General features: G+C 42.6%; 4 protein-coding genes and 1 long non-coding RNA gene across 5 annotated transcripts; 3 read left to right on the plus strand and 2 right to left on the minus strand.

The window, feature by feature from the left end:
- The first annotated feature begins 8829 nt into the window (after positions 1–8829).
- Positions 8830–11591, plus strand: LOC145435431 (uncharacterized). Its single transcript, XM_080312708.1, has 7 exons — positions 8830–9002; positions 9163–9294; positions 9355–9568; positions 9633–10021; positions 10080–10353; positions 10415–10796; positions 10855–11591. The coding sequence occupies exons 1-7, from the start codon at positions 8983–8985 to the stop codon at positions 11589–11591; spliced, it is 2148 nt and encodes a 715-aa protein (XP_080168834.1). The 5' UTR covers positions 8830–8982.
- A 2004-nt stretch (positions 11592–13595) lies between these two features.
- Positions 13596–18313, plus strand: LOC145435093 (uncharacterized). The gene is made up of 6 exons (XR_013913711.1): positions 13596–13706; positions 14931–15036; positions 17247–17352; positions 17513–17644; positions 17705–17918; positions 17983–18313. It is a non-coding gene; the product is annotated as an uncharacterized LOC145435093 (long non-coding RNA).
- Positions 18043–19154, plus strand: LOC145435432 (uncharacterized). Its single transcript, XM_080312709.1, has 3 exons — positions 18043–18371; positions 18430–18703; positions 18765–19154. The coding sequence occupies exons 1-3, from the start codon at positions 18043–18045 to the stop codon at positions 19152–19154; spliced, it is 993 nt and encodes a 330-aa protein (XP_080168835.1).
- A 20262-nt stretch (positions 19155–39416) lies between these two features.
- On the minus strand, positions 39417–44864 carry LOC145435433 (serine/threonine-protein kinase/endoribonuclease IRE1-like). The gene is made up of 8 exons (XM_080312711.1): positions 44755–44864; positions 44533–44662; positions 44408–44473; positions 43529–43628; positions 41227–41417; positions 40872–41135; positions 40610–40810; positions 39417–39635 (listed from the first exon to the last, which is right to left on the minus strand). Exons 1-8 carry the CDS (start codon positions 44862–44864, stop codon positions 39417–39419), a joined length of 1281 nt encoding a protein of 426 aa, XP_080168837.1.
- Positions 44865–48835: 3971 nt separating this feature from the next.
- On the minus strand, positions 48836–49651 carry LOC145435434 (serine/threonine-protein kinase/endoribonuclease IRE1-like). Its single transcript, XM_080312712.1, has one exon. The coding sequence runs from the start codon at positions 49649–49651 to the stop codon at positions 48836–48838; it is 816 nt and encodes a 271-aa protein (XP_080168838.1).
- Positions 49652–72089: the final 22438 nt, after the last annotated feature.

The following is a 72089-nucleotide window of genomic DNA, read 5'->3' on the forward strand; positions in this document are numbered from 1 at the left end:
TCCGTCGATATCGCTCCCTGTCCGTGTCGGAGACCCGTAAAAGAGGTCTGTCCCTGTTGTAGGCCCTGCACCAGACAACCACAGCGAAATTCAGGACCTCAAACAGTGTCACGGCCCCGTAGTTGTCGCGCAAAATTCATAAAATGGTCAAAAACCGTGTTTCGGCGGGTACTGCTCCGTCGATATCGCTCCCTGTCCGTGTCGGAGACCCGTAAAAGAGGTCTGTCCCTGTTGTAGGCCCTGCACCAGACAACCACAGCGAAATTCGGGACCTCAAACAGTGTCACGGCCCCGTAATTGTCGGTCAAAATTCAAAAAATGGTCAAAAACCGTGTTTCGGCGGGTACTGCTCCGTCGATATCGCTCCCTGTCCGTGTCGGAGACCCGTAAAAGAGGTCTGTCCCTGTTGTAGGCCCTGCACCAGACAACCACAGCGAAATTCGGGACCTCAAACAGTGTCACGGCCCCGTAATTGTCGGTCAAAATTCAAAAAATGGTCAAAAACCGTGTTTCGGCGGGTACTGCTATGTCGATATTGCTCCCTGTCCGTGTCGGAGACCCGTAAAAGAGGTCTGTCCCTGTTGTAGGCCCTGCACCAGACAACCACAGCGAAATTCAGGACCTCAAACAGTGTCACGGCCCCGTAGTTGTCGCGCAAAATTCAAAAAATGGTCAAAAACCGTGTTTCGGCGGGTACTGCTCCGTCGATATCGCTCCCTGTCCGTGTCGGAGACCCGTAAAAGAGGTCTGTCCCTGTTGTAGGCCCTGCACCAGACAACCACAGCGAAATTCGGGACCTCAAACAGTGTCACGGCCCCGTAGTTGTCGCGCAAAATTCAAAAAATGGTCAAAAACCGTGTTTCGGCGGGTACTGCTCCGTCGATATCGCTCCCTGTCCGTGTCGGAGACCCGTAAAAGAGGTCTGTCCCTGTTGTAGGCCCTGCACCAGACAACCACAGCGAAATTCGGGACCTCAAACAGTGTCACGGCCCCGTAATTGTCGGTCAAAATTCAAAAAATGGTCAAAAACCGTGTTTCGGCGGGTACTGCTCCGTCGATATCGCTCCCTGTCCGTGTCGGAGACCCGTAAAAGAGGTCTGTCCCTGTTGTAGGCCCTGCACCAGACAACCACAGCGAAATTCGGGACCTCAAACAGTGTCACGGCCCCGTAGTTGTCGCGCAAAATTCAAAAAATGGTCAAAAACCGTGTTTCGGCGGGTACTGCTCCGTCGATATCGCTCCCTGTCCGTGTCGGAGACCCGTAAAAGAGGTCTGTCCCTGTTGTAGGCCCTGCACCAGACAACCACAGCGAAATTCGGGACCTCAAACAGTGTCACGGCCCCGTAGTTGTCGCGCAAAATTCAAAAAATGGTCAAAAACCGTGTTTCGGCGGGTACTGCTCCGTCGATATCGCTCCCTGTCCGTGTCGGAGACCCGTAAAAGTGGTCTGTCCCTGTTGTAGGCCCTGCACCAGACAACCACAGCGAAATTCGGGACCTCAAACAGTGTCACGCCCCGTAGTTGTCGCGCAAAATTCAAAAAATGGTCAAAAACCGTGTTTCGGCGGGTACTGCTCCGTCGATATCGCTCCCTGTCCGTGTCGGAGACCCGTAAAAGAGGTCTGTCCCTGTTGTAGGCCCTGCACCAGACAACCACAGCGAAATTCGGGACCTCAAACAGTGTCACGGCCCCGTAATTGTCGGTCAAAATTCAAAAAATGGTCAAAAACCGTGTTTCGGCGGGTACTGCTCCGTCGATATCGCTCCCTGTCCGTGTCGGAGACCCGTAAAAGAGGTCTGTCCCTGTTGTAGGCCCTGCACCAGACAACCACAGCGAAATTCGGGACCTCAAACAGTGTCACGGCCCCGTAGTTGTCGCGCAAAATTCAAAAAATGGTCAAAAACCGTGTTTCGGCGGGTACTGCTCCGTCGATATCGCTCCCTGTCCGTGTCGGAGACCCGTAAAAGAGGTCTGTCCCTGTTGTAGGCCCTGCACCAGACAACCACAGCGAAATTCGGGACCTCAAACAGTGTCACGGCCCCGTAATTGTCGGTCAAAATTCAAAAAATGGTCAAAAACCGTGTTTCGGCGGGTACTGCTCCGTCGATATCGCTCCCTGTCCGTGTCGGAGACCCGTAAAAGAGGTCTGTCCCTGTTGTAGGCCCTGCACCAGACAACCACAGCGAAATTCGGGACCTCAAACAGTGTCACGGCCACGTAGTTGTCGCGCAAAATTCAAAAAATGGTCAAAAACCGTGTTTCGGCGGGTACTGCTCCGTCGATATCGCTCCCTGTCCGTGTCGGAGACCCGTAAAAGAGTTCTGTCCCTGTCGTAGGCCCTGCACCAGACAACCACAGCGAAATTCGGGACCTCAAACAGTGTCACGGCCCCGTAGTTGTCGCGCAAAATTCAAAAAATGGTCAAAAACCGTGTTTCGGCGGGTACTGCTCCGTCGATATCGCTCCCTGTCCGTGTCGGAGACCCGTAAAAGAGGTCTGTCCCTGTTGTAGGCCCTGCACCAGACAACCACAGCGAAATTCAGGACCTCAAACAGTGTCACGGCCCCGTAGTTGTCGCGCAAAATTCATAAAATGGTCAAAAACCGTGTTTCGGCGGGTACTGCTCCGTCGATATCGCTCCCTGTCCGTGTCGGAGACCCGTAAAAGAGGTCTGTCCCTGTTGTAGGCCCTGCACCAGACAACCACAGCGAAATTCGGGACCTCAAACAGTGTCACGGCCCCGTAATTGTCGGTCAAAATTCAAAAAATGGTCAAAAACCGTGTTTCGGCGGGTACTGCTCCGTCGATATCGCTCCCTGTCCGTGTCGGAGACCCGTAAAAGAGGTCTGTCCCTGTTGTAGGCCCTGCACCAGACAACCACAGCGAAATTCGGGACCTCAAACAGTGTCACGGCCCCGTAATTGTCGGTCAAAATTCAAAAAATGGTCAAAAACCGTGTTTCGGCGGGTACTGCTATGTCGATATTGCTCCCTGTCCGTGTCGGAGACCCGTAAAAGAGGTCTGTCCCTGTTGTAGGCCCTGCACCAGACAACCACAGCGAAATTCAGGACCTCAAACAGTGTCACGGCCCCGTAGTTGTCGCGCAAAATTCAAAAAATGGTCAAAAACCGTGTTTCGGCGGGTACTGCTCCGTCGATATCGCTCCCTGTCCGTGTCGGAGACCCGTAAAAGAGGTCTGTCCCTGTTGTAGGCCCTGCACCAGACAACCACAGCGAAATTCGGGACCTCAAACAGTGTCACGGCCCCGTAGTTGTCGCGCAAAATTCAAAAAATGGTCAAAAACCGTGTTTCGGCGGGTACTGCTCCGTCGATATCGCTCCCTGTCCGTGTCGGAGACCCGTAAAAGAGGTCTGTCCCTGTTGTAGGCCCTGCACCAGACAACCACAGCGAAATTCGGGACCTCAAACAGTGTCACGGCCCCGTAGTTGTCGCGCAAAATTCAAAAAATGGTCAAAAACCGTGTTTCGGCGGGTACTGCTCCGTCGATATCGCTCCCTGTCCGTGTCGGAGACCCGTAAAAGAGGTCTGTCCCTGTTGTAGGCCCTGCACCAGACAACCACAGCGAAATTCGGGACCTCAAACAGTGTCACGGCCCCGTAATTGTCGCGCAAAATTCAAAAAATGGTCAAAAACCGTGTTTCGGCGGGTACTGCTCCGTCGATATCGCTCCCTGTCCGTGTCGGAGACCCGTAAAAGAGGTCTGTCCCTGTTGTAGGCCCTGCACCAGACAACCACAGCGAAATTCGGGACCTCAAACAGTGTCACGGCCACGTAGTTGTCGCGCAAAATTCAAAAAATGGTCAAAAACCGTGTTTCGGCGGGTACTGCTCCGTCGATATCGCTCCCTGTCCGTGTCGGAGACCCGTAAAAGAGTTCTGTCCCTGTCGTAGGCCCTGCACCAGACAACCACAGCGAAATTCGGGACCTCAAACAGTGTCACGGCCCCGTAGTTGTCGCGCAAAATTCAAAAAATGGTCAAAAACCGTGTTTCGGCGGGTACTGCTCCGTCGATATCGCTCCCTGTCCGTGTCGGAGACCCGTAAAAGAGGTCTGTCCCTGTTGTAGGCCCTGCACCAGACAACCACAGCGAAATTCAGGACCTCAAACAGTGTCACGGCCCCGTAGTTGTCGCGCAAAATTCAAAAAATGGTCAAAAACCGTGTTTCGGCGGGTACTGCTCCGTCGATATCGCTCCCTGTCCGTGTCGGAGACCCGTAAAAGAGGTCTGTCCCTGTTGTAGGCCCTGCACCAGACAACCACAGCGAAATTCGGGACCTCAAACAGTGTCACGGCCCCGTAATTGTCGGTCAAAATTCAAAAAATGGTCAAAAACCGTGTTTCGGCGGGTACTGCTCCGTCGATATCGCTCCCTGTCCGTGTCGGAGACCCGTAAAAGAGGTCTGTCCCTGTTGTAGGCCCTGCACCAGACAACCACAGCGAAATTCGGGACCTCAAACAGTGTCACGGCCCCGTAATTGTCGGTCAAAATTCAAAAAATGGTCAAAAACCGTGTTTCGGCGGGTACTGCTATGTCGATATTGCTCCCTGTCCGTGTCGGAGACCCGTAAAAGAGGTCTGTCCCTGTTGTAGGCCCTGCACCAGACAACCACAGCGAAATTCAGGACCTCAAACAGTGTCACGGCCCCGTAGTTGTCGCGCAAAATTCAAAAAATGGTCAAAAACCGTGTTTCGGCGGGTACTGCTCCGTCGATATCGCTCCCTGTCCGTGTCGGAGACCCGTAAAAGAGGTCTGTCCCTGTTGTAGGCCCTGCACCAGACAACCACAGCGAAATTCGGGACCTCAAACAGTGTCACGGCCCCGTAGTTGTCGCGCAAAATTCAAAAAATGGTCAAAAACCGTGTTTCGGCGGGTACTGCTCCGTCGATATCGCTCCCTGTCCGTGTCGGAGACCCGTAAAAGAGGTCTGTCCCTGTTGTAGGCCCTGCACCAGACAACCACAGCGAAATTCGGGACCTCAAACAGTGTCACGGCCCCGTAGTTGTCGCGCAAAATTCAAAAAATGGTCAAAAACCGTGTTTCGGCGGGTACTGCTCCGTCGATATCGCTCCCTGTCCGTGTCGGAGACCCGTAAAAGAGGTCTGTCCCTGTTGTAGGCCCTGCACCAGACAACCACAGCGAAATTCGGGACCTCAAACAGTGTCACGGCCCCGTAATTGTCGCGCAAAATTCAAAAAATGGTCAAAAACCGTGTTTCGGCGGGTACTGCTCCGTCGATATCGCTCCCTGTCCGTGTCGGAGACCCGTAAAAGAGGTCTGTCCCTGTTGTAGGCCCTGCACCAGACAACCACAGCGAAATTCGGGACCTCAAACAGTGTCACGGCCCCGTAATTGTCGGTCAAAATTCAAAAAATGGTCAAAAACCGTGTTTCGGCGGGTACTGCTCCGTCGATATCGCTCCCTGTATGTGTCGGAGACCCGTAAAAGAGGTCTGTCCCTGTTGTAGGCCCTGCACCAGACAACCACAGCGAAATTCGGGACCTCAAACAGTGTCACGGCCCCGTAGTTGTCGCGCAAAATTCAAAAAATGGTCAAAAACCGTGTTTCGGCGGGTACTGCTCCGTCGATATCGCTCCCTGTCCGTGTCGGAGACCCGTAAAAGAGGTCTGTCCCTGTTGTAGGCCCTGCACCAGACAACCACAGCGAAATTCGGGACCTCAAACAGTGTCACGGCCCCGTAGTTGTCGCGCAAAATTCAAAAAATGGTCAAAAACCGTGTTTCGGCGGGTACTGCTCCGTCGATATCGCTCCCTGTCCGTGTCGGAGACCCGTAAAAGAGGTCTGTCCCTGTTGTAGGCCCTGCACCAGACAACCACAGCGAAATTCGGGACCTCAAACAGTGTCACGGCCCCGTAATTGTCGGTCAAAATTCAAAAAATGGTCAAAAACCGTGTTTCGGCGGGTACTGCTCCGTCGATATCGCTCCCTGTCCGTGTCGGAGACCCGTAAAAGAGGTCTGTCCCTGTTGTAGGCCCTGCACCAGACAACCACAGCGAAATTCAGGACCTCAAACAGTGTCACGGCCCCGTAGTTGTCGCGCAAAATTCAAAAAATGGTCAAAAACCGTGTTTCGGCGGGTACTGCTCCGTCGATATCGCTCCCTGTCCGTGTCGGAGACCCGTAAAAGAGGTCTGTCCCTGTTGTAGGCCCTGCACCAGACAACCACAGCGAAATTCGGGACCTCAAACAGTGTCACGGCCCCGTAGTTGTCGCGCAAAATTCAAAAAATGGTCAAAAACCGTGTTTCGGCGGGTACTGCTCCGTCGATATCGCTCCCTGTCCGTGTCGGAGACCCGTAAAAGAGGTCTGTCCCTGTTGTAGGCCCTGCACCAGACAACCACAGCGAAATTCGGGACCTCAAACAGTGTCACGGCCCCGTAATTGTCGGTCAAAATTCAAAAAATGGTCAAAAACCGTGTTTCGGCGGGTACTGCTCCGTCGATATCGCTCCCTGTCCGTGTCGGAGACCCGTAAAAGAGGTCTGTCCCTGTTGTAGGCCCTGCACCAGACAACCACAGCGAAATTCGGGACCTCAAACAGTGTCACGGCCCCGTAGTTGTCGCGCAAAATTCAAAAAATGGTCAAAAACCGTGTTTCGGCGGGTACTGCTCCGTCGATATCGCTCCCTGTCCGTGTCGGAGACCCGTAAAAGAGGTCTGTCCCTGTTGTAGGCCCTGCACCAGACAACCACAGCGAAATTCGGGACCTCAAACAGTGTCACGGCCCCGTAGTTGTCGCGCAAAATTCAAAAAATGGTCAAAAACCGTGTTTCGGCGGGTACTGCTCCGTCGATATCGCTCCCTGTCCGTGTCGGAGACCCGTAAAAGAGGTCTGTCCCTGTTGTAGGCCCTGCACCAGACAACCACAGCGAAATTCGGGACCTCAAACAGTGTCACGGCCCCGTAATTGTCGGTCAAAATTCAAAAAATGGTCAAAAACCGTGTTTCGGCGGGTACTGCTCCGTCGATATCGCTCCCTGTCCGTGTCGGAGACCCGTAAAAGAGGTCTGTCCCTGTTGTAGGCCCTGCACCAGACAACCACAGCGAAATTCGGGACCTCAAACAGTGTCACGGCCCCGTAGTTGTCGCGCAAAATTCAAAAAATGGTCAAAAACCGTGTTTCGGCGGGTACTGCTCCGTCGATATCGCTCCCTGTCCGTGTCGGAGACCCGTAAAAGAGGTCTGTCCCTGTTGTAGGCCCTGCACCAGACAACCACAGCGAAATTCGGGACCTCAAACAGTGTCACGGCCCCGTAATTGTCGGTCAAAATTCAAAAAATGGTCAAAAACCGTGTTTCGGCGCGTACTGCTCCGTCGATATAGCAAGTAGTACGTGTACGAGACCCGTAAAAGAGGTTTGCGCGTCTTGTAGGCCTAGCACACGACAACTGCAGCGAGATTTAGGACCTTAAACAGTGTCAACAACCGCCCAAAATGAATAAAAATCGTCAAAAAACGTGTTTCGGCGGGCCCCAGACCGATTTTCGAGAAAAAAAATTTCGGGCATTCTATGACGTAATAATGACCCGGGAATCTCTTTTTTCAGAAAATTCTCGCCGCGCGCTCATATGCTATTGAACTGTCGCGTTAGAAGGACGTTTGGAGTGGATTACCGTGCATCAAGAACATTTATTGGAATCTCAAGTCACCGGGTGAGTGAAAATTTCTTCTAGTTGTGAAATCCACATACTTTAGCGTGGCGCGATTAGGCAAAATAGCTTTTCCCGAGTCCAAAATCGTTGGATTTTGGGCCATAACTAGTCCCCGTAACTCGTCTCTATCTCAGCGCCTGTAACTTCGATTTGGTCAATTTCTTTTTTATTGCATTCGTCTCTCGGCGCCAATTCGATCGCGGGGTCGTTTTTTCGTCTGCTGCATACACGAGCCCAGATATTGGACGAAACGTCCCGAAAAAAATCCCTATACTTAACACGGCGCGATTTTGCGGAAGTCCAACTTCCCATAAGAATGTATGGACCGGTTTTCGTGCCGTATCTACTCTCTGGGACGGCCCAGAATGACGAACGACGCACCGACGTGTTGGTATTCGCGCCCCGGTCACATCGGTGTGCGGCTCGACGATGTCCGACCTGAGGGAGGACCGCTATCGGCCTCTAAAGTAGCCTTTGATCAGCCGTGACGTCACAGTCGGCGGAAATCCCATAAGGAATGCCTGGTACGGTTTTCGGCCATTATCTCCTCTCTGGTACGGCCCAGAATGACGAACGACACATCTCTGTGTTCCTAAGCGGGCGCTGGTCACGTCGATGTGCGGCTCGATGGGTGTGGGTCACGTGTGGCGGCGCTAGAGAGTCGCGAATATCGGATTTCTGAGGGGGTTACAGGCCCGTAGCGTTCCTCCCCGAGCACTGACATGCACGAACGACCCATCGTTGCGTTCTGCTCCTCGAGGCGGTCATTCGAACACCAAATTCGACATCGTGGGCTCTCGTGGGGGGTCGCCAGAGCCCCCCCCCATTTTACTTCAACCGGGAATATGTCAGCTCCGGTACATCCGATTCTGGAAATTTCTTTTTCCGCGCATTCTTCTCTTGGCGCCAATTCGATCGCGGGGTCGTTTGTGTGTCTGCTACATACACGAGCCAAGCTTTTAGACGAAACGTCCCGAAAAAATCCCTATACTTTAACATGGGGCCGGAGGTCGAAAAAAGTTGAAGTCTTTGACCAATTTATTTTCGTTCTAAACCGCCTACGCGTGTTCCTAAGACTCTCTAGAGACGCGTGGTGAAGAAAATATCACGATCCCTCAACTTTTCCGGGCCCCAGACCGATTTTCGGGAAAAAAAATTTCGGGCCCTCTATGACGTAATAATGACCCGAGAATATCTTTTTCCAGATAATTCTCGCCGCGCGCTCATATGCTAGTGAACTGTCGCGTTAGGAGGACGTTTGGAGAGTATTACCGTGCATCAAGAACATATAATGGAATCTCAAGTCGTCGGGTGAGTGAAAATGTCTTCTAATTTCGAAATCCCTATGCTTTAGCGTGGCGCGATTCGGCGAAATAGCTTTTACCGAGTCCAAAATCGCTGGTTTTCGGTCGATAACTCTCTCTGCTCCGGTAACTTCAACATGGCGCGATTTTTAATATTTCTATTGTAGCGATCCCGTTGCAATTCGACCCACGAAAAGAATCAGACTCGACAGGTGTCAAGTTTGCCATATACAAACCAAAGGTCATAGAACGAGGCATCTTCGTAACGTTCATAAGTGGTCCGTGGACAGAATTAAAGAGTAAGATCGCCGTTGGCTTATTTATAACAAGCAGAAGCAAATAAATATTACGTGTCGCAGGTCTGCTCGCTACTTGCGCGAGCCCAGGCAAGACATAAAGCGATGTCGTCCACGGTCTTGGTGTGGTCTCTGCTCTAGATCAGTAGCCACGGCATATATAGCAACCCACTGGAGGATTATTCATTCCGATAAAATACGCGACGGCTTCGGGATAGGTTGCGAGACCTACCAGGAAAACTTTAAAAAGTTGACCTTCGAGTCCGACTTTTCAAGCGTGAGTAACTCTGATGGTAATGTGTCACTTTTTTACCGAAATAATGCAAATCCGTTTATTACAGCTACTCTCCCTGTACGAAAGGCATCGTCAAGTGCAAGCGCTCGACGAAGCCAACACCAAAATGGTCGTCAGCAAACTGAAATCAGTTTTCAAGAAGTTTGTGGTTGACGAGCCGGAGCAATTAGTCACGTACATTTGTAACGCCGACGGGAAACTGTCCGCGAGCACTATTTTCAACACCCTGACGTCGCTAAAGGGATTTCTTGAATTTGCGCGCATGCAGCATCCGGCATTGTTGGAAAAAGTGGTTTCACCGGACAACCAACTGAGAGCCCTACAAATCATCGCGACGTACTCTAGAGCGACCAATAAAAGAAGAAAGCGGCAGCACGAGAAACGTTTGTCTGTCGACATGGACATCATCAATAAAAATTGGCCGAATATCAAAAGGTTCGTGCTAAGATTAAAATATCGCCCAGTTTCAAGTTTATTATGCGTGTTTTTTTAGAATGATCAAAAGCGAAACGTTTAAAAGAGACCTCCATCAACCGTTAACAGACGAAAACGTCCGGGATTGTTTGGCGGCGACAATAATTCAAGTTGGTCTCTCGAGCGGCACGAGATTATCATATTTCCGTAGAGTGACCGGATACGAGCTTAGCCACGCCGTCCGTTCCGTGAACGATCCCGAAATGTTAGTCATACAGGTGAACCACAACAAGTGCCTGTCGAGTCAGGGTTTGTTGGTTATGACGCAAAAAGACTATGACCGATTCAAACACGTAGGTGTTACGAAGATATGAACGTGTAATGGAGCGGTCTAAAACCTCTTTTCGATTTCAGATTTGCAAGCAAACCAATCCAGACTTGGATTTGTCACGGGAAGAAGTCGCGTTGCGAAACTCGAACGGCAAGCCGTTCCAAAATTTATCGGTTTGTGTCGTGGAATACCTCAGTACCCACGAAGTCAGCCTGACGTACCAGCACCTCCGTAAAATAGTCGCCACGATGGCGAGTTCGCTAGACGACATTGGACGATATCATGTTGCGATGTCATCGTCGCACAGCACGGAGGTCGCGAGTCGACACTATGACGGGATAGGCAGGACCAAGAGGGCGGCTGCCGGGGCGATTCTATGCAGAGAAATGCTCCGCAAAGCCGTGAACAGTACACACGATGACTTATATGCGGAGTTGGCCGCGTCAAAAGCTCCCCCAAATGAAGGTATGTAAAGCCCTATAAAATTATAACGTCATATATCTGACCGCAACTGTTTATTAAGGATCATTTGAATCACCGAACCCAACCCCGACCACAGTTCAACCTGAGCTGCCAACAAAGGACGATATCACTAATGATACGCAATCAAACGGAGCTAATTCGGAAACTCTATTCGCTACGGACCGGGACACACGGATCGTCAGACCGACCCCAACCCCGACCACAGTTCAACCAGAGCTGCAAACAGAGGACGATAGCACTTTTCACTCCGAAAATGATACCCAATCAAACGGAGCTAATTCGGAAACTCTATTCGCTACGGACCGGGACACACGGATCGTCAGACCGACCCCAACCCCGAACACAGTTCAACCAGAGCTGCAAACAGAGGACGATAGCACTTTTCACTCCGAAAATGATACCCAATCAAACGGAGCTAATTCGGAAACTCTATTCGCTACGGACCGGGACACACGGATCGTCACAAATGATGGTAATCTATTTGCTATTACCGTCCAAATTCCATTTCTAATCATATTCAAACCCGCAGATATTGACGTCGAGGAAATAGCGAACACGATATGCAACCGTCAGAGAGGGACCAAGACCACGTTGACGAACGAGCTAGTGGAGAAATTGATCAAAGACTCTCGATTGCATGCGTTTCATCACGATCGTGGACCTCTACTGAGCAGGATAGTTCACGAATATAAATCCGAATGCTATTTAACCTTTCAGCAAATGCGTTCAAAAATGAGATTGATCAAGTCGGTTTTAAAGACAAATAAACCTGGATGAACGGAGTTTTGTTCTTTGACTCTTGATTTTGATCCCCAAAATCGTGAGAACGAACGTGGCGCCTACCATGATACGCCTAAGCCCCTTTCACAATGTCGAGAACGCGACGGACGTAAACTCAATACGAAATTTATGTCCGGCTCCACAACCTCACGATGACGGGCATGGATGATGAGATCCCGGACACGTTTTAACGCAAAATAAAGGCGCCAATAAAGTCCCTAACCCTAACCCTAACCCTAACCCTAACCCTAACCCTAACCCTAACCCTAACCCTAACCCCACGAGTCCGTCGGTGTGCGGGAAATCGAAATCGGAGAAAAAAAATTTTCGACCTAGTCGGATTTTTTCATAAGTTTGAAATCCCCATACTTTAACACGGGGCCGAGATCGTAAAAAAGTTGAAGTCCGAAAAAAATTTTTTTCACCTAAAAACCACACGGGCGCGTTCCCCGCACTGTTTGAAGACGCCCCGCAAAGGAATTATCCCGATCCGACAAACGGATCGGCCTCCAGAGCCGGTCAAAGTTCCGATTTCGGCGGGTACTGCTCCGTCGATATCGCTCCCTGTCCGTGTCGGAGACCCGTAAAAGAGGTCTGTCCCTGTTGTAGGCCCTGCACCAGACAACCACAGCGAAATTCAGGACCTCAAACAGTGTCACGGCCCCGTAATTGTCGGTCAAAATTCAAAAAATGGTCAAAAACCGTGTTTCGGCGGGTACTGCTCCGTCGATATCGCTCCCTGTCCGTGTCGGAGACCCGTAAAAGAGGTCTGTCCCTGTTGTAGGCCCTGCACCAGACAACCACAGCGAAATTCAGGACCTCAAACAGTGTCACGGCCCCGTAATTGTCGGTCAAAATTCAAAAAATGGTCAAAAACCGTGTTTCGGCGGGTACTGCTCCGTCGATATCGCTCCCTGTCCGTTTCGGAGACCCGTAAAAGAGGTCTGTCCCTGTTGTAGGCCCTGCACCAGACAACCACAGCGAAATTCAGGACCTCAAACAGTGTCACGGCCCCGTAATTGTCGGTCAAAATTCAAAAAATGGTCAAAAACCGTGTTTCGGCGGGTACTGCTCCGTCGATATCGCTCCCTGTCCGTGTCGGAGACCCGTAAAAGAGGTCTGTCCCTGTTGTAGGCCCTGCACCAGACAACCACAGCGAAATTCAGGACCTCAAACAGTGTCACGGCCCCGTAATTGTCGGTCAAAATTCAAAAAATGGTCAAAAACCGTGTTTCGGCGGGTACTGCTCCGTCGATATCGCTCCCTGTCCGTGTCGGAGACCCGTAAAAGAGGTCTGTCCCTGTTGTAGGCCCTGCACCAGACAACCACAGCGAAATTCAGGACCTCAAACAGTGTCACGGCCCCGTAATTGTCGGTCAAAATTCAAAAAATGGTCAAAAACGGTGTTTCGGCGGGTACTGCTCCGTCGATATCGCTCTCTGTCCGTGTCGGAGACCCGTAAAAGAGGTCTGTACCTGTTGTAGGCCCTGCACCAGACAACCACAGCGAAATTCAGGACCTCAAACAGTGTCACGGCCCCGTAATTGTCGGTCAAAATTCAAAAAATGGTCAAAAACCGTGTTTCGGCGGGTACTGCTCCGTCGATATCGCTCCCTGTCCGTGTCGGAGACCCGTAAAAGAGGTCTGTCCCTGTTGTAGGCCCTGCACCAGACAACCACAGCGAAATTCAGGACCTCAAACAGTGTCACGGCCCCGTAATTGTCGGTCAAAATTCAAAAAATGGTCAAAAACCGTGTTTCGGCGGGTACTGCTCCGTCGATATCGCTCCCTGTCCGTGTCGGAGACCCGTAAAAGAGGTCTGTCTCTGTTGTAGGCCCTGCACCAGACAACCACAGCGAGATTTAGGACCTTAAACAGTGTCACGGCTCCGCAATGTCGGTCAAAAACCCAAAAAAATTCAAAAAAATCGGCACAGACCGATTTTCGAGAAAAAAATTTTCGGGCCCTCTATGACGTGATAATGACCCGGGAATATCTTTTTTCAGAAAATTCTCGCCGCGCGCTCATATGCTATTGAACTGTCGCGTTGGGAGGACGTTGTGAGAGGATTACCGTGCATCAGGAACATTTATTGGAATCTCAAGTCACCGGGTGAGTGAAAATTTCTTCTAGTTGTGAAATCCACATACTTTAGCGTGGCGCGATTAGGCGAAATAGCTTTTACCGAGTCCAAAACCGTGTTTCGGCGCGTACTGCTCCGTCGATATAGCAAGTAGTACGTGTCCGAGACCCGTAAAAGAGGTTTGCGCGTCTTGTAGGCCTAGCACACGACATCCACAGCGAGATTCAGACCTTAAACAATGTCACGGCTCCGCAATAATCGGTCAAAAACCGCCCAAAATGCAAAAAAATCGTCCAAAACCGTGTTTCGGCGCGTACTGCTCCGTCGATATAGCAAGTAGTACGTGTCCGAGACCCGTAAAAGAGGTTTGCGCGTCTTGTACGCCTAGCACACGACATCCACAGCGAGATTCAGACCTTAAACAGTGTCACGGCCCCGTAATTGTCGGTCAAAATTCAAAAAATGGTCAAAAACCGTGTTTCGGCGGGTACTGCTCCGTCGATATCGCTCCCTGTCCGTGTCGGAGACCCGTAAAAGAGGTCTGTACCTGTTGTAGGCCCTGCACCAGACAACCACAGCGAAATTAAGGACCTCAAACAGTGTCACGGCCCCGTAATTGTCGGTCAAAATTCAAAAAATGGTCAAAAACCGTGTTTCGGCGGGTACTGCTCCGTCGATATCGCTCCCTGTCCGTGTCGGAGACCCGTAAAAGAGGTCTGTCCCTGTTGTAGGCCCTGCACCAGACAACCACAGCGAAATTCAGGACCTCAAACAGTGTCACGGCCCCGTAATTGTCGGTCAAAATTCAAAAAATGGTCAAAAACCGTGTTTCGGCGGGTACTGCTCCGTCGATATCGCTCCCTGTCCGTGTCGGAGACCCGTAAAAGAGGTCTGTCCCTGTTGTAGGCCCTGCACCAGACAACCACAGCGAAATTCAGGACCTCAAATAGTGTCACGGCCCCGTAATTGTCGGTCAAAATTCAAAAAATGGTCAAAAACCGTGTTTCGGCGGGTACTGCTCCGTCGATATCGCTCCCTGTCCGTGTCGGAGACCCGTAAAAGAGGTCTGTCTCTGTTGTAGGCCCTGCACCAGACAACCACAGCGAGATTTAGGACCTTAAACAGTGTCACGGCTCCGCAATGTCGGTCAAAAACCCAAAAAAATTCAAAAAAATCGGCACAGACCGATTTTCGAGAAAAATATTTTCGGGCCCTCTATGACGTGATAATGACCCGGGAATATCTTTTTTCAGAAAATTCTCGCCGCGCGCTCATATGCTATTGAACTGTCGCGTTGGGAGGACGTTGTGAGAGGATTACCGTGCATCAGGAACATTTATTGGAATCTCAAGTCACCGGGTGAGTGAAAATTTCTTCTAGTTGTGAAATGCACATACTTTAGCGTGGCGCGATTAGGCGAAATAGCTTTTACCGAGTCCAAAACCGTGTTTCGGCGCGTACTGCTCCGTCGATATAGGAAGTAGTACGTGTCCGAGACCCGTAAAAGAGGTTTGCGCGTCTTGTAGGCCTAGCACACGACATCCACAGCGAGATTCAGACCTTAAACAGTGTCACGGCTCCGCAATAATCGGTCAAAAACCGCCCAAAATGCAAAAAAATCGTCCAAAACCGTGTTTCGGCGCGTACTGCTCCGTCGATATAGCAAGTAGTACGTGTCCGAGACCCGTAAAAGAGGTTTGCGCGTCTTGTAGGCCTAGCACACGACATCCGCAGCGAGATTCAGACCTTAAACAGTGTCACGGCTCCGCAATAATCGGTCAAAAACCGCCCAAAATGCAAAAAAATCGTCCAAAACCGTGTTTCGGCGCGTACTGCTCCGTCGATATAGCAAGTAGTACGTGTCCGAGACCCGTAAAAGAGGTTTGCGCGACTTGTAGGCCTAGCACACGACATCCACAGCGAGATTCAGACCTTAAACAGTGTCACGGCTCCGCAATAATCGGTCAAAAACCACCAAAAATGCAAAAAAATCGTCAAAAACCGTGTTTCGGCGCGTACTGCTCCGTCGATATAGCAAGTAGTACGTGTACGAGACCCGTAAAAGAGGTTTGCGCGTCTTGTAGGCCTAGCACACGACAACTGCAGCGAGATTTAGGACCTTAAACAGTGTCAACAACCGCCCAAAATGAATAAAAATCGTCAAAAAACGTGTTTCGGCGGGCCCCAGACCGATTTTCGAGAAAAAAAATTTCGGGCATTCTATGACGTAATAATGACCCGGGAATCTCTTTTTTCAGAAAATTCTCGCCGCGCGCTCATATGCTATTGAACTGTCGCGTTAGAAGGACGTTTGGAGTGGATTACCGTGCATCAAGAACATTTATTGGAATCTCAAGTCACCGGGTGAGTGAAAATTTCTTCTAGTTGTGAAATCCACATACTTTAGCGTGGCGCGATTAGGCAAAATAGCTTTTCCCGAGTCCAAAATCGTTGGATTTTGGGCCATAACTAGTCCCCGTAACTCGTCTCTATCTCAGCGCCTGTAACTTCGATTTGGTCAATTTCTTTTTTATTGCATTCATCTCTCGGCGCCAATTCGATCGCGGGGTCGTTTGTTCGTCTGCTGCATACACGAGCCCAGATATTGGACGAAACGTCCCGAAAAAAATCCCTATACTTAACACGGCGCGATTTTGCGGAAGTCCAACTTCCCAGAAGAATGCATGGACCGGTTTTCGTGCCGTATCTACTCTCTGGGACGGCCCAGAATGACGAACGACGCACCGACGTGTTGGTATTCGCGCCCCGGTCACATCGGTGTGCGGCTCGACGATGTCCGACCTGAGGGAGGACCGCTATCGGCCTCTAAAGTAGCCTTTGATCAGCCGTGACGTCACAGTCGGCGGAAATCCCATAAGGAATGCCTGGTACGGTTTTCGGCCATTATCTCCTCTCTGGTACGGCCCAGAATGACGAACGACACATCTCTGTGTTCCTAAGCGGGCGCTGGTCACGTCGATGTGCGGCTCGATGGGTGTGGGTCACGTGTGGCGGCGCTAGAGAGTCGCGAATATCGGATTTCTGAGGGGGTTACAGGCCCGTAGCGTTCCTCCCCGAGCACTGACATGCACGAACGACCCATCGTTGCGTTCTGCTCCTCGAGGCGGTCATTCGAACACCAAATTCGACATCGTGGACCCTCGTGGGGGGTCGCCAAAGCCCCCCCCCATTTTACTTCAACCGGAGATATCTCAGCTCCGGTACATCCGATTCTGGAAATTTCTTTTTCCGCGCATTCTTCTCTTGGCGCCAATTCGATCGCGGGGTCGTTTGTGTGTCTGCTACATACACGAGCCAAGCTTTTAGACGAAACGTCCCGAAAAAATCCCTATACTTCAACATGGGGCCGGAGGTCGGAAAAAGTTGAAGTCTTTGACCAATTTATTTTCGTTCTAAACCGCCTAGGCGTGTTCCTAGGACTCTCTAGAGACGCGTGGTGAAGAAAATATCACGATCCCTCAACTTTTCCGGGCCCCAGACCGATTTTCGGGGAAAAAAATTTCGGGCCCTCTATGACGTAATAATGACCCGAGAATATCTTTTTCCAGATAATTCTCGCCGCGCGCTCATATGCTAGTGAACTGTCGCGTTAGGAGGACGTTTGGAGAGTATTACCGTGCATCAAGAACATATAATGGAATCTCAAGTCGTCGGGTGAGTGAAAATTTCTTCTAATTTCGAAATCCCTATGCTTTAGCGTGGCGCGATTCGGCGAAATAGCTTTTACCGAGTCCAAAATCGTTGGTTTTCGGTCCATAACTCTCTCTGCTCCGGTAACTTCAACATGGCGCGATTTTTAATATTTCTATTGCAGCGATCCCGTTGCAATTCGACCCACGAAAAGAATCAGACTCGACAGGTGTCAAGTTTGCCATATACAAACCAAAGGTCATAGAACGAGGCATATTCGTAACGTTCATAAGTGGTCCGTGGACAGAATTAAAGAGTAAGATCGTTGTTGGCTTATTTATAACAACCAGAAGCAAATAAATATTACGTGTCGCAGGTCTGCTCGCTACTTGCGCGAGCCCAGGCAAGACATAAAGCGAGGTCGTCCACGGTCTTGGTGTGGTCTCTGCTCCAGATCAGTAGCCACGGCATACATAGCAAACCACTGAAGGATTATTCATTCCGATAAAATACGCGACGGCTTCGGGATAGGTTGCGAGACCTACCAGGAAAACTTTAAAAAGTTGACCTTCGAGTCCGACTTTTCAAGCGTGAGTAACTCTGATGGTAATGTGTCATTTTTTTACCGAAATAATGTAGATCCGTTTATTACAGCTACTCTCCCTGTACGAAAGGCATCGCCAAGTGCAAGCGCTCGACGAAGCCAACACCAAAATGGTCGTCAGCAAACTAAAATCAGTTTTCAAGCAGTATGTGGTTGACGAGCCGGAACAATTAGTCACGTACATTTCTAACGCCGACGGGACACTGTCTGCGAGCACTATTTTCAACACCCTGACGTCGCTAAAGGGATTTCTTGAATTTGCGCGTATGCACCATCCGGCATTGTTGGAAAAAGTGGTTTCACCGGTCAAACAACTGAGAGCCATACAAATCATCGCGACGTACTCTAGAGCGACCAATAAAAGAAGAAAGCCGCAGCACGAGAAACGTTTATCTCTCGACATGGACGTCATCAATAAAAATTGGCCGAATATCAAAAGGTTCGTGCTAAGACTAAAATATCGCCCAGTTTCAAGTTTAATATGCGTGTTTTTTTAGAATGATCAAAAGCGAAACGTTTAAAAGAGACCTCCATCAACCGTTAACAGACGAAAACGTCCGGGATTGTTTGGCGTTGACAATAATTCAAGTTGGTCTCTCGAGCGGCACGAGATTATCATATTTCCGTAGAGTGACCGGATACGAGCTTAGCCACGCCGTCCGTTCCGTGAACGATCCCGAAATGTTAGTCATACAGGTGAACCACAACAAGTGCCTGTCGAGTCAGGGTTTATTGGTTATGACTCAAAAAGACTATGACCGATTCAAACAGGTAGGTGTTACGAAGATATGAACGTGTAATGGAGCGGTCTAGAACCTCTTTTCGATTTCAGATTTGCAAGCAAACCAATCCGGACTTGGATTTGTCACGGGAAGAAGTCGCGTTGCGAAACTCGAACGGCAAGCCGTTCCAAAATTTATCGGTTTGTGTCGTGGAATACCTCAGTACCCACGAAGTCAGCCTAACGTACCAGCACCTCCGTAAAATAGTCGCCACGATGGCGAGTTCGCTAGACGACATTGGACGATATCATGTTGCGATGTCATCGTCGCACAGCACGGAGGTCGCCAGTCGACACTATGACGGGATAGGCAGGACCAAGAGGGCGGCTGCCGGGGCGATTCTATGCAGAGAAATGCTCCGCAAAGCCGCGAACAGTACACACGATAACTTATATGCGGAGTTGGCCGCGTCAAAAGCTCCCCCAAATGAAGGTATGTAAAGCCCTATAAAATTATAACGTCATATATCTGACCGGAACTGTTTATTAAGGATCATTTGAATCGCCGAACCCAACCCCGACCACAGTTCAACCAGAGCTGCCAACAAAGGACGATATCACTTTACGCACCGAAAATGATACGCAATCAAACGGAGCTAATTCGGAAACTCTATTCGCTACGGACCGGGACACACGGATCGTCAGACCGACCCCAGCCCCGACCACAGTTCAACCAGAGCTGCAAACAGAGGACGATAGCCCTTTTCACACCGAAAATGATACGCAATCAAACGGAGATAATTTGGAAACTCTATTCGCTACGGACCGGGACACACGGATCGTCAGACCGACCCCAACCCCGACCACAGTTCAACCAGAGCTGCAAACAGAGGACGATAGCACTTTTCACACCGAAAATGATACGCAATCAAACGGAGATAATTCGGAAACTCTATTCGCTACGGACCGGGACACACGGATCGTCAGACCGACCCCAACCCCGACCACAGTTCAACCAGAGCTGCAAACAGAGGTCGATAGCCCTTTTCACACCGAAAATGATACGCAATCAAACGGAGATAATTCGGAAACTCTATTCGCTACGGACCGGGACACACGGATCGTCAGACCGACCCCAACCCCGACCACAGTTCAACCAGAGCTGCAAACAGAGGACGATAGCACTTTTCACACCGAAAATGATACGCAATCAAACGGAGATAATTCGGAAACTCTATTCGCTACGGACCGGGACACACGGATCGTCACAAATGAGGGTAATCTATTTGCTATTACCGTCCAAATTCAATTCTAATCATATTCAAACCCGCAGATATTGACGTCGAGGAAATAGCGAATACGATATGCAACCGTCAGAGAGGGACCAAGACCACGTTGACAAACGAGCTAGTGGAGAAATTGATCAAAGACTCTCGATTGCATGCGTTTTATCACGATCGTGGACCTCTACTGAGCAGGATAGTTCACGAATATAAATCCGAATGCTATTTAACCTTTCAGCAAATGCGTTCAAAAATGAGATTGATCAAGTCGTTTTTAAAGACAAATAAACGTGGATGAACGGAGTTTTGTTCTTTGACTCTTGATTTTGATCCCCAAAATCTTGAGAACGAGCGTGGCGCCTACCATGATACGCCTAAGCCCCTTTCACAATGTCGAGAACGCGACGCACGTAAACTCAATACGAAATTTATGTCCGGCTCCACAACCTCACGATGACGGGCATGGATGATGAGATCCCGGACACGTTTTAACGCAAAATAAAGGCGCCAATAAAGTCCCTAACCTATAATTGTGCCAGTTCAAATGTCCGCTAGCTGCAAAACTATAACACGATAGTTTTACGATGTCCCGATCGACCCGATGCATTTGTACAGTCGCATGGTGACTACAACTAAATGTACAGCAACTATGCAAAGTGCGGCAACAATTGTGTTCGAATATTTTAAAATGTGATTTTTTTCGTGGCAGGCATGAATTCACAATAGTAAATCACATTTCCCAGATGTGTGTGGAATGTCAGTTTGCAAGGTCCCGTCAAATAAAGCCTACTCGGAAATACATTGAATTCCCCTATTATTGGTGCCTGCGGCCCGCGGCGCCATCAAAAAGTAGGAAATTGGCCCGCTAGCATATTTGAGTTTGAGACCTCTGTTTTAGATATACATAAAAGTTCTATTAATAGAATCTTTCAATATGATCGAAATTCTTAGCCGTCCTAAAACGAAGGTATATTAGGCTATGCTAAACACTGCGCTCGACGTAATGGAGCTGCAGAATTTCGTACTAAGACCAACTGACGTGGTTGCGAGTCATCAATTCTTAACCCTTTGCGAAAATATAGAAGTCACAATGAGTAAAGCGATGGTGAAGTTAACGCACCGTAAATTTCGCAATGGCTTAAGAAACGCGGAAGCTCGAGCGTAACGGATCTTATGCAAAATTCTTTCAATTTATATGTTTGTCATATTTTGGAATCGGGAGAGGATTTTCACACTAACAGTACTGGAGTTGCCAAAAAGGAAGACATTTAGGCGTCCTAGGACGACAATTTGAAAAACCTGAAAAAGGAGGACAAATCCGCCTAAAGCAGTTCGTATGTTAACCATAATTGAATTGCAGCACCATTACGGTGGCTTTCTGAAGACGATGTCTATGGCAAATTTTTTTTCAACCTGCGAGTTAATTTGGGACCTCATAATTTTTATAGCGCAGAGCCCCTTTAAGAATAAGCAGCTAACAAGTTATGATCGAACGAGGTCCGAGGTTCATTGGTACCCCTGAATATTCTGATGATGTAGAGAAATTTATGCATCTGAACACAATTGGTGCATAAATTAATGCTTCAATTAATACTCGAATAATATAATAACTTATTATAAATTTGCCCTTTGGAGCTAAGCTTGTTAACGGTGCACTGCACTCTAAAAACTATGTGGTCTCAAAGTGAAGGGCGAAACGAGATAATTTTTTAGGCCACAGCCATTTTCTTCAGAACGCCACCGTAATGGAGCTGCAATTTATTGAATTTTTTACAGGGGAATCATGCTCCAGCAGTCACGCAGAAATCGAACTTCATATAGTTGTCTTCTGTAGTTGACTGAACGGTTGCCCGACATATGAGCATGCGACACAATGAAAAACGACAGTTCAGCATGGAACACATCAGCATGCGTCACTTCAGCATGTGACTGGATAACCCAAAAACGTACCCTAACCCGAAACATAGCCTAACCTAACCTAACCTAGCCTAACCTAACCTAAACCCTAACCCTAACCCAACCATAAACCTATAACCTAACCTACCCCTAACCCGTAATTTAACCCACATGCTCATGTGTCGCATGCCAAATTGTCGCATGCCGAAGTGTCGCATGCTGTAATGTCGCATGCTCATATGCCCACGGACCGACTGAACATCTTCCGTTGCACGTGGTGTTTAAACGACCTTTGCTTGTATGACATATTTCCTTTATAACATCGGCTGACAACGATATAAAGTTCGATTTCTGTGTGACTGCTGGAGCATGATTCCCCTGTAAAAAATTCAATAAATTGCAGCTCCTTTACGGTGGCATTGTGAAGAATATGGCTGTGGCCTAAAACTTTTTCTCGTTTCGCCCTTCAATTTGAGACGACATCATTTTTAGAGAACAGTGCCCCTTTAAACTATTCGCCGATTCAACTACATTTATATCTTTAGTATGAGAAGCAGGGTCGTAACCAAGTCACAAGGCTCCGAGTCACAACTCAATGTCACTTTTATAGGATTGACTCGAATCAAGTCGAGTCATTTTCAATTCACCACCGAGTCGAGTCCGATTCTAAGTCAACAAGTAGAGGTTCGAGTCCGATTCATGGTGTTATGACTCAAGTCTGAGTCCAAGTCATTGTGATGACTGCTCAGTTTCCAGTTCCAGTTCTGTTGAAACCATTTTTTATGACTGTTTGGTGATACCGAATTATTCGCATTTATAATACACTGATTTTCCTTTTAGTAGTTTCTGGTAGCATTTTTTAGTGCCAGTACGAATAGAAGAAATGCCAATAGTGTGGTTATTTTAGTATTATTCAAAATTACGGTGGAAATGTCTTTCTTGGCCATCTGAGTCTCGAGTCATGCGCAATGACTCAAGTCGAGTCAATACACAAATTGTTTCGAGTCGTTTTTGTGTTTTGAGAAATTAATGACTCGAGTCAAGTCGAGTCAAGAGAAAGTCATTACATTATGAGAAGTCTCAAATAAGCATTTCTAGCTGAAGTTGGTCATGTGCTCTGGATTCGCACATGAGCATTTAGCAATATCATTTAAAGCTAACATATTGTTTTAATTCCAGGCACATACAGTCGATTTAACGACTTCAAAGTTGACACCTCCACATCTTTTGATTGCACGTCATGAGAATGGAGATGAACAGTCGTGGATTGCGGCCAATGGCATCACCATCAAGCGCAGATCCGAAAACGAAAGAAGACCGTTTGAGATGATTATTGATCTCGTAGCATGCTATTACGCATGGGATCTTAGTTATCCCAAGGTCTTTCAAATATTGCCATTCATTCAACGTGTCGTTGTTGGTGATAAAAATTCAGGATTCCAGTCGAACAAGTTCGTCAATTTTTGGAAAAAATATCAGAATGCCCAGCAATCGATTGAAAAAATGTAGGCTAATTAATCTCCCTTGCTCCAAGTACTTGGACTGTGAGTAGTGCTTTCTTTTGGTATGGAATGTACCTGTACATAGTGGATTTCGTTATTTTTTGCATTTGCACAACAATTAGTTTTTTTTTAGTGGCTAGACTTTTGCTATGCCTTCATTAGTAAGTTTTTCGTTTTTAGTGGCACTGTATATTAGGGCTGTTCCAAAATATCATACTGTTTAGCCAAAATTGGTTTACTATGGCATTTTGGCAATTCAATCAATCATTTGATCATGAAACCAGACAATTTTTGGGAAACAATATTTATTGACAACATTACTGTACATACACCTTGCTTTAGTTCCGAATCCAGGTCTTTTATACTGTTATTACTGTTGAATAGTATATTCTTATCGGAATGAACCCGAATATTTTCGGTCGACACTCGTCAGCAAATCTAGTAGAGAATTGGAAAGAACGTTGTATATCAACAATCGTATCACAAAATATGATGTCAGCAGCATGAAATTTCGAGAGAGCATTCAATCCAATATTCCCAGGTGGTACACGAACTCCTGTTGACAGAGTTTCGGTTGGTGTATTTTATATCTTATCAAAATACACCATTCGAAACTCTGTCAACAAAAGTTTGTGCACCACCTGCATGGGAATAGTGCATTAAACGCTCACTCTCGCGAAATTTCATGCTGGTGAAGGCCTATTTTGTGGTACGATTGTTGATATACAATGTTATTTCCAATTCTCCACTAGTTGCTGACGATTACCTCTGACGAGTGTCATCCGAAAATGATTGGGTTCATTTCAACATGCACAGCACATACTATTCAGTTGTGTATTGCAGTTCTGTACCTGCAAGAATCTCTGTTATTACTGTATCAATCCTGTCTTACTGTGTCAAAAAATTGTTATGTTTTCAATTTGTATTGTCATATTTAACGACAACTTACACTGTTTCTTTTATTGCACATTCCACAACCGATTCTTTTAAAATAAAATATTGTTTCGAGAAGAGCCTGTGGATCCACAGTGTGGAGGTATTTCAGGTACATAATTTCGAGCTCTGCAGCGATAGGTACTGACATGCCACTTCAGACCACACAATATTATGACATACATCGCTACCACGCAATCTATCATCTAAAAAAAAAATCGATTATTGTGTGTTTTTTTTGTGCATAAATGCACGCGTTTTAGCTTACAGTGTAGTTGAATTATTTGAAATTAATCGGGAAACAATATAAAGTTAACGCGAAATATAAAGTTAGCGTGAAATATAACACAACAGAAAAAAAACGCATTCTTTACTCAATACTCACTTTTTGTCATGGAAATGGAGTCGGCGTGGCGATCCATTTTTACACGCTATTTGAACGCAGAATTCAGCAGCTATGTAGAATACTCTTCAAAACGCACAACGGATCATTGTTAAAACTAAACAGTTAGTTGGTTGATGGTAAACTAACTAAAGTTTATTTTTATTTGATTTTGAAAATTCCGTAGTTGTAGTTCTAGTTCTAGTTAAGTGGTTCTCAACCAGGGGTCCGCGAAGCATTTTCAGGGGGTCCGCGAAGCCTCTAAATTTATACCATAGTTGATAATGTAATTTGTGTTTGTTTTTTTAATTGGGAAAATCACGAGGCCTTCTCGCTTCATTAAAAACTCCAAACTCCCATCTACAGAATGGCCGTCTGATATGAAATATCCTGCTGTGAGACTCATTTTAATTGCTAAATTGCCAAGATCCTACTGATAGAAATATTTTCAAGAAAAGTCATTTTTTGCACGCTCCCGCGGGGTCCGTGATGGTCCAAAAGGGGTCAGAGAAGACAAAAAGGTTGATAACCACTGTTGTAGTTGCTGATTTTGAAAATTCAGTAGTTGTAGTTCTAGTCTGGTTTCTACCTCGCCATCTCATCCGCGTAAGCGGTGTCTTACAAAATTCCTAGAAGTGGCCCGTGCTACAAGTCGGCAAATACGGAATGAAAAATAAATAATACCGGCTCGGTGTAAATGACCATAGTGGTAGACCAGTGTTTCATAACCGAGTCACGAGTTAATCCATATTTCCGCATGCGGCCCGCCGCGCCGTTCTGTGCGGCTTGCGAGAGTCTCAAGGAACATTTCAAAAATTTTGATAAAATGCGTACTAAAAATCGAATTGATGCAGGGACTTGACTAACTTTTTCTTACTATATTTCACCATGATATTTCTGAGACAGTGGTTTTCAGACCCCCTTGGAGGCGGTAAAGCATCTGAACGCGGGCGCGAAGTTGAGCTCAACTGGAAAAAATTTTCGCGCTCAGCGCGATTTACATCCTGTTCATAGGTATTGATATGATGAAGTAGGCTACATAGTAGAAGCGTGTTTGAAGCTATAACATGGTTATGATGCTGTCAGCATTGTGTGTCCTGGAACTGAGCCGAAAGTTGAATTACTAAATCTGTGAACAGATCGCTGCTCACAGATTTATACTTAAATCCTGTTCTAGGAATCGGGCCAACCGACTTTCATCTCTATAGTTTTGACAAATTGGTTATTGAGGTCCGCCAGCCTATGAAATCTCGCCACTATATGTTTCTGACGCGTGTACGATATCATCAAAGCAATATTTGGATTGTTTTAAATAAGCACATATATTGCCTCCATGTCCTCACTATATTGCGTTTTGGTTTATAATCCAAATTTTATATAGTGCGGCCCGCGAATGAATTGAGCGAGCACAAAAGTTTGCCCACCCCTGTACTAAACCTATCTCGATATCATAATGATCTGAAGTCCGAATATTTCATAGTAATATATCTTTCAGGTTTCTATCTCTCCATATCCAACGATGGTCTACAATTTGCAATGGAGCCTGCACTTGGATGGACTCGTCTTCTCAAAAAACATTGAAAGTTTTGATGAAGCACTTGCTCTTCTGATCGCGGCTCATTGGATATTTAACATCAAGTTTCAGAAGAATATCAAGCACACTCTCACCTTCATTTCGTCATACCTGCTAAAGCTGCCTGGCGTAGAGCTGACAAATTCCGTTGTGAGGACTACCAATATGTTGCCATAAACAATGGAACTGTCATCATAGTTATGTAGGGTTACCATACGGAGGTTCGAGCGGGTCATTCGGAAGTCGATTGTAAGTGCCTACTTTTAATTTTAGTCAACACCTCTAAATTTAAGTAAAAATATGGTATTTCTGGAGTCATGACTTTCATTTAACACCAAAAGTTTTCCAGCAAAAAATAGCAAAATCTACTGTCATTCTTGATCAACTAACTTTCCTGAATTGGTAAAATTGTCCTCCTTTTCGATTCCGTAATATGGTAACCCTACAGCAGTGGTTCCCAACCTTTTTCCATCCGCGTACCATTTCAAGGTTTTATGCAGTGCTCGCGTACCACCTACACAAGGTACGTGCGCCGAAGGCGATCAAGAATGTTCCTACCGCGTTGAGCTTCCGAAGGCGGCGAAACAGAAAATAAACTGCCCATTTTTAGGTCCAGTATATGATTTCTGTAGTGGGTGGATCCATTTGTGATTACAGAGGTCAAATATATTAAAACGGAATTTGGTTAGGTAAGAATCCCAATCCTTTATGACTAGATCTCTTCCCAACCTTTGTAGACCATCGTTGGATATGGAGAGATAGAAACCTGAAAGATATATTACTATGAAATATTCGGACTTCAGATCATTATGATATCGAGATAGGTTTAGTACAGGGGTGGGCAAACTTTTGTGCTCGCTCAATTCATTCGCGGGCCGCACTATATAAAATTTGGATTATAAACCAAAACGCAATATAGTGAGGACATGGAGGCAATATATGTGCTTATTTAAAACAATCCAAATATTGCTTTGATGATATCGTACACGCGTCAGAAACATATAGTGGCGAGATTTCATAGGCTGGCGGACCTCAATAACCAATTTGTCAAAACTATAGAGATGAAAGTCGGTTGGCCCGATTCCTAGAACAGGATTTAAGTATAAATCTGTGAGCAGCGATCTGTTCACAGATTTAGTAATTCAACTTTCGGCTCAGTTCCAGGACACACAATGCTGACAGCATCATAACCATGTTATAGCTTCAAACACGCTTCTACTATGTAGCCTACTTCATCATATCAATACCTATGAACAGGATGTAAATCGCGCTGAGCGCGAAAATTTTTTCCAGTTGAGCTCAACTTCGCGCCCGCGTTCAGATGCTTTACCGCCTCCAAGGGGGTCTGAAAACCACTGTCTCAGAAATATCATGGTGAAATATAGTAAGAAAAAGTTAGTCAAGTCCCTGCATCAATTCGATTTTTAGTACGCATTTTATCAAAATTTTTGAAATGTTCCTTGAGACTCTCGCAAGCCGCACAGAACGGCGCGGCGGGCCGCATGCGGAAATATGGATTAACTCGTGACTCGGTTATGAAACACTGGTCTACCACTATGGTCATTTACACCGAGCCGGTATTATTTATTTTTCATTCCGTATTTGCCGACTTGTAGCACGGGCCACTTCTAGGAATTTTGTAAGACACCGCTTACGCGGATGAGATGGCGAGGTAGAAACCAGACTAGAACTACAACTACTGAATTTTCAAAATCAGCAACTACAACAGTGGTTATCAACCTTTTTGTCTTCTCTGACCCCTTTTGGACCATCACGGACCCCGCGGGAGCGTGCAAAAAATGACTTTTCTTGAAAATATTTCTATCAGTAGGATCTTGGCAATTTAGCAATTAAAATGAGTCTCACAGCAGGATATTTCATATCAGACGGCCATTCTGTAGATGGGAGTTTGGAGTTTTTAATGAAGCGAGAAGGCCTCGTGATTTTCCCAATTAAAAAAACAAACACAAATTACATTATCAACTATGGTATAAATTTAGAGGCTTCGCGGACCCCCTGAAAATGCTTCGCGGACCCCTGGTTGAGAACCACTTAACTAGAACTAGAACTACAACTACGGAATTTTCAAAATCAAATAAAAATAAACTTTAGTTAGTTTACCATCAACCAACTAACTGTTTAGTTTTAACAATGATCCGTTGTGCGTTTTGAAGAGTATTCTACATAGCTGCTGAATTCTGCGTTCAAATAGCGTGTAAAAATGGATCGCCACGCCGACTCCATTTCCATGACAAAAAGTGAGTATTGAGTAAAGAATGCATTTTTTTTCTGTTGTGTTATATTTCACGCTAACTTTATATTTCGCGTTAACTTTATATTGTTTCCCGATTAATTTCAAATAATTCAACTATATAGATACTTTCTAAATATTGATAAATCGTATTTAAACGCTGTTTGAGAGAGCATATAGTTACGATAACATCTGCATTTTCGTTTTATTGATTCTTTCTGAAATCCAATGTGTGGCCTATGCCTGATCGATACGATTGTCTCGGTCGTGAGACGGACGCAATTGTTCACTAACACGCCTCCTTTGATCTAAGATATCTGGCGTTGTACCGGTGATAGACGGTTACAGTCTTTTTGTAATGATAATTTTTATCAATACGCGTACATCAAGCTATATATCATATACGCGAGCAGCGTATAACCTGTTCAAATGCTGGTTGAATACAGAAAAACGAATTTTGCGCGTGTCGGCAAGACCAGACATGCAAAGTCTTCCCTGAACACGCTTCACGTAATCGGAGATATTATGCGTTATAATGGTCTTATGATGTTGCAGTACTGTGCTGTGGATGGCTTCTATCGACACACATGTACCCAGCCATTTATAAGCTATTTTATGATGATAAAACCTGTTCAAAGTGTAGGTTCTATACGGCAAAACATTACGCGGCTAACGATGTCGGCAGGCATGATTGAATTTTCACAAATGCCCTTCCGACATGGCAACATATTTGCTTTTATGAGACTTTTAGGCACTTGCAAATTGTACAAGATAGCTGCAATTTGAAAAATTCATTACTATCAATCTATTGGACACTGGCGTAGCAAAAAATTGCCAACGTGACTAGTGAGGCCGTACAAATGAGCCCGCAGACTTTGCCGCAATTTTGCTGACTGGTGTATATAATAACGCGCCATAAACAGCGATATCATAAGTTCTGGATGTCATACACTATAGCTGTTCCCGCTAATGATATATACCGATCATGACGCCAATAAATCGCACGTGGTGATGTGTATTGCCTTTCATATTGATATGAAAGAACCATCACTTATACTGCGTAGAAACGACGCCCGCGTGTCACCTATGTGAGACAATATACCCTGTATTATGATTGTCTTTCGAATAGGCAGATTTGCTAGATGTCTAATGCCATGGATAACAATACTTTATTCGTTATCATTAGTTATCATTAGGGCAATTTTTTTTTGACATGTCAAAAAAGTCAAAATTAGGTCAAAATTGTAGCGTTAGGTCAAAATTTGTTAAAATTGTTTACAAAGTCCAACATTTTTTGACCTCTGCATTTCGTTTGTATCGTAGATTTTGCGCTGTCGGTGAACTTATCATTTGATATTTTACAGCTTGTAGCCTACTTTACAGGCCTACTGTTGTAAACGGACCATCGTCTGCTCATTGTGAATCATAAATGGTCAGCTGAAACAAATAGTGACATGGCTTTATGGTCAACGTACCGCAATATCCTAGCTGAAGCAAGTCTGCTTGGACATTGCATGGTTCTTATATCAAGAAGCGCAAGCTGAAAAATTGTGATATAGACAACATTGTCAGAATGAAGCAACACGGTTTGTCACCAGCAGTGTGCACACAGCTTGAGTGTTGTCAGCCAACAAATGCTGCTGTTGAACGTTCTTTCTCCGTTCTTCGCAAGCTACGTAGTAAGGACAGACACTTTCTACCCGAGAATGTAGGAAAGGATCTTTCGTTGTACTACAACAAATTTTAATTATTTCCACCAAAATACGTAATGTAACAACTGGAATTCTTCATAGGGCCAGATTTCGTTAAAATACTAGTTTTTCATGTAAAAATCTGTCAGTTTTTGAGTCAAAAACGTTTTTTCAGGCCAATCTACTTTGTAAGGACAGACAGTTCCAACCAGAAATGAAGATAAGTAGTACAATTTTAACATTATATGGGAAAACTCCTAATTTGCATTCGTGAGGTCAAAATTTGGTCAAATTTTAGTTTTTTTAGGTCAAAAAAGGTCAAAATTTAGATTTTTTTAGGTCAAAATCTTCCGTTTTTTAGGTCCAAAAAAAATTGCCCTAGTTATCATTGATCACAAAAACAATAGCTTAGTGACTGTGAAGTGGCTGCTGCGTTGTGTAATTGACACGCGGTGTGAGTCATCTTACGCAAACCGCAACACGCACGCTCGAATCGCATGTACGTCTGAGTTCATTACTTGATAACTGCATAAGGTAAACACGTCACTCAGGACTCTTTCGATAGATGATATAGCTGAGAATTCGGTCAAGCGATCACTATAACATAATAAGGATTAGAAATGGCGTCACGGCCAAATGAATACCAGTTTTCTCTTTTCTCAGATGAGAAAACGAGAACACTCGGAATAATTAAACTATGATATCCCACCGCAGTCGCCGTCAAATTAGCTCAGTTGGTTGAGCATTGAAACGTAGAATCTGGCGATACGTTAGTCGTTGGTTCAAGTCCCTGGGTTCGGAACTTTTGATCATTTTTGTGAATCCACTTAAATTTTTGCATATAGGCCCGACGTTCAGTAGCTCAATCTTTATGAAGCAACCTATCATGCTGCATTTTTGTTTTGAAATTTACTGAAGTTGTGTATCATCTCCAAACGCGTGTGTACTGTGCATGTAGTTACCAATTTGGCACTACATCGCTGCATTATTTTTCAGCCACTACAAACAATCGAGACGTCAAGATAGCTGGGAACTCACTCCAATGAATTTGCCGTCGAGCTGTTCAATGCGTGACCGATAAGTGCATGCGGACTGCGGAGGCTTCATATAATCAGACGCAAATGTGAATATCACTCCCTAGTCTGCCATAATGAGCAACGATGATGACGTTATACGCTCTGATCTTTTCAACATCAGTCAGTCAATATATGTAATGTTGCCTTGCCTTGACTTGAACTGACGGGGGTCGTAATTGATACCCGAATCTGACTGCTTCTTACCGTGTTTTATTATAGGGAAACTAAAATATCTGTACTCGTGGAAATTATTAGTTAGTGCAACGTATACACTATACAATGTAGAATTGTGGGCTGTAAGCCTATAGTGAGCGTTGTAACCGACGCATTGTGCGAATTCGATCCTCTGGTATTTAAAGCTGATACCATAATATGTTTGATAAGTGTTTGATTTGACGCTCTCCTGCCTCAGCATTGTGACGTTATGAAATGACAAAACAATTCAACTAATTTACTACTTGCACTTGGCTGCTTTCCAATCCTATGTTGCCACATTTCAGCCTGATCATAATTATTTGTTTGTGTTAGCTTTTGCAGAGTCATTTTATCCGTGTATGTGATGAGGAATAAACCAGCTCCATTTTTCTATCAACACTCCTATGCATGGTATGAGCGGATGACATGAGCTACGTAGTTGAATTCAATGTCAGGCGTTTTCGACTCAGATATGTGTTTCTGGTGACGATAATAGGGTGATTACAATAATTTATGGAATTGCAACAAACTTACGAAGGTATGGAAAGCTGTTTGGGGTCACATAGTCCGTTGGACCTTGCGTATAATTCGAAAATTACGAGATATATTGTTATTTATTATGCTAGTTGGTGCTGTTCTCCTCTCTCTAGCAAGGAAATTGTTGTGGATGTGGAGAGGGGATGATTAAACCCGCGGCCATATTAGGTCACATTTTATATTCATCTGCTTTGACTACTGCGTTCTGAGCAATATATTATTCTTGTATAGGTAAAAGCCATAAATCCAGGGACTGTTACATAGCATCTCGCCTCACATTGATACAATTAAGAATCCTATATCTATTCGGTGATCGCCACTTAGACCGAATGTAGCACTTTTGACCTATGCAATCTCCATTTAGATGCGACCACGTGGACCTGGTAAAATGTTTGTATAATTAATGATTGATTAGGTCAATAATATTGATAATTGCGTGTATATTGCTATAAATTTTGTATCCTCTCAGTCCGACTTCCTGTGCGGTATGTAATCAAACGATATTGAACTCGCCTATACGCAGGCTACTAAACTAAAAGAAGCGCACGATTCAAAATTGGTATTTTTTCACTGTTCAATAATAATTCGGGATGGGATGTCAGTTGCCCTGTTGGGTCCAGATTGCCACGACATGAATATTCGGTGCCAGCACTTTAGGCACCCGTACAAATACATTTTTATATCGAAGTTTACGGTCAACATAAAGGCAATCCCTTTCGACTAATGTGTTCTCGCTGACGATCTTTTTGGCACACTTCTATGAGACCCATGCTCGCCCAAACTTCATATATCTTCTTACATCTTGGCGTGGTAATGGCCAACGCTTAGATGCCTAATTTCATAAATGATGCGTATTTTTGTGGAGGAAGGGTGCCTAATAATCAAAACATTTATCTACATGAAATCGCGTATAGTGCGAGCAGAATTAAAATGATGCAAAAATTTTCAAATAAATAGCGTATATTAATTGTTCATTCACGAAATAATATTTGGCACCCTTAATAAATACCGCGCTTCGTAGTTTCATCATTCTCCTCTTTGTTCAATATGTCGCAATGCATCTTTTGTACCGCACTGTACATTGTCTGGCTTGAGCGGAAACAATAATTTGAGCTAAATTAGAAATAAAAGTCTGGTGTCCGCGGAGGCTCGAGACGGTCCAAAGGGGGCCCGCAAGGACATAAAAGGTTGAGAATAACTGACGTAAGGTATATTCCTTATGCTCGCAACTGACAGAGCATCTTCAAGCGGCCTTGACACAAGCAAATCAACGACCTATCAGCTCAATATATTAGGTGCGAGAAATACTACAGAATATTTATCATGCTATAACCAATACATATATTTGATGAAGCTGTATTAAGGTAAAGCAGTAATTCTTTTTCACAATGTGTATCACGAGTGTTAAACAACATGTAACAATGATGTAGTGCCTTTTCGCCATTGCTAAGAGCTAATAAGGGCCCAAATATTAGGAGTCGACATTAAAATCGTACTACCCGCGGTGTCTACCAAAATCGCAACTAGAACTTATGTTGAGTCATCACAATGGTGGTCAGCATTTTTTGTGTCGTCATTTTTTAACACAGTGTATAAATGCTTAAAATCCCTATATATACCGGAGTGGTTGGAACTGAGTGAATCCTAAGCAAAAACTATCATGTATGCCAGTGTTTCCCAACCTTTATCCACCCACGTACCATTTTGAGGTTTTATGCAGTGCTCGCGTACCACCTATATAAGTTAGGCGCGTTTCCACCATTTATGACGTCATACTCACGTATTTGGCCTATTCGAGGTGTATTAACAAATTCTGCTAAACTAGGCCAGGGATGTCAAACATACGGCCCGCCAGACGATTTTATCCAGCCCGCATAGCAATTCTGAGTACATTGAAAAAAGATTATATTATCCATCATATCCACATTAATAAACCAAATTACAACGTCCGCGTTGACAATTAAATATCTTGTATTCATCGTAACGCATACGCAGGGCTAACGCCAGATTATGACTAACGCAGAGGTGGCCAACCTTTTTGCCATTCACGGCCGCATTCCAGGGCATAGTCGTAATGAACAAACTGGACGCCAAATACCCAGGTTAAAGTGTCTATGTCCATTTCTGGTAAAATCCGGACTAATCTATTTAATGATGGGCTTACTATGCGCAGCAAAATCGCGAGTGGTCACTGGTAATGTTAGAGAAGGAAGTGCTCATAGTCGCGCGAAGTTCGAAAAAAGTTTAGATTAATCAATGAATTTCGTCATTGATATTAGTAGTTTTACATATTACCATCAAACATTTATCCTTTTTCATCCCGTGTGGTCAGATTCATTGGTATAGAGTTGGCGTAGGGGTGTTTTCGAAAATTTAAAGCAAGTTATAAATTATGATGCATCTTCAGTGGGCCAATTGGTATTAGTCACTTTGTAGCATGCTGTTATTTCTTGACCTCCCATCAGGATTGGTAGTATAGTGAGGAGCACACGACTCCGAGCTGATGGCTTCGAGGGTGCTACTATATCAAAATCGAAAATGTAGTGGAATTGAATCGCGCACAGCGCGAAGAAAATTTCAAGATTAATTAGAATCTTTCAAGAAATCCGGAGTTAATTCGTAAATTCGAATTGCATGTCGACGGCCGCAAAAATTCCCTCTTACGGTCACAGGTTTGCCACCTCTGGACTAAAGCAAAGGAAACATTGAATTATGACTACTTGTATCGCCGGTGATGCCATTGTTTTAGCGGTTCTCAACTGTATTCAACCGGACAAACATCGTATTTTCGCCAATTTCATTGCTCGCAAATAATGGTGTTGCGACTCGCTAGAATCAGCACCGTAACTGCCGCACCCCAAACCCCCCAATTGGGGGGGGCCCGAGCTCGAAGGGGGCCCAAAATTATTTCGTGAATTAGCATAAATCATAGAGTATTTTTTGAAAATGCATGCAATTTTTTCAGAAATTTTTCGCGCAGGGCGCGAATTCAAGTAGCCATGTGTCTGTATTATTGGGTATTGGGCCATTACCGCGCCACGACCCACCAAGACATACAAGCAAGTTTTAGGCCATATAACATGCGACTCCAGGAAGTGTGCCAGAACGATCGGCAGCGAGAAAACCTTGGCCGAAAGGGTCTATGCCCTTATGCCAGGGTTGGGCAAACTACGGCCCGCGGGCCGCATGCGGCCCTCGACACCTTTCTGTGCGGCCCGCGAGAGTTTAATAAAATCATCAAAAATATTGATAAAATGCGTACCAAAAATCGAATTAATGCAGGGACTTGATTAACCTTTTTCTTAGTATATTTCACCATAATAATCTAAGGCAGTGGTTGTCAAACGGAGGGGAACACCCTCCTTGGGGGTCGTGAAAGCATCTGACGGGGGCGCGAAGCTGAGCTCAACTGAATTTTTTTTCGCGCTCCGCGCGATTTACATACAATTCTAGGGTACGTACTTCCTATATAACTTTTATGTTCAATTTCTGGCGCGACAGCCCGATCTCAAGGCCCACGCAGTTTAAAAGGTTTCAACTGGTAAACATCACAGAAATCCTAAACGACATTGACATAATTCGGATGATGAGTGTGATTTCAGATTGGCCAGTTCAGTTTTAAATATTTCAGTGGTGTGCTTATAATAACGATTCGCGCGTGTCTTAGATAGATTCGTTCTCTGTATGCGTACAATTAGGGTATTTATATTTTGTCTACACATGGTAGAAGCGTGTTTGAAGCTAACATGGGTATGATGCTGTCAGCATTGTGTGCCCTGGAACTGTACCAAAAGTGGAATTGCTAAATCTATGAACAGATCACTGCTCACAGATTCAAATTTCAATCCTGTTCTAGGAATCGGGACAACCGACAAATTGGTTATTAAGGTCGACCAGCCTATGCAATCTCGCCACTGTTTCTCACGCTTGTCCGATATCATCAAAGTAATGTTTGGTTTGCATTGAATAAGCATAGGCTATATATTATCTCCATGTCATCATTATATGATATAATCAAATACCAATACTGCGTTTTGGTGTATAGTCCCAATTTTATATAGTGCGGCCCGCGAATGGATTCAGATGTCGAATGCGGCCCGCGAGCTTAAAAGTTTGCCCACCCCTGCCTTATGCTGACCAAAGACTTCGTTATATATACAAAATAAATATAGGTTTAATTGTCCATAGGCGCCTAAGTGACTGGCGCCGAATGTTCCTGTCTTTGCAATCTGAACCTCACAAGACAAATACCATCCCGCAGGGAAAAATTTTATGCCGGTGAAGAAATACCAATTTGAAATCGTGTGCGTCTCTTAGTTTAGAAGCCTACGTTTGGGCGATTCTATATTTTTTGATATAGCAGACTGGAAGTCACGAAATAACATCATGTAACGAAGTCATATCAACGGGTCCGCCCGCCCGAAGATGTTTGATTATTAGTTATGGGCCCTCCCGTTTTCAAGACACTTCACTCAGCTCTGCCGGTAAATCTAATTACGTGAGTAGAGAGGGCAATAAATTGATAGCATAATATATATGCAATCGCCGATCTGATTGACCGATTTTATCATAAATTATCGAAAATTTTCGCGCTTCGCGCTGACTCACAATACAGTACAGATGATTTCGTGACAAACGCGAACAACGTGATGGAGGGGTCGTTTCATCACCCTATGGGAGCCCAAGACCCACGTTTTTGGGGGCCTGACGAGGTGCTGTTTCGTCGCTACCAACGGGTATACGCCCGAAGATGTTTAATTATTATTGAGTGGTCCTACCTTTTTAAACACACCTCACTCAGCTCTACCGGAAAATCTGATTACGTGAGCAGAGAGGAGATAAAAATTGATCACAATATATATGCAATTCCCGATCATACTGACCGATTTAGTCATGAATTCTAGAAATTTCCCGCGCTTCGCGCGCTTAGGCGACAAAAGCCTATTCACTAAACAAACTCCCAACGCATAACATAAATAGCGGTAAACAGGGTATCGCTGGAGGGGGGTCTGGGGGGCGAAGCCCCCCAGACGTTCGGTCTATAAACCTATGGGGGGCCCACGACCAAAGTTTTGGGGGGGCCTGGCGAAGTGCTGTTACGGCCCTGGCTAGAATGAAACCCCAACGGTCCGTGTATTATCTATATATGCTTGATAATAAAGTATTCCATCGAGAAGCAATGGCACGAGGCAACATTTTGGCTCCTGTTGACTAGTCCGGCCCGCGAGCGATTTAATGACTTCGATCCGGCACGCGATGCAATTTTAGTTTGTCACCCCTGAACTAGGCATTATCAGCCAGAGTTGATGGGATGTATGGAGTTGTTTTTTTCACCACCAGTCACAAGAAGAACAACATAATGAAATGAAAACACACAATAAAACTTAATTTATTTATTGCGATGGCTGCATATGTTTATTTTCCCCTAGCTTTTCGATGCGCGGCATACGTTTGCTTACAGCGCATCGAAAGTCATGTATGAGCGCAACAAGTCGGTTTCGTTTCTTCTGCTCGTCTTCCCGCGTATCAGGAAATATTACCAGATGGGGAATAGCGTGAGACGATGGCTTCAAAAAACTCAAAATCAACTTCACCTGAACTAATTACTCCCTTCGGTCGAAGAAAACAGAATCTACTCGCGTACCACCTGGAAGACCTTCGCGTACCACTAGTGGTACGCGTACCACAGGTTGGGAACCACTGATGTATGCAAAGCGGTGTCATTTTATACACGCGAAAAGTGGAAGAAAATCCCCCCTATTGATTGTCGACCTAATGCCACTTTTCAAAATACGGGCTTTATACAGGGGTCAAAATGTCGCCATTGTAACTCTAAATTCCTGCTACTTCATGGCTTGATTTCTATTGTAAGGGGCAAATGAGGGACTAATGAGCGTGGTTCCAAACGGATTTGCTTAACAGACGATAACAACTGAGGGAAAAATGTCGCCAAGAATTAGGGGGACACAAAATTGTCTCCCTATTTTTTTCGTCCCCCAACTGCTACAAAAATAAGTACGATTGTCTCCCAAAGTAGCCTAATAGGTAAATATATATATGGCTGCAATAAACTTTGGCTTTAAATATTTACTTGGAAAATGTTTTCATTTCCCAGCCATGCTTCAGCGAACTAACAGGATTTATCTTGTACATGGTCAGATATACTCTACTCCGAAACATGTTATTCATCGGTTTGTAGTTCACTTCACATCCGATTGAAATGGAGTGGAAATTGCGACCGAGAGAGAACTATAGGTGGCTATATGGAAATCTTCATTATCAAGGCGATGATGTTGACATTAAACCCCTGATAGTCCTGCTTACTATAATACTATCATAGTGCCAACTTCCAAAGCTTCTGAAAGTACAATGGCGAGTCTTACATGTTTGATCTTATTTACCGCTACAACATCGTAACACTTATACCTCACAAAGCATATGTCGCATACTTACAGCCACTCACCAACATACACTTAATTGGTTTATTATTAATATGCACATAATTACCTCGTATATGAAATGCAAATCACTTTACATCGAATCGTCTCTTGTATATCTCATATAACCTATGTACATTGTGTGTGTCCTGGGTGGATGAAAATACGTAATCCGACGATTGTTATTCTTCAATGCAGTGTCTAACAGATTACAAGTCATTATCATCTCGGATTCGTATGCACCATTCAAATACTTCTGTTATTCATCAGTATTCCCTTCTCCGTTAGTACTCGCAGTGTCACTAAAAATAAATCACCAATAAGTCGTAATATTAAACCAAGTTTTACAAGGGAACGAAATTTCAGAATGTGCAAAATAGGCCAACCGACATATCACAAAATAAGAAGTACGTTGTGTATTTTACGATGATGGCATTTTACAGCAGAAATTCATACCAGACATATGCCCGGCAAACGGTTCCTAATTGGTGAGCATCAGAGCCGATCATATCATGCAATGAGATCAATATTATAGAGGTATCGTTCGATAATAACAAGATAGTACCAACTATCAACTGTCCACTCCACTTACATTCAAAGTATGCATGATATATTTGAAACCCAAACATCAGTCGTGGAGCGTGCATGGTCAGGGTTTAGCAAATGTAATCAAGCGATTACTTAATCTAGTATAAGCACAAAGCCTCATTAATTAGTTTATACTAACCGTTTGGTATACCCCAATAACAGGTTTTTTTTACTGAATACGAAAGGTTTCCATACCGCTCATCGCACTATTGATCGCAGCCAATGATAAGGATTTAAGGTGAGCGGTCCATAGAAATATTTTCAGCCATGGACGGCGGATAGCAAGAAGGATTCGACAAATAAATGTATGCGAAGGAATATAGTTGGAGATAAATTATAACATGGATATATCATGCCGAAAATTTACCTGAGTAATACTCAGATCCAAGTGTGTACAGGTAAGCGCTACTGTCTCTGTCTCAAGTGGAACGGGTGAGATTAACTATCCACATTAGATTAAAATAATTCCTACCTTCATAATATTTTTGTAAGCCTAGCTCTTTACTTCTGGACTGTAATTCGTCGTACACAAATGGCAGCAGTTTGCTGAAGCGTGACGTGAAAAATCTGCAAAGACGGTCCGGCGTTTTTCCGACGAAGTTTTGAAATTCAGCTGGCTTCTCATGAATGTGATGCATCTTGGAAAATGTTGAATTTGAAAGACATCAATGCGAAATCGATATTAGCTAAAGTAGGTGTGTGTAACGAGGTACATGCACTTTCGAACAACTGTCACTTCTACTAGCCTACAACAGCGTCTGACGCCATAACTGTGTATCGTGTGTTCGAGCAAAATCGTCATAACAACCGATCGGTGCACGGAAGTAGTAAAGAATTTTTTTATTTGTGGCGCCTTAGACATTCAACGTTAATCGCGAAGCTTCATCCTGCGATTTTGTGACTTTTACATTTGTTATCTCGCTCCAATTTGTCCTTACATAGCAATTACGTCGAGTCCCGTTCAGACTGGCCATTTCCCATTCCATCTTTCAGTACTATTTACTTGTCTTAAATAGCCCTTCCTCTACTGGTAATTAAGTTGAAGTTTGCGTTATAACTTCAATTTGACATTTAGTATCATCAACCACTACTTTGGATGCCTAATATATCAGATAAACATAATTCATAGCTTTGAAAGAAAGGTACGTCAAAGCAAGAATTCAGGCTGTCTATTTGCACGTCTGGAACCCAGAAATCTCGTGACCTCGAACATATATATAACTGTGCATACGGCCACAATGACCACGCAAAAAGGCGATTGCCAGTGAATCGCCAGGTCACTGAGGGAGCGCGCGTGGAATTTACATCGTAAATATTGGCACGCAATTAAAACGTCAAGCAATATGAACATTTGAACAAAGAACCGACGAGCCGGCGAAAGAGCATGACGCACATCAGTAAACCATGTGCCTCGTGTTCAGAGGCGATGAGAAAGACATGTCACAGAACGTTGCATCTGCTATATTGTATTAGTCGTGGCCGCGTATAGTTCACCTTGGTCTTATAGCCAACTTGGCAAATTACTTGGTGTTGTCGACAGTTTCTGAGTTCTCACCATCCGTGGTATCTAATGGCCTTTTTGAGTGATTGTGAGACGACGAAAGAGACTCACCAAGTTCCTGATAACACGAAGTAGATCGCAAACGCCATCTCCTTTCGTTTTCATTTTCTTATCTTTGAGAACTTTTTCAACAATTTCGGATTCTGAATACAGCTTCTTTTTCCAATCACATACAATTTCTTTTTTCTTAGCTTCAAGTATTTTACTAAGGGTGGAGTGATGTTCGTTCGAGATTTCTAAATCAGAAACTTTCTGAAACAAATAACTGTGAATAATAAATGAATGATTTGGAACAGGTCGTAGCAGAACGAACTTGAATAAAGGTCATCGTCCGTTCGCCGCCCCAAAACAGATGATGAGCCATAACCTGACGAATCCCCGGTCTTTTTTCGCGATCGTGAGCGATCATAGATCGGATGATATTTTTTGCTTCTTCCTTCACATCATTTATATCAATCTTGACGGTTCCTTTTTTAATTTCGTGATCCAGATCCGTTGGATCGCATTTAAATGGTTGCTTGGTTCCGTTGGTTAGCACGTAGTAAAATACAACACCAAGAGAGAAGATATCAGCACGCTGTGTAATGATATTGGTATTTGGTAATTGTTGGAAATGAATTCTTCATCTAATTGTATTACTGCACTATTCTACTGAATAGCGTACTCACATAGTCCAATGTTTTGTGTAGAAGCGCTTCAGGCGACATATATCCGGTGGTCCCCGCGACGTTCGTTTGTGTGACTTTTGTTTTATTCGGGTCTATTTTTCTGCTTATACCGAAATCGGATATCTTGGGAATCCACGACCGTCCATTTATACACGCCATCAAAATGTTGCAAGGCTTCAAGTCTCTGTGAACTATAAATAATGACATCTGTAAACTTTCATGGACTCTAAGCTCAATCAGGATCGTGTAGCCCTATATAAGGGGTAGGCATGAACGTTTCGTTGACGTCTATGTATGTGTCGCATGAGCTTGTGAGCCGCGGTTCCGTTATACGAGTTGATGTTTCTGTGTAATTGTATCTTATTTTAGTACATAATTATAACGGCATGCACGTGCGGTGTGCTGTTGCGAGGGTGGCAATCTCGAAGAGACGATATCCTAAACTCAGGAATGAAATGCACCCGCGTTCCTGTTAGACCATAGTTAGCAGAATGGGTGACACTACAGAACATATATGGATGTCGTCTAAGGAAGTTAACGATCTCAAGGGCCACTATCCAGATTTTGGATGAAGTCGGATTTATGTCACTATCATAAAATCGGACGAGGCTATGAAAATATGACTTTATTGCGCTTTATAAAACGACCGTAATTAGCCCCGCAAGTAATGCGTTTACGATCATTACGACGATTACGATCAGGTCACTGTGGAGTAGCATCCAATATATTTTGAATCGGTGGCTCGAGCTCTCCGTTGTGCGACGAATGCGGCGTCATCAAAAACGCCGTCCACTTCTTGATGTTATGCCTAAATACGATTTACATTGATCGTGTTTACTAAGTTATCGCAATGACTTACCTATTCCTTTCATCGTACGCAACCTACTTGAATTATCCAATTTTAGGCCGCCGTTGCTGGGTTCGTAATAAGTTGCCGTAATAGTTACCGATTGATTTGTACCACCTCTAGACCGTGGCGGCGTGGCGCACAAGGTCCTAAATGACTGTAAGCACCACTTCAATTTCCAATAGTAATAATAATTAACACAGCATAATTTCCGTAATTTCGATTCTTTATTTCCAATCATCACTACCTCTGCAACGCTTGCCAGTCTTCATATACTGCAATTTTGTGCCCTGCCCTCTCCATGTATTGCATAGAAAAAACAATTTGACTGTATTACCAAAATTTCAAAAATTTACTACAATGTCCCCATTTTTAATTGAGGGGTGGGTTGCTCCACGGATTATGTGTATATTTAACAATTTTACTGCGAATAAAGAAAATAATGATACTAAGTAATGCTTTTACAGTTATATCCTCACAGCAAAGTAGTATTTGAAATTAGAATTGTGACGTCATATGACTCCAGATATTTGCTTTCACTATCGAAGGTACTTTCACACATCACGGTTGACCTACGTTCCCGACCATATCAATAATAATCTTCTAGGCCAGTGGTTCCCAACCTTTTTCGACTCATATCCCCCTTTTGAAGCTCCAGACCGATCATCGCCCCCCAAATATTGGGAACTGGAAAAGGTCAAATTTTCGGCTCGACCTCAAAATTACACTTTTAAAGCTAAATTTTCGTTGGGGTGCCTATGGACAATTGAAAATAAATATATCGAAGTTTTCGGTCAGCACAAGGGCATTCCTTTTCGGCCAAGGTCTTCTCGCTGCTGATCGTTCTGGCACACTTCTCGGAGTCGTATGTTACATGGCCTATAACTTCATATGTCTTGGAGCGTTGTGGCGCAGTAATGGCCGTCGTCGAAGTCTTGATTTCCATAAATCATGCGTATTGTTGAAGGGGATCGGGTACCCCAAAATCAATATACATTACAATATTAAATCGCACACAGCGCGAAATTCTTTTGAAAAAGTTTGAAGAATTTCTAAAAAAATTACTCCATAATTTATGTTAATTCACAAAATAATTTTGGGCCCCTCCGAGTTCGCCCCCAAAATTGGGGGTTTTGGGTGCGGCAGTTACTGTCCTGGCTTCATGTAGCCGTTTTAACGCGCCATCGCCCCCCTATCCCCCCCTCCGTTGTTTTCGCCCTCTTCGTCCGTTTTCGCCCCCATATCGCCCACTTCCGTATTTTCGCCCCACCCCCCCGATACCGCCAAATCGCCCCCTGGGGGGCGATATCGCCCACGTTGGGAGCCACTGTTCTAGGCTTTCCTGACATCCCGAGTATTCAAACGAAGTGAGAAACCGTATTACGGCGTGAGTTACAGTATTATATATGCGCGCTATGTATGCAGACAGCATGAATCATAAACATATATACCAACCTACATCCTTTTCCAGGTGCAGATAAGCCAAACCTTCACAAATCAGCTGCAGAATCGTTAGAGGATATACCTGTGCCTCGTCTGGTGTATCCTTGATAAACTGATGCAAAAATATTGCTTCATTGGGCAAAGACAGGAAAAGGTATTACTAAGCTATTAAGTCTGCCAATATAAAGCTGTTCCTGATTCCTTGACGGAGGTCCAAATTAGAGGTCGACTGATATTGATTTTTACAGGCCGATGCCGATACCGATATATCGGAACACTCACAAGGCCGATACCGATATCATAGGCCGATATTAATATGGAAGGAGCAGAGAACAATTTCACCAAAAATATTATATATTAGGCAAAATGGCACTTGCTCATGCCACAGAAAGCTGAACAACAAACGAGAAAACTGAAATTGAAAAGAATTATTACTTAAATGAGCACATTCGATGAAATTTGGGATAACCCAAAATGCGAAGCATGATACAGAATTGCAGATCAGTCCAGAAAAGGGAGATTGTATTGCAGGAAGCATAGTTTCTCTGCATGCTTACCCAGTTAAACTCGTCCTGCATGAGTAAAACTGACATATATCGCCCTTTGTGTCGTCGATTTCTTGAGATTGAGAACACGGAGTATTGAATGTCCGAATTTTTTGAATTTTGCTCCAAATATAAAATATCGGCCGCGATATCGGCCTTCATAGGCCGATATCGATAATCGGCAAAGGACTAAATATCGTCCTCGATAATCGGTCATGTCGATAATCGGTCGACCTCTAGTCCAAATACCATTGCTTTACTGATTGCATCCAATTATTTGTCTTTAGTGGGGATATTTAATATCATGCCAATATACCGGCGAGAATAAAATTATGAAATAAATTACCTTCGTCAGGGTGTACTCGCACTTTTCAAGTACAATATAGAACACACCTTCACGTTCATCTTCATCCTACAATATCAATGACCTATTTGAAATTGCTTTCAATTCGTCACGGAGCAAATAATTACCATGCAGAGATAGCGGACAATGTTTTTATGATCGCATTCACGGAGGAGATCTAGCTCCCTTCTATCAAAACGCTCGTCGATATCTTGTTCAATTGCTTTCACGGCAACATCTTTGTGATCATATATTCCACTGTAATGAACGTGATTCGTACAAACGCACGATTAATTATAGATGGGACCGCGACCTACGATAAGTATCGTAGGCCCCGATCAGACACTTACAAGTACACTTTGGTTCCGTACATCCCTTTGTACGTCGGTTTCCACGGTATCTCGATAGCTTTATGCGAACCAACAAGATGCATCTCTGGCGAGATTTTCGGGAAATACATATTTATTAGTCCAATTTGACACAGCGCGCGTATGGTTAATCATTTCATACAATAGTGTAAGGCAGTGCTTTTCAACCTTTTTGTGCTCCATTCGCACTTTAAAAAAAAATTATTGCCACAAACTAACAGAAAATTGCCATACAAAAAGAAGTTGAAGAAGATACTTAACAACATTTTGTTCAGATGTGCCACAAATTAGCTATGTAGCTCGAGCTACAAAGTGTCTCAATAAGAAGGCAAATTTTTTCGCTCGTTCTGATTACAACTATTTCACTAAAATCCTCGACCAAACAAGTTGTTGCAGTTTGTACAAGAACATCTACTAGTGCTTGGATGTCCAGGTCTTACAATCTGTTCTGCACTCTTATCCAAAATGCAGTATTTTTCTCGAGAGTGAATAATGCTTGCTGGCAGAAATCGTTTCTGAGAGCTGTCCCAAAGGTCCTGGAGGCTCCAGTTTTTCGATAGGGTGAAAAGAGGCGATTTCAAATTATGGTGTATCAAATTCATCTGCGTGTCGCAGATGTAGGCTACTACTGTAACTACTGCCTATTCAGATTGCAAGAACGGAACTATTCCGTGCCCGCAACGGAGCATATCCATATCGAAAGGTTCGACCATCCAGTATCGGTCATTTTTTGGTCAAGTTTTCTTCGGCGCTCATGTTTTTTGGACCGGATTTTAGCAGCGGTTTGTTGGCCAAACTTCACGTCTTCATGTGCTCCGACGCAGAATTGGTTGGCCTCGAAATGAATGAGTCTAATCGGGCTGAGCTTTTTCGTTGCTCACCATTACACTAGTTAATCCCAACGTTCTTCGACCATGTTTTCCCGAAAAACTATCCTGAATTCCCGTGATGAAGCCATATTTTCTGCGTGTCTCGCTTATTGGCTACAGTACCAAACACGGTGACCTTGGATATGTAAAAACTATCGCAGGATTTTTTGCAATACATTCAAAGAATAATACATATATATATATATAACAGATAGCACTTGCACCATGTCGGCCCAAATTGATACCCTTTACGGTCCATACTTAAACCTTGAAGGGGTAAAAATTTCCGTTACAGTAACTTGCAAATATGAGTCTGTAATGATGGTGTTTACCAATATCCTTGTGCATCGCGCTAATCGAAAAGTTACTACGAAAATATGATATTTGTTTAGCGAAAGAAAGGATATAGTCAATTTGGCGTCATTTTCCCAGCGTGTCGGAGGCTCAGACGGGCTGATATAATGTATGTCCGCCACTGCACCAGCTTCCAAATCAGGATTCTACTCACGCAATAATTATAAAGCGAAAATAATAATTCACTACGGCTTGTGAGAGCAACAATTAGTGGTGTCTCGAAAGCTAAACGAGTTTTTACAATTGCGTCTCAACTACAACAGTTACACTGCTCTCAAATTTTTTATTGGGTTTATTTGAATTATTCCACGCCAGAAAAATTAGGAATCATTCACGATTTCTATTCGCACTCATCCGGGTTTTTCATTCGCACCACCTTCGTTATTTGCACTGCAATTTTTTTTTATTCGCAGAAGTGCGAACCGTCACACTGGTTGAAAAGCACTGGTGTAAGGAATACCCGAGCTTTAAGGTAATTCAAATAGTTAAATGCGATAATATTGAATGTAGGATCAGGAAAGAGATCCAAGCTACAATATTAAATAACCGCGATCACAATGAGACGGTGGCGAGATAGCACAGTGGTATAATCTACGACTGCAACACCAATGGGTGCGGGTTCGAGTCCGACCGAGGTCGACTTCCGAATTCCGATATCTAAGTGTTGGAGGTTTACCTAGGCTCCTCCTCGCCACATCATCCGCGTCAGCGATGTCTTACAAAAGCGTAGAGGTGGGCCGCGCTATAAGTCGGCAGTTACGGAAAATACAAAGAACATCGGCCTGGTGTAAATGACCATAGTAGTCGACAAACACCATGAATACCCAAAAAAAAAAAAAAACTGCAACACCAATGGGTTTGCGACTTCGAGTCTGACCGAGGTCGACTTCCGAATTTCTATACTTAAGTGTTGGAGGTTGGTCTAGGTTCCTCCTCGCCACCACATTCGCGTAAGCGATGTCTAACGAAAGGTCTAGAAGTGAACCGATCTATAAGTCGGCAGTTACGGAATAAAAATCATGATTATAGTCGTGGTGTAAATGACCATAGTAGTCGAAAAACACCATGAATACCAACAACAACAACAACAACAACAACAACCACAAGGATACATCTTGCGGAATCCAAACATCTACTTTTATGCCTGCCATAATAGCTGGCGACATTGTAAAACGGCCTAGGCCTACTATACTTTTTCATGTCATCTTTGTGGAAAATATTCCGCCGAATAGGAGGACGAGACATCAAGCATGACGACCATTTAATATTCTTATTAGTTCGAATCAACTTGCCTAAACTGCATAATATGACAGTAAATAAATATTGGGCATAATACGCGCTTACAGACTGTCATAGATGTATGTTGTAAATGCGATGCGTCGGAACATATTTTCTGTTTGATTCTATCAATGACAGGCAGTCACGCACAAATTCGTGGACTCAGTGAGATTACTACCAAGTGTCGGAATCAAGTCACAAGATTTTTTTGACAGAGTGCACAGCGATGGGCTATACTAACCATAGGTTATATGAGCTGAAACAGACCATATGGGCATTAAGCTACACCTGACAAAAATTAAAACGGTAGAACTCTGCTGCTCCAGAGATATGTACGCGCATGAGTAGCTATACTCGACACATATTTTGGTAATCTTAGATTAGGCAACATTATGAAATTACATAGTAAAGTTGTCACATAATTGTACCATATTCTAATTTTTAACTGATTCCCTGGTTGATTTATCATTTTGTGATAGGGTAAATCAATTTACTTTGCTCTTCTCTTCGAGTCCTTTCGTTCTCCAAGTCACATCGTGAACCTTCTGCATTGCTATCAGATTGAATGCCTGCAAGTGAGTAAAGGTTCGACCATCAACTTGCAAAATGATCATAATTACTTTCGAAAGACGGAATATATTCAATGCGCCATTTTGCAACACAGTAGCACGGTATCCGACAAAAAGATGGTAGACGTGGATATATCGCTACTCATTATCTCGGAATATAACAAACTCCCAAGATACACCAGATAGGACTTCATGCTTCGCATGAGAAATTCAGATAAGAATTGTCACGACAATAGACTATTTTTGCATTTATATGAATACGTCTGTATGTGCTGATGAGATTAATAGTCATCGGATTTTATAGTAGGCTAATAAAGCCTACATTCCGTTGGAATGGTGACAGCAAAATCCCGTCGTGTCGTGCACTCTTAGCGGAAAGAGCATGTATTTCCACCCTTGTACCACTCCTGATAAACGGGTGTGAATATACACCCATGTCACACGAAACCATAGGACCTATATCAGAGTTAGACCGCGGTATAAATCGAGGCAAACATTTTAATCTAATGTATACACGCACGTGTGGACGTAGGATTCATGACAGCAACATAATTCTGAGTCAGGTTCTGTCTTCGTGTAACACCCTTCCCAGCCCTTTGGGTGTGAACACACACTCTCTTCGTCAAGAGAGTGGACCCGTGTCCACAAGACATCAAAGTAATATACGTGAATGAAGTCTAAGTACGTAGGAGAAGGATACACGAAGGGTATACATTACGCAACCTTTTGAAGTAGGATTAAACATCAATAACACGTCGTATAAACAATCGCTCCACGTTGTAGTAGAAGGTAAAAATATGAAATTACATATTGAAATTTTCTCAACATTGCATCGTTTTCAAGTAATTCCCGGGTTGGTTAATCATTTGTAACAGTATGCATTAATTTACTTCGTTCTCTCCTTTGAGTATTCTCGTTCGACAAGTCACATGATGGTCGACTTGTTGTACTGCCGTCAGGTTGAATGCCTGCAAGTAAGTAAAGTTGCGACCATCATCTTGCAAAATGACCATATTTACCATCAAAAAAGATATCATCTCGTATTTTCTCCGCAGTTGGTCGTTTTTCCGGATCACGCTCCAACATACGTTCAAGCAGATCTATAAGTTTGCTCCTCTTTGAAGGGTGATCGGGAAAAGTTGGGATCATAGATAAATCCCGCCCCTTACTTTCCTTTATGTTTACAGCCCATCTGTCTCGGTCCGACCCGAATGGGTGATGTCCATGCGTAACGATGAAATAGGCAACGATTCCCATGGGATAGATGTCTGCTCGATATCCAAGCTCCTCTACATTTTGATATGTCTCTGGTGCCCTATATCCATTGGTCCCAGCATCTGCGTTTGTTACTGGAACCTTGGTTGCGTCGTCAGGGATTTCTTTGCTGATTCCAAAATCTGATACCCTGATGCTTCTATTATCTTTCGATATGAGGACATTGCTAGGCTTCAAATCTCTATGCGCAACGCCGCGTTGATGCATATGTTCGATCGCCATCGCCAGTTGAAGGAAGAAAGTTACGGCCACCTGGAGGTCAGGCTGACTCTGTTTAATATACTCATAAAGGTTTTGCGAACATAGCTCCATTGCCAAGTATATCTTAGGGATGGTTTCTTCTATGGTTCCTGAACAAAAAATTCCTATGATATATTGGTGCTTCTCCAGCTTTAATAGGAAATCAATCTCCTTATCGTGATCTTTTGTCTTCTTCACAAGTTTAATTGCGACATCCTGCTTATTTTTATTCGCATGTAGCTGATATCCCATGTAAACCTCTTTCCCTTCGCATATTGGGTTACGAGTGTCCATGTGTAAGTTGCTTCTGGGAATCTCTTTCCAACCTGAAATTTATTAACTGTACTCGACGATTTTTTTACGACCTAAACTTTCTTCATGATCAATCATACACTTCTAAACCGCCTGTTTGGTTCCCGCCCAGTTCGGGAACCACTATGTTTTAGACGCTTTGGTATGGTTATGCGTAGAATTGGTTAAAGTATTAATTGACGGAGCTTCATCATATCAGAATAATTGGAATCGCCATAAAACCGATTGATAAATCCGGAACGGGGCGAGTTTCCATAGATAGTCCCCGTTTGATGGTAATAATACCAATAGCTTTTGAACTCGCATTGTTCATCATAGTTTTCTGAATCGAGATATTCTCGGTAATCAGTTCGATACATCGAACTAATATGAAAATATGCGACGCCTCGTCTCCATCTAAATTTCCAAATGACTTGCTCGATTACTTATCAAAACTGCTATTTTCATTTTGACTACGATTCCACACATCTCGATTAATAGCGGATTACACATAATTTATCCTATTCATGAGGGCCCAAATGGAACTTCCTTGAGTGCTATACTGTATGCATCAAGTTGTACGAGAAGGCATTACGTTTCATATTACTGGTAGCCTATATTCCAACCACATCGTACTCATATCGTCATGTATGACTAATGACTGTCCTGTCCATGCTGACAGAGAGTTTGTATCAACTCACTATAGTTGAAGTGACTATGAACAGCAAGTGCACGTTTTCGGTAAGCCTTTCATTCATTTATTTCCAGCCAAATCATTTATTCGGGTTGATTGCTCTTACATAAATGCATAATTGTACATGATTAAACTTTTTACTCCTGCATAACGGAAATGCCGGTTGGTCAATGCCGTTTTCCGGATTGCGGATTCAAGACTGCTGAAACAAAAGCTGCCATCGCCACCACTGAGTTGAATATTCAATCTTTGATGCAGCTTACTTATGCAGCTTAATCATTTATTCCAGTTGATTACAATTAAATTAATGGATAATTGTACACTAATGACAAGCGTCAAGGTACTTACCGTCTTCTGATCGCACATTCTCTTGTTCTTCAGCTGAAAATAAAGCATATTCACATGTACATATATTCAATGAGTCTCTAATTTGATGTATTTCAAGATCAATACAGTGCACGTTTCAAAGCTCACCTCCGAACGTATCATAGATGATAAATTGGTCTCCTCCAACAACGTTCACGGTGCTATTTGTAAATCTGTGAGTGATTTGTTCTCCTTCGGCCAATGTTGAAAGTCCTGTTGGTAATAAGAAACCAGTATTTGATGATTACCATCGTGTATTTCTAATAATCATGAATACCATAAGTGACGGTCCGTAAAATTCGTGATTGCGAAGTTATATTGCCTTAGTACAGGGGTCTCAAACTCAAATGTGCTCTCGGGTTAATTTCCAATTTCTGATGACGCTGCCAACCGCAGCATCGATAATGATAGGAGTATTCAATGTCTTTCCAAGTAGGTCTTATTTGAGGGGATAAAATTTTCCGATGGAAAGTGAGCCGACCCAGCAGACTGACATTCCACGAGCATCGCTAACATGTGATTTACCGCTATGGAAATTTACGCCGGGCACTACAAAATCACATTTATAATTGTTATACTTGGTGGAGCAGTGGTTCTCAGCCTTTTTTTGTTCGTGAACCCCTTTTGGACCGTCACGGACCCGAGCATTTCCTTCGCGATTTCGTTCAAAATTAGCTCAACTATCGTGCAAACCTCATTTTTCATGTGCAAATATTAACTGTTGGCTTGTAATGAACAAACAAAAAATGAGTTTACTTGAAAATGACACCATACAATAATAAAAATCGGGTAGACTTAAATTTTTTCGAAAGCAATTTTGCATCGATATATATTGTCTTCAAAATCCACGTCTTGGATTTGATATGAACGAATGTCGAAAATCCATTTTGAGAAAGATAGGTGGTGGCAAAATTCATATTAACGCGTAACTCTTTCGACGAAATGTTTTAGTGTGATCGCAACATTTATAGCATCAGAATTGAGAGACAACGTTTTTAATGAACATACCACGACCACCCTAGCCATTTCTATCAAGCATCTCGTTCTGAAGTTATTCTGGACTAGTGGCTATGTAGCGTGCGCAATTATTACTGCACCGTAGAGGTTGCCATCTCGGAGAATGCCACACTTAAGGATCCATTTTGAGCTGTCAATGGACATTTGCCATTCACTTGTGTTGCAAGTCGGAATTTTAAATACCTTCAATAACCCCTGATATCAGTATCATGCCAATGTCAGTATCATGGCAATAGCCTACACAAAGCTACCGAAAGTAGGCCACGATAAAAGGGCTGTTTCTCGAGGATTGAAAGTGAGATATGGCTTGTCTATCCGGCCAAGTAATGTTTTCGCACTTCGTGAGGATGTTAGAAGTTCTGAAGATTTTTATTCCAAATCCCAAAGCGAATGTCAGATCATTAACTTGCGTTGATGGACTACTCTACTTTCTGAATCATCTTCAATTTCTAAATCTCAATGATTACGCCTACTCTCTCTAAGATCATCATCGTGATCGAAATCATCGAGCGTATAGGAGTTAAGTCACACTGAATCAGCTCAATGAGTCATTGGACATGTAGCTGACAGTAAATGTGACGTTTATTTATATTGCCCTATCCTGCAGTTTTCATCAAATATGTGTCTACAATTTCCTTGGATGATTACATCCTCTAACACAGCAGGGGTGTCAAACTCAAATTGCGTCACGGGACGGATTCAAGCCTTCAAATCGCCCGCGGGCCGGACATGGAACCAACTGATTCCAAAATGTAACCTTAGTCCCCTGCTGTTCACTTGCATACTTTAATATCAAGCCTATATAGATATTAATACACGGCTCATACGGGTTTTATTCCAGCAAGTCGCAACACCTTTATTTGTGAACAATGGAACAGACAAAAATACTATGATTGACAGGTTGTTTACAGTTAAGAAACGATAAAACAGTGGCGCTAACGACGATATAAGTTGGCATATATATATATGTGTTCCGTTTGCTGTAGTCGTAATCTGGCGTTATCCCAGCGTATATATGCTATGTGGAATACAAGATATTTAACGGTAAACGAGGACGATGGAATTTGGATTATTGTCATTAAGTCGCAAGTCGGGTTTCTCTAAGAGTCTAAAGTCCGGGGAACTATTGGATGGGAAGGGAGATAACAGTGCTATCACAAATATTTGAAATATATATTTCTGTAACTAATATATTTTTCCTGTAAACTGCATACAATGGTTCCACATTGGCGTGCTGTGCACTTTTGCCTTCTCGAATTAGAGAGTGTAAAGCCACAACGCCATGGTCGGGTAATTATAATGTGTCCTATGAACATGCTCGACATTTGCTGTCTAGAGGGAATATTTAGTGAAGTTATTTCCTGCAAAATATTTTAAAATTTGTTGCAAATGTGCTGAATTATATAACAATTTTTCAATCGACGCAAAATTGCTTCGCAGGCCGGATGCGACCCGCGGGCTATATGTTTGACACCCCTGCTTTAACCAAAAATGAACTAAAGTCTCGGCTTGGATCGTTACCAGTACCTATTGCCTAATCTTTCAATTGCCTCCTTTGATATAGAACTTAATGTCGGATGTCTGTAAGGTACAGAAAGCAATATGGATAAAATCGTTAAAATTTGCATATTTTAGGCATATGTTGCAAAGCAAAACTTTGACGTGCTAGAAGAAAACCAGCGGCATATTTGGCCGTATACCAAAATTAGCCTAAATCAAGTGCAAAATCTATGTCAACAAATTTTTCGTTCAAAATTATTGCCTAGTGAATCTAGTACTATCCAATATCAAATCAATAAAGAATGGACGGTCACTCAATCTAACTGCACCATATCACTACTCTAACCCTAACCCGAGAAGCAATGCTCTGCACATCGAATGATGGTAGTAACATCCCGCACATTTCAATCAATATTTTGGATTTTTTAAAAGAAACAGTTACGTGAGTTATTGGTCTGTGACAAATATTTCCTGTTTTATTTTTTGGGGTGGAATAAAATGAGGTCGAAGTGCAGGGCTTGTATCATGTCATATGACGGCACATCTATTTTTCAATACCATGGTCGAATGGAATTTTTGCTGTTTGATTACAAATTCTACGAAGCGGGGACCGATGATACACCATAGCCAAGTCAAGCAAAATATTTCTATCAAATATTCATGTAATAGCATAAACATGTACATACAGAGAAACCTAGTGGTATAATTACCTGTGGTTTTTAATATTGTTAATATTATTGAAAGTTTTTAGTGGCATTATTCACCTCTCACAGTCTTGTATGCCACAGTCGCATATAAATTTCGGCAAATTCATGAAAACGTCACTCAGATAAATCTATTACTGGATAGAGCAAATTCTGGGTTAGGTAACATATCACAAAGAGTAAAATGGAGGATGAGCCTAGAACACTCGCGCAGGAATCTGCCATGCAATTTATGTTTCGGACAGGGTCGTAATGATTCGAGTCATGACTCGACTTGGGTCCGACTCGAGTCCCGATTTTCTTATGACTCGACTTGACTCGAGTCATTTTCTCAAATTACGTAAATGACTCGACTTGACGCAGTCATTTTCTCAAATTGACTCGACTCGAGTCACGATTTTTTGATGACTCGACTTGACTCGAGTCCTTTTCTCGACTAAACTCGATTCAATCTGCGTATTGACTCGACTTGGACTAAAGACATTGCGCATGACTCGAACCAAGTCATTTGACTCGATACTCAGACGGCCAAGACCGACATTTCATTGTAATTTCGAAGAATAGTATTATAAAGACACTATTGGGATTTCATCTGTTGGTACTGGTACTTGAAAATGCGACCAGAAACTGCTAAAAGTGAGGAAAATTCGATATCACCAAATAGAGTTATAAAAGGTGGATTTGACAAGACTTTAACTGGTAACTGAGCAGTCAACACAATGACTTGGATTCGGGCTCAAGTCATATTACCATGACTCCGAATCGACCCGCCACTCGCTGACTCGGACTTGACTTGACTCGGTGGGGAATCGAAAATAACTCGACTTGACTCGAGTCAAATCTATAAAAGTGAGATAGACTTGTGATTTGGTTACAACCCTGGTTCCGGAAAAAACAATATCGAAATGGTACACCGCTTCGGATACATGACAACGTCACCTGCAGTTTTTTTATCGCTATTACGAGCGATCTAAATGTCACAATGTGCACTCCTTGGAGATATCGCAAACCAAGAATTGATATGTCATGCACAACTCCAGTGAATAGGTATGGATGTGGTTCTCAAGTTTTCTTCTTCTCGGACCCGTTAAGGACCGCCACGGACGCCTGCGGGTCTCCTCACCTTTTATTGCAAATTTAGTTCAATTATAGTGAAATCGTTATCTGTATTGTGCAAATACTAACTCTAGACTGGTAATAAACCACAGCTAAATGACTTTTCTTGAAAATAACATTTTACTGTCTATGTAGAAATTGGGTGGGATTTTATTATTTCAAAATAGATCCTACAACTGTATTTTCAGAATACATGGTTCTGTGTTGAAATCTCACGTTTCCTATTTGATATGAACGAGTGCTTGAAATCCATTTCCAAAATGAGAGATCAATGTGATAATAACCCGTAACGCTTTCGACGACACATTTGGGTATGATCGCAACAAATATGGCACCAAAATTGAGAAGCAGATTTTTGCTGAACATATAATGTCCAGCCTGGTCATTTTTAAGTGGCAGTTAATTTTCAATTTACTATGGAATAGTGGTTATGTTTATCACAAGAAAAATGAATTTCTGCAAACATTTTGAAGTCATTGTGATTGACCTTACTATTCTACTTTTCAATTTAACAGAGTCCTCAACAAAGGATATTACAACAGCACTTATAGGTTTGTATCAGTAGGCTATTGGCAATTTAGCAATTAAAATGAGTCTGCACAGTACAATATTTCATCTCAGATGGCCACTTTTTTGATGTGAGCCCTGGACTTTTACTAGTAATGCCGAAGCGAAACTGGCTCGTGATTTCTCTAATTAAAAATACGAATTAGGTAAGCAATCATCTGTATCTTTAGAGGTTTTGCGGAGCCCCTAAAAATGCTTCGCAAAACCGCCGTTGAGAACCACCGCTCCAAGGGGTCCAATTGATAAGACGTATAAATGCAGCGCTTTTATCATTTCTTGAAAAATATTGTGTAAACGACTTGATGTAAACGTCTACAATATGTCACTTTTATGTGGTATTCACTGTCATAAATATCTTTTATTACAGTTTCTAAAATATATAAGTTGGGCGTCATTACAATGATATGGCAATTTTTTGACTTTAGCAATATTTTGTAATGACAATACCTTCAGTTATTGAATAACTATTAAGAAGGAAAGATCAATTTTTGTCGTTGTACTGTCAATAGACTTGAACCCTCAGATGTGCATTTTTAGTTTGATTAGAACCGTCAGTTTAAGTCAATATTTGAGTGGATATATAATTCCATTTTTTATTGTTGCGACCAAACAATATTTTTTGACTTGCTCTCTAGCCAGAGGTGGTCAAAGCAGTCAAGAATACTACTCAAGTGGCAGTAGAATTAGCGATGAAAAAATATACTCAAGTACGAGTAGAAGTACTTCTTTCATAAGCAACCTAAAACTACTTGAAGTAGAAGTAGAATTGACTGACTTTAAATCTACTCAAGTAAGTAGTTGTGAAAACGATCGTAATTCGTTCGCATGGACAATCAAAATTTCAAATGGAGATATGGGGAAGGTGTAGAGAGCTTGATTCATATTAATTCATCCCAGGAAGTGTCAATTTTTGACAGAATAAGCAGTCGTGAACATCGTGTGATTGACATGTAAATATGATACTAATCCTTTGTTAACTCGAACACTCTGTTTTAGAGAATATCATGGCATGGCGCCCTCCCCCATATTATAAGGCCTCTAGTTCAGTCGAAGAGCACTACGGAGAGGTTGTATAGGATGCAGCTTCAACACTTTGCGCGATTAGTACACGTTAATTAAAAAAATGGAAGATCCTAAAAATGCCATATAGTGTATAGCTTCATTTTCGGAAAATATAAGGCATTGCTGCACTTGCTTCTATACTTCAACATGTATGTTTTCCAGACAGAAGAACTGAAACTATAATTAGAACTTAACTTATAATACTCGTAATTGAAAGAAAAATACCAATACTAGTTCTAAAAAGCGGAAAATATATTTCATGTCTTTTGTTCAGTAATTTTCAACTGTGTTCTGCCAAAACAGGTCTAAGGGGGTCTAACGTTAAAAAAGTCGAAGCGCACTATTCTAGATTAGGACACGTCATGGGCTGCTAGGTATAATAGATAATTGCTACATTGCGACACGATAGTTTCAAACGTGATGGGGGTCATACAGACTATGATGAAATATTTGATATATGCGACAAATTGCGGTGTGAACAGATCCACGCAGCCCGGCATCTAAATTATCTTCAGCGATACTTTCGTTAAAACATGCTTGACACTCCATATCTACTGTGCGCGAAGCGCAACGAAAATTCTTGGTATTACATTACTGTTATGAAAATAAAATGTTGGTAATACGTGAAAACAGCCCCGAAATTCCTTAGGCTATAATTCTTATTAGGGGATTAAACTACTTCTACTTGACAAACTGAAAATAGCGAAAAGTAAGTAAGTAGTTCACAAAATATTACGAAGTAGAAGTAGAAATAGCGAAAAATATATACTTGAGTAGGTATCAGAAGTAGATGAAAATTACTTGAGTACTTCGAAAAAGTAGAAGTACTTAGTTACTGACCACCTCTGTCTGCAGCTCATATTATAGTGAACAGGAATAATTTTTGAAATATTTGCGCATTCGAGTCTATGTCTCATTGGTACCCAGGTCACTTACATATGAACCCACCTGGTAGTGACCGATAAGTTTGAGCAACCCCCCCCCCCCCCACCCCCTCATCACCCGCCTTAACGCTTTAACGCTGTAAGCTTAGCTCCCAACGAAATCAGAGTGATCGAAGGATAAGGTTGAGCGGAGGCACGAGATTGGGTGATGTCGACAGTTGTGTGTTGCTTTTATCGACCTTACTGGCGTAATATACTGATTTTCCGTAGTCGGTTGATTTTTAGATGCTTTCATTGGCACAGTAAGGCAGTGCAGCATATGTTAGGACTGGAGTGGCAACGTACGCCTGGCGCCTAAAGATGGTAAAGCTGACTCAGTACACGACTCCATAGTAGATGGTATGTAGCGGAAACAGCGTACAGCCGGAGAGGGTTCTGGGGGGCTAATCCCCCCAGAAGTTCGGTTTATCATCATATGGGGCCTAAGACCAACGTTTGGGGGGCTGACGAAGTGATGTTACGATCGTGCGTGTGCCTTTGGACCCACATGGTGGGGAACGATGATATGTTCGAGCAACAAATTTTAAACGTCCCTAAATATTTTTTGAAAAAACGGATATTCATGTAAATGTCCGGCACCACATCTCCCTACATTTTATTAGATATTCATCATAAATATTTAGGGTCGTTGCGAAATTAGGCGTCAGATATCCAACATCAGTGAGTGCTAAATGATAATTCGATTCGTGTAAATGACATTTTGTGAGCACAACGATGAGATATCACTTACCACTCGTGTGTCGCTGTGTATCGGACTCTTCATCTGTGAGCACTGCTGTCAATCTATGCAAGCGTCCATCTTGCTGAAGGATCGCAAGGGTAGTATCTTCGTCAAGAGCTTTCTCAGATTCATGACTTCGAATGAAATCAACATCCTTCTTTGTATTTCCCCGTATGTCAGCTATTACGTCATAAATTGTTTGTTCGATTTTGTATGTTCCGTGGTATTTTGGTGAGCGATCAGAGTATCTAATGCAGACCATGACCTTTTCTCCTAAGATAAATTAAAAATATTGCGAATTGAATACTCAAGTAAGCAATTTCGTTTCTTTTATTTGACATTACACACATCTAACCTACGGATATATTCGAAATATCAGGCTACACCGTTCCTCGACTCATCATTTAATTTCCAAAATATTCGATGTATGCTTAGATCTCTCAATAAGAGAAATTATTATTGCTTTTATATGGATTCCAGGTCACGAAGGCGTCGGTTTTAATCACGTCGCAGACACCCTCGCAAAGGAGGCTGCCGGGGGCGTAGCAGGAGTCAACGACGAAGAATGTTTGAAAATAACACTATCGGAATGCAAGACTATCATAAACGAGCAATCCGAAAGGTGGTGGACCTCCGACTTGAATGCGGCAGGGACTGGTTTGCACTATCGACGGTTCACTGAAGACAAAGAAAGCACCAAAGAAATGAATAAGCTGGATAAACAATATAGTACAACGCCATTTAGACTCCAGACAGGCCATTGCAAAATCAACGGACACCTGTACCGTATTGGGTGCCATGATGATGGACTATGTGAAATTTGTTACTCGTAAGAATCGGTCGAACACTTCTTGATCCAGTGCAGCAGATACGACGACCACCGAACTTCACTTAAAGGAGCCGCCGACTAATTAGGCATATGTTTTGTACTGGACAATTTATTATCTGACCCCAGAATGTTTATAAAAGTAGGGGAATTTGTAAATGGCACCGGACGAGTCTTCTGATTGCTTGACAATGTGGACTATATTATGGTCTCTTGAGTCATGGTGCGAAATGACTTCGTAGTCGGTGCACCAATTTTCCCTTATTCAACCAACCAACCAAGGGTGCAAATTTGGGAAAACGGATGAGAGTAATTTTAATAATTTCTGATCGTAAACATATGCGGTAAATTAAAACGGAAAACGACATTAAATGAAAACTACGGTCTCGAATTCCCGTCTCATCACACATAAAGATAATTCCGCGACAATTCGAAATACATAGAACCTTGGATTAAGCACGTAAAAGTAAAGGAAAATATTTCATTTTTTTAACTAAAATAGGGTGATATATCAAGTGAAGAAATCTCAAAAATTAATATAATTTAAGACAGGGGTCGCCAACTCAAAACGGGTCGCGGGCCACTTTTCAAATTTCGTAGCGGCCGCGGGCCGCATGAATTCAATATCGATATAAAGTAGGCAACCACGTTTCAAAACTCTATGTCAGTACAACGCTGTGCTACCTAACACAGTCGATGGGCATAGTGATCACAAAAAAAGTAACATTTTATTAAAGGAATAAGAATACAACAGAATATCACCGTCATCAATTTCATTTTATTTTGAACTCTGCGCTGTGCACGATACCTGGAAACGCTTTTTGGAGTTAGCGACATACGCTACTAGATGAAAGACCATCTCCACGTAAAGCTTGATCTTGTGAAGAAACCCTTAGCCAGTGGTTCTGAAACCTTTTTAGACATGTCCCGCTTTATGATACTACAAATTGTCGTCCCCCCTTATTGTCACATCACAAAACGCATCCATAGAGCTAGCAATCCGAACGGATAGTTTAATGACATGGATGGTTATGAATGTAGATGACAGAATTCCATAATATGAATTCGGGACTATACACAGAGCAATAACTATAACTATGAACTCGAGGTAAATCGCGCATAGCGCGAAAATTTTGTCATTTGACTGCAGCTCCGCGCCCCCACAAGGCGACACGCCCCACAGTTTCAGAACCACTGCCCTAAGCCGTTTTCTAAGCGTCTCGGTCTTGGCAGTATATCCGCCATTGCAGGTCAATTTCAGCGTTTGCAAAATGTTTTCTTAGCTTTCTTCGGAAATCTCAAATCAAGTCGCGGGCCGCAAAATATGACCTCGTGGGCCGCATGCGGCCCGCGGGCCGCGTGTTGGTGACCCCTGATTTAAGACATACTTTTAGGTATCATGTCATATTATTTCTTGCTTTAATCGTAATGAAGCAAATGATTTACCGTTGATATTTAAGAAATTTTAATTCTGGATAAAAACATTATTGATAAGTACTGATATTTCAAAAAAATATTGACAGGGTGGAACCAACTAAGATTGGTGACCCCTGCTATATAGTGACCGTCGATCTTCCGATTCCACTGAAGGCTATAATGAAGCAGACAAATTTACCAGTCATTCCATGGTTGAGTGGTTTTCACCTATTGAAATCTTATCTTGGACAAGTGATTCCCAACCGCGGCCCCCAGCTAGCCTTTCTGCGGCCCCCACGAAAGTATTGAGAAATTGATTAATTAAAAAAAATATATTAATAAAATACTCTTGCTTGGCTTGGAGTCTGGAGTTTTCAATTAGGATTGCAGGAAAGTTGTGAGTAGACTGCCAAGATTACCTCACTGCTGTTTCAATGCAATGTGCCCTAACTTTCCAATTGTACGAGCAGTACCTATAAATATAGGTATATATAAAGGTATATTGACAGCACCGTAACTGCTGCACCCCAAGTCCCCCAATTGGGAGGATCGAGCTCGAAGGGGGCCCAAAATTATCTAGTGAATTAGCATGAATTATAGAGTATTTTAGGAAATTTTATACATCTTTTTCAAAAAATTTTCGCATTGCACGCGATTTCAAGTTTCCAGGTAACTTCATTATTGGATACTCTTCCACCAAGATAAAATACGCAAGAATTATGGAAGTGGGCATATCGGCGTTGGCCATTACCGCGTCACGACGCACGAATACATATAAATGTTTACGCCATATAGCATGCGACTCTAAGAAGTGTGCCAGAACGATCGATAGCGAGATAACCTTGGCCGAAAAGGACTTCCGTTACGCTGACCGGGAGCTTCGTTAAGTATATACAAAACACTATAGGTAGGCTATAGTTGACCATAGGCGCCTAAATGACTGGCGCCGAATATTTCTGTCCTGGCAATCTGAACCTCACGAGACAAATAGGCTACCATCACGCAGGGAAGAATTATATGCCAGTGAAGAACTACCAATTTGAAATCGTGTGCATCTTTTACCAAATACCAAATACCAAATATATAGCAAAATATGGTAATTATTCCCCACTCTGCAGGCACGCTACTTTTAAAAGCAGGCAAGCTAGTTTTTTTCGAGATGTCGTAAAACAAATAGACAGTGACGACAAAATATGCGGTTTAATTGATGCCTACTCATAGCTGCGTTCTCCTTCGCATCGCAATGATGCTGGTAAAATCGTGATTAAATATGCACTTGGGTTTGTAAGCTGTATTCAGATCTCTCCATGCCAAGTATAAGCAAGCACAATGCCATGCTGTAATAGGGTGAAAATTGAAAATTTTTAATTCAGAAACGGACACTTGATAGCCTATGTGATGCCAGATATATAAAAAAAATCTATAATAATTTTAGGCTCGTGCACCCTCTAGGGGCCGTGCAATTTCACCGAACGAGCCAAAATTGGCCAATTTAGCTATATATTGATAACCGTTACACTAGAAAGGTGGTTTTACGCTAAAAAGATATAGATGCCACAACTTTCCGTCTAGGTTCAAAATGAACAGAAAATAGTTATAGGCAAATTATTGATTTTATACCGTTTTTAGGTCAAATTGTGCACTGAAGCAGTGGGAAGCATGCCAAAAGCGTGTAGTGAATAATCTTATAAGACGAGAACTTCATATTGAAAGCACATAAATTGCAAATACATATTTGCAAACACCAAAACATCATTTCTTTATTGATTCAAGAAATATTACGAAGACGGTTTCACTACCAGAGTATTAGTCTGCACAAACTTTAAAATTTTGTTTTGTAATGAAGGATTTCATCTGCTGTTAAGACTTTAATTTTTGTCTGATGAGATTGTCTCTATATTTACATCCCGGCGCATGTGCAGCTGCTTACATCACCACTTTCATGTGTCTTTCCACTGCCTGGTTGTGGCAAGGACGATTGAGCGTGGTGATGACCTTATATTTTCCAGCTCCAGATCTGACAAGTTTTTGATTGCTGGTGGCTGTTCCATATTTTCTAGATTCAAGTTGACAATTTGGTGGAATGGTTTGGCCTTGATGTTTGTAATTGGTGGTTTGAACAATATGATGCTGGTGTCAATGTAGTTTTTAGGTCTCGGTTCATTAACATATCCACCTTCGAAATTGCCAATTGGAATCTGATGTTCCGTGTTCGATCTGCGCATAGTTATATAGCGCATAATGAGACCTTCACCCTCATCACCAAGCATTCCCAGCAAAACATTTTCCGGATGTGCGAAATATGCACTTCGTTGTAGTACAGATATTGCAAGGCTACGAATTCGTGAATCAGAAGCTTTGTGACATGGGTAACTACGTTGTGGAAATTTTAAGCACCACTAACAATGGAATTGTGCATTTTTATTTCAAACCATGACAAAAAATAATCCTCAATGCCGAATTGACCATGATATAGTTCAGATTGCTTGATGGATGACGATTTCCCACATACAACCTATAAATTCGACATGTAAGAGTCAACCATCTTGAATGAACGATCGGCCTAACCTCTGAATATTTCTACATCACAGTTTTTCGTATCACAAAGCTTCCTAGTACACGAATTTCTAAACCTGCCCAATCTGTGCTACAACAAAATCAGAAATGCATATTTTGCACATCTGGAAAATGTTTTGCTGGGAATGCTAGGTGATGATGACGAAGGCCTCCGAAGACTTGCAGTTAACAAGATTACAACTACGCGCAGATCAAACATGGAATACCAGATTTCAATTGATGACTTTGAAGAGGATTTGTTAATGAACCTAAAACTATAAAACAACATTGACAAATTACAAATTATTACCATCATGCCCAAATCATTCCACCCAATTGTCAACTTGAATCTAAAGGGTATAGAACCGCCGCCAGCAATCAAAAACTGGTCAGATCTCAGAACGTCATGTTCCCGTTCTGTGTGTGAATCTCAGAAATATAGAGATAGGTTCTGCACCGTGAACCTTTTTCATTTATTTCAATTTTCACTTCATATTGAAAACTTTGGTTGAAATATATTGCATTTCAACTGCGAGCCGCTCTATGCATGGCGCTTGGCAGCATAAAAAATGAACATTAAACGAGCATGCACCTTGACAATCTCAAAAAATTTACTTGCTTTGTTACAAAAGTTTGCTCGAAATATCCGGCTTTCCGTTTGTGAATATTAAGGACTCTTTGCTGTGAGCTTGACCCGCAATTACACAAAATCAAGAGTAATATGTTTCCTCTAAGCTGCGCACGTGCGCAAATGAGCAGTGCTGAAACGGTCTCTGCGCACAGAAAATCTAAGCTGCGCATAAAAATCCGAAGTGATGACTTTTTATTTTAGTCGTTGCGCACTGTACTCCATGGGACCGCGGAAGCGCGCAGACTTGTGAAAAATTAGAGGGAAAATTGCCAGGGGCAAATAGTGTTATCGCTGAAGTCTGAAACCGAGGTAGGCCTACAAGTGCTGCCCATAAAGGTAAATATTACGCTCCGTGAAGTTAATTTGCGAAAAACCAACATATAGTCTTCTCCACGTGGCATGAACATTGCGTAAAAATTTACAGTACGATTACATTCCGTGAATTTTCAAAGTCATCACTTCCATCAGGCAAATCTGATCACGTATGGTGAGATAGGAAAATATGCAGAATATGCAAGAACAAGCACCAATATTGCTGAAAAAATCTATCCACCTCCTTGCAAACTTTGATCGGGAAATGCTGCAACTTTGCACTGTAAGGCGTTGAATTACATCAGCTTCTCAGCAGCACAAATTTTGATTATATTCGATTCGTTTGAACGGGAATCTTCTGTCGATAAGGTCATACGCTGATATTGTTCTTGCTTCAGTCAGACATGAATATTCGTATCATTATATCTGACTTTATGTCGTGATTGTAATGAGTGCAATGCCTGTATTAAGACGTCACATGAGTGTTTTAACGCGGCAGGCCTACATCGATCGCATGTATTAATTTGAAGTGGGTTCTTGTGTGTGTACATTGTACGTACGTCTAGTAGTGATCAATGTCACCATGTACATGTATTTATTGTCACGTCACAGAGGTTCGCTTGGTGTTGTTGTGAATCATATATCCTATTTAAGGAGGATCTTTTTCAATAAATTGAAAGTGTATTCGAAGAACTTATAAATATTCTTTTAATTGGAAATTTGTCCTCTTTTTTAAAAAAAAAATTAAATGTGATCAAAAATTGAAGATAAATGCATGACAGGCAGATGTGACTTGGAAGTGGTCAAACTTTGTCCGAAGGCTGATAAATAAGAACAAATGACCATGCGCAATGCACATTGTGCATTGTCCACTATAACAATCCTGGCATTGCCGATGAATAGAGTAGACAAATGTTCAAATCATAATTGAGTGGCTATGTCTGGATATCATTCTCTTGATTCGCTTTAAATAAACTCAGATAAAAGAATTCGTGCTGCAAATCATGAGCACATTGTCTTGAAATTAAGTAACACATCAAAAATACTTCCCAGGATTTGCTGTAAACGAAGGCGAGTAATCAATCCACAAATCAAGCAATACTTTTACAGAAGAAGAACAAGAACAACAACACATTCATTCTAGTGCGGAACATGGACCGGAGCCGGATTGTATATTCGGTCGGATTTTTTTAAATTTTGACTGGAGGCGGATCTCTGCCGGATCAGTACTTTTTCTGGTACGGCCGGAGCCAGATCAGTACTTTTTGCTACGGCCGGAGTTGGATCAGTACTTTTTTGATACGGCCAGATAAGCATGACTTTTGTAACTAAATAACTAGCAACCAACCAACCAACCACACGCAAGTAACCGCCAAGCCAGTGCGAAAATAATCAAGCAATATTTATAAATTCACGGAACCACCGTACCGTGTATAGCCAGATTTCGGGCCGGACTTTTTCATTTTTGGCCGGAGCCGGATCGGAGCCGGACCAGAGAATTGAAAAACCGGATCGGAGTAGGATTCGAGAATTTGTCGATCCGCTCCACACTACCGGATATATATCAATATAGAACGTTTTGGCCAACCAGCGACTGTCAATTTTTGCCTATGTTTTTGAGGCCACACTTTCCCAACCGCATGTGTCCCGAGGCGGAAGGGATTGAACTCGAAATTCCATTGCATCACGTGCCAGTAACCGCCCGTCACACACCCCACATTAAAGAATCCTAACTGTCTCCGACGGTGTTTTCCAGGAAAATCAGTCTTGGACAAATCTCGTTATGATTTTTAAACCAATTAGTACAAAACCGAGGTCGGCAAATTTTCATGATCAACCTATATTGTAGTAATACCTTCTCTACGTTTGTCGCTGATTGGCGGTGTCCAGGACAGTGATATCGGATATTTTAAAACTACCAACATGAAATCGCACTAAGTCAGAAAAAAAAATTGTGTTCCAATCAATGCAACAAATGTCACATATATAGGGTTGCATTTAAAACAAAAATCAATTCAAAATAAACATGTTTAAAACAAGGCCCTAATTTAAAACATGTTTTTTATATTTTTCAAGTCATGACGTCACGAATATCCAATTGTGACGTCAAACTGGATTGACATTGCAAATATATGGTAAATATAGCTCATCTAAGAAAATCTCTGTACTATTACTTCTGAACCGACTATTTTGAGAGTTCCCACCATGCCATATCAATAGACGTCGGCTATATCGGGTGGTAATTGTCCTTACGCTCATACAATATGTTTATGGAAAGTATCTACAAAATTATGGCATAATTTAACAACTTAATAAAATCGCAATTTTTTTTCAAGAGGCGTTTGTTTAAAACACTGTTCAAAACATGTTTTAAACAAAGTGTTTTAAACACTGTCTGTTTTAAATGCAATCCTACACATATAAATACACATAGCGTATCTACCATGGGCGAACCATGTTTGGATCGCGACCCATACCTCAAATCCTCAAGTGGGATACTCCTCCATGAACAGGGGAAAATTTGCATTGCATAAAATTGTTGCAAATGTCATTCGAAATGTTATTACGAAATTGTGATGATTGTTGAAAGAACGAAAGTTGAAATTCAAGTTGACGGCAATTTCCCCGCGTGTCGCAGGCTCGGATGTGCTGATCCACAGTATGCCTGCCATTACAGCCGCTTTCGAACCAGACTTTTGATCCCGTATTAATTACGGTACGCCAACATTAATTTGCTATAGTGACTGCGAGGCGAGTTATTGTAAAACCTACGATTAGTGGTGCTTCGTAATTAAAAAAAGTTTTAACAATTGCGTCGAGTCGACAAAAGTCAGGGAGCCACAGCACTTCAATATCCCATTAGATTTATCTGAATTATTCCACCTCGGAAAAAGTAACAATTCTTTGCGATCTTCATCCGCACCAAGTTTGTCATCAGGATGGCAATTCTTTCATCCACACAAGTGCGTACCATCCCATACGTTGAAAAGCACTGCTCTAATTTGGCTATCTACCGAAAGTTCAAAATTTATAATCATTCGAAATAGTGACGACGTAGGTCAAAAAAATCTATTCTCGATATACCATCGGACTATCGGACCAAAGGTGGATCATAAGCTTCAAGAAAAACACCCTAAGAACCATAAAACAAGCAATTCCTGTGGTGTGGTTATTCATCCATGCATTTGGCCCTCGTCTGCAGAAAATATCTTCACGGTCGTTTGAAGCATCCTTGAGCGACTTAGACATAAGTAAAATACGTTAACATGGGACTCCTATACAGAGATTAAATAAAAATATTATATATCATTGGTATATTCAGAGATCAAGAAGTGTCGCCAGAAAGCTAGCTTTGAGCCGCAATTGGGGATCACCGATATTGACAGTACCTGAGACAGGTAAGAACTGGAATTCCTAAGCAATACTGCACTTTGGATGTTGGACTCGAAATCTTTAGTTTTGTTTTTTAATCCAAGTATATTTGTGAAAATCCACGTGTCATATCTGTTAGTCGCCATTCATTCGACTGCATGAAATTGTCGTTCTATGTAAAGCTCTATTGTGGACAATTAGATTACAAAAGCAGAATATAATATATAACTAACATTTAAGCTGTGCATTTGGATGTCCAGAGGTATTAAAATTACATTTTTCAAGAAGTTATCTTGTGTCTCTGACCAAGCTCGAATTTTATCTCGGGCATCCGCAATCTCTTTTTAGACAATGCACCGAAGCGGGCGTGTGGCTTTTTGAGGTGCGAAACCTTTAGAACAGGTTGCCTGGATGTGCAAATCAGACAATGTTCATATCAACGGCAAATTCAAATGTTGGCAATGTCATAACCAAATGTTGGTAATCGACTCATTGATTCTTTTTGGAATGGAACATCATGGAATTAACACAGGTGGGGGCAAACTACGACGCGCAACACCATTTGTGCGACCCGCGAAAGCCACAGGAGACGTTATGAAAAGCTCACCCTTAACTCATCCGCTTAAACTTGATGCTGACCGATCAAAGGCCAATAATTCAGCCATCGGCAAACATCTGTTAGATGACCCGATTTGAGCGATTAACTATCGAGACGACAGATTTCGCGTCGTTGGGAGGGGTCGTTCACACTTCTGTTCGTGTGCCTTGGAGTCGACTTTTATCAAAATACACCAACCCAAACTATTTCAACAAAACGAGTTTGTATACTACCTTAACATAGTCCATTGAACGCTCTCTCATTCGAAATTTCATGCTGGTGACGTCATATTTTGTGATACGATTGTTAATATACAATGTTCTTTCCAATTCTCTACTAGTTGGTGACGATTACCCCTAACGCGTGCCAGCTGAAAATATTAGGGTTCATTTCAATTTTAATATACTATTCAATTGTAAAAATATTGTTACAATGTGTACTTATAATCAAATTACTGTTGGTACCTGATTAAACTTTTTCTTAATATATTTCAACGTGATAATGATAAGTTATATTCTTATCATAGTATCTTTTATTTGATTGATGGAGCGAAATCCCAACCTCGAGGCCCATGCATTTTGAACGGTATCAATTGCTGAACTTCAAAGATAGTGAAACGTAAATTACTTCATTCGGACGAATGTGGTTTTAGATCGAAACACGAGGGAGTTCATTACTAATAGAGCTATACTTGAAAAAAAAACGGTCTGCGAGTCTTTTAGATGGATTCATTCTTTCTATGTATAGAAGTATTTATATTTATAATATTTATATATCGTAGAAGAATATTCAAAGTTAACATGTTATGATGCTGTCAGCATTCTGTGTCCTGGAGTTATACCAAAAGTACAATCAGCAAATTATGAATAAATCGCTGCTAACAGACTCAAATTTACTTACAGTTCTATTAATTGGGAAAACAGACCTTCATCCATAATTTTGACAATGAGGGCAACCCGCTAATAAATTCTCGTCAACGTGTCTGTGTGTACATGATCATCAAATCTTTGTTTAGTTCGTTAAAAATATACAAATACATATATATATATTATTTACATGTCGTTGGTCGATATATTAGGAGGACACTTTTTCAAAATTCCCAAAGTCAAAATACCGGTGGAAACTCCAGAAAAATTGGTCAATATCTACGAATTCGTAGTCGGTTGACTACAATAAAAGGTCAACCTTCGCTCAGCTCCCGAAATACCCGCCGCAGCGTCACTTCGGTGCTGGTTTACGGCATCTCAGTCAAATTTTGTTATAAATTTGACAAAAATTCCTAAAAAAGAGGACAAAATCTCTAAAAGGAGGACATTTAGGCGTCCTCGAAGGACATTTTCAAAAACTCGAAAAAGGAGGACAAATCCTCCTAACTGAGGACGTATGGTAACCCTGTGTTATGCGCGACTCGCTATTGCATTTAAATGTTGCATGTTGCCGCGAGCTAAAAAGTTTGACCTGCACCACTGATTTAACATGTGCTCAGTTTGCGATATCCGTCTACAACAGTGGTTCTCAACCTTTTTCTCTCCTCGGACCCCCTCGGACCCCCACGTATTTTTTCAAATTTAGCTTTATCATCATGCAATCTTTATCGTCCTTGTGCAAATATAACTGTAGGCTAGTTATAAACTGCAACAAAATGACTTTTCTTAATAACAACACCATACTATTTATGTAAAAATCGGATAGACTTATATTATTTCAAAACGAATTCTGCAGCTGCATTTCTGTAATATGTGGTCATGTGTTGAAATTCTGCGTCTTCGATTTGATACGAACGAGTGCCGAAAATCCAGTTCCACAACGATAGGTGGTGTCGAATGCAATAATAACGGGAAAAGCTTAAAATGACACGTTTAAGTATGATCGCAAAATATATGGCAATAGCACCAAAATAGAGGAAAATCTATTATAATGAACATATAACGTCCAGCCTAGTCATTTCTATCCAGCAGCTCATCTTGAAGTTATTCTGGAATAATGGTTATGTATATCACAGGTGAAATGGATTTTCAAAAACATTTCAAAGTAACGTCATCCTTGCTACTCAAACGTCTATTTTTACAATAAACCCGAACAAAACATCTCTAACCATCAATCTATGTTTGTGTCAGTAGGCTATTGGCAAATAAAATGAGTTTCACAGTAGAATATTTCATCTGAGACGGCCATTCTGTTGATGTGGGTCATAAAGTACGGCTAAAACTTTGCGTCTTCACGGACCCCTAAGGGTCCGCAGATCCCCGGTTGATAACCACTGGTCTACAATGATTCTGGAGGAAACGGCCGCAATTGCTCAGATATTTTGAATTGGTTCTCCATGCTAGATAATTATGGATATTGCGGTTTCCTACCTAAGTGTTGCGAGGTAGGCCTATATTTAGGCTTCTCTCTTACAAAAAGGCTAGAAGTGGGCCGAGCTACAAGTCGGCAGATACGAAATCAAAAATAAGGAATATCGGCCTAGTGTAAAGGATTAGGGCTGGGCACAATGATTCGAGTTCTCGAATCTGAATCCAGTAATAAATCTAACGATTTCAGCAGAGTGGTAAAATACGTTTGTTTCGAGTACTGAAATTATAGAGTTCTCGTCACCGAAAGTCAACTTATTACCGAGAATTATAATTTCGATGCTATTTTCCACACATAGTCCAAAGCTATCCATGTTGGTGGAAAAAACACATTTCCTAAGTCATGATCATCCCACACTGTTGTCACAAAGTGCAATGAAATCTGTATAATTGAAAAACGTCAAAGTATCTTTAATGTGATGGATAGCAGGCATTATATTCTTTGTCGTGGCTTAAAAGGTAAATATTTGAATTTTGACATATTGCATTATGTTATGACGTCATAATGCGTGATATCAAATACTCGACTCGAAGCATATTACGTCATTCAGAATTGAATCACTCAGGTACATGATTTGGCACAGCACTATAAATGACCGTAGTCAACAAACACCATTGATGTCACAAACAACAACAACAAATATCGCGGTAGACAGATTGTTGCAGCGATGTAGCCAGGGAGTCGAGTTGGAGAACCAAGGTGTTAGATGGTGGTACGGTATTCTCGAGCCCTGATTAGTATTCAGCATTTCTTATACATTACAGCCTCGTTCACCCTTATTTCGATTAGGCCAGGGGAAGTCAACCTTTGAACCTATATAACTGCATGGAAGAGTAAAACAATAATTATATATCCCTCAACCCATATTTAAATTACCGTGTGTTGGCAGCCGGCAATATACAACTGGAATTCGTTCTGAAATCTTTAAGCGATATTTATTCACCTTAAAAATTTTCTTCGCGCTCAGTGCTATTCAGGGTGAATTAGATTTTCCGTACTTTTTTTAAATAATTTCCTTGAAAATTGGGCCTCACCGTACAAATGTAAACCATAGAGGAAGATGTAGCGTATATAAAGAAATACCAAGTTGGAATCGTGTGCATCTCACAAATGATGGCTTTTTTGGTATTTTTCGGCGATTCCATTAATATTTTGACTATACCGACAATCCTGACGGTAAGTGAAGAAATACCAACATGCAGCAAAGTGTTAAATAAAACAGGAAGATGCATCATCATTAAATGCGAATGGATTAATATTTGCCATTGATATGTGAAACAATCAATTTAATCGACGAATTCATTCGCGAGTTTGATACAATTTTTGTCTTTCGCGCGACTAGAACACGAATTCCAAGAACTTTTCGTAACAGTAATATACTCGCGATTTTGGTGCATAGGTATATAGCAGAGGTTCTTAAACTTTTTAGACCGCGACCAAAATCTGAGTTTTAGTGGCATCTCACGACGTAATACTGGTACATCAAAAATAGCAGTTTTCCTTTGCCACGTTTTACGGGTAAACTACCTGGATATTGCGCTGACAACGGTACAGCACACGCGATTTCAAATTGGGGTGCATTATCTTCCTCTACCGGTGGCATTTGTAGTAATCTACTGCCTACTCAGATTACAAGGACGGGACTCCGACCATTTGGACGACCGGACATATCAATATCAAAGGT

This window comes from Botryllus schlosseri, chromosome 3, assembly GCF_051294905.1.
Source record: "Botryllus schlosseri isolate E-star chromosome 3, Bs_hap1, whole genome shotgun sequence".
Lineage (NCBI taxonomy): Eukaryota > Metazoa > Chordata > Ascidiacea > Stolidobranchia > Styelidae > Botryllus > Botryllus schlosseri.

Bases quoted from the DNA above. Each gene is read 5' to 3' on its own strand.
- LOC145435434 (XM_080312712.1), bottom strand. From the start codon at position 49,651: ATGGACACTCGTAACCCAATATGCGAAGGGAAAGAGGTTTACATGGGA.
- LOC145435431 (XM_080312708.1), top strand. From the start codon at position 8,983: ATGGAATCTCAAGTCGTCGG. The intron at 9,003-9,162 runs GTGAGTGAAAAT...TTTCTATTGTAG, and splicing joins ATGGAATCTCAAGTCGTCGG to CGATCCCGTTGCAATTCGAC. The intron at 10,022-10,079 runs GTTCGTGCTAAG...GTGTTTTTTTAG, and splicing joins AATTGGCCGAATATCAAAAG to AATGATCAAAAGCGAAACGT.
- LOC145435432 (XM_080312709.1), top strand. From the start codon at position 18,043: ATGGTCGTCAGCAAACTAAAATCAGTTTTCAAGCAGTATGTGGTTGAC. The intron at 18,372-18,429 runs GTTCGTGCTAAG...GTGTTTTTTTAG, and splicing joins AATTGGCCGAATATCAAAAG to AATGATCAAAAGCGAAACGT. The intron at 18,704-18,764 runs GTAGGTGTTACG...TTTCGATTTCAG, and splicing joins ACTATGACCGATTCAAACAG to ATTTGCAAGCAAACCAATCC.
- LOC145435433 (XM_080312711.1), bottom strand. From the start codon at position 44,864: ATGTATTTCCCGAAAATCTCGCCAGAGATGCATCTTGTTGGTTCGCAT. The intron at 41,418-43,528 runs GTTGGTATATAT...CATTATTTATAG, and splicing joins GCACCTGGAAAAGGATGTAG to TTCACAGAGACTTGAAGCCT. The intron at 41,136-41,226 runs GTGAGTACGCTA...ATCATTACACAG, and splicing joins TACACAAAACATTGGACTAT to CGTGCTGATATCTTCTCTCT.